Genomic DNA, 72,089 nt, shown 5'->3' on the forward strand with positions numbered 1-72,089 from the left:
AACCCTACTGCGACAAACATAAACAACCGCGTGACTAGGTGATGAGGGGGGGGGGGGGGGCTTATAACAAAAACAAAAAAAAATAGTTAGACGTTTATTTTCACTAGTTTTATTTTATTTGTTACAAAAAGTAGTAGAATACTTCAATAAAGCTTTGGACTTTTGTAGGAGGTTGAGCACCCACTTTTTTTCGTTTGGTTTCAAAAACAGCTAGCGGGCACATTCAAGCAGCCTGGTAACATGGGCCAACAGATTTGAGGGAGTATCCAGGTAATATGCTATGGAGCTTGTGTTTAGTTCGGCGTGTTCTTCGATTCGGCGCATCACCAGGTCCACAAGCTATCGCTAACTTTTCCGCGGTGGTCCCGTGCGTACCTTCAGAAGTTTCCGTGCTCAACTAGCTCACGGAATGTGTGGATAGTGCTCCTGTGACTGCCGACTGTTCTCGCTGGTGCACGGGCGGCATGCCCTCCCCTTTGGTGACTGTGAACGCGACAGGCTAAGACGTTGTACTCTACGGATGCCAAAGCCATATTTTTAAGACTGCTGTCTCGCTGCAGTGGTTTTTAAAGTTGGGGCAACGCGAGTTTTCAAACTATTATGCTATCTTTCTTGTGCATATTGGTAATACGTCACTTGGCTAATAAAATAACTTTGCTTCCTTCATCTTTGTTCTTTGTGTTTTTTAGCTCGCATACACCTAGTGAGACACAATTAGGGCGCAATAAAAATCGCGTAATAATAAAGACACGTAGCAGGTCAGCAATTCAGAAAATTTTCAATTTCGCCCCATGTTGAGCAAATGCGCGATGTCGGCATACGGCTTCCGGTTGTGACCTAATATTTTATATTTATTTTTATTTCTTGCTGTTAGCTGTCCCCTCCTCACTTAGATGGCGATGGTGGTAACGAGCCACCGACTACTGGATCCATGGGCTTCTATGGAAGTTACTCTACTAGCCTACATATAGCTTGGTATATATGTGTACACCAGGTATCAGTACGCGTCCCGCATAGGAATGGCCGACACTGCCGCATGTGACCATTGCGGCAGCGAAGAAACAACTTCGCATGTTCTGTGTGAATTCCCACAATACTTCTCGCAAAGACAGTCACTTTGCAATGCACAAGCCTTACTCGACAACCAGACTCTTTCGGAAGAAAGAATCCTGCACTACCGACAGGACTTTATTTCGTAGAAGAAGGCTGTGAAGGCGCTTCTGCGCTTGCGTTCAACCAGCCTGTCCAAAGGACTGTGATCGGAACGCTCTGTATGTATTTTTTGTAATTTATTTTATATCTCTATAACCTGTTTCCAAGCCTCATTTCCCCACCCCTGTACAGGATAGCAAACCAGTTTTTTTAGGTTAACCTCCCGGTCTTTTCCTTTCAATTATTTCTATATCTCTCTCTTTATTGATATCTGGGATATGTGAAATAGATTGACAATCTATCAAAAATTTTTTCTGAACTTGTATAACACAGTACGTGATACTGCATTCTCTAGTAGGTCTACAAAACTAGGCATTCATTTACGCTTGTCAAAAGCATGCGACAACTTCATGCTACTCATGTTACAAGTTGTTTTACAGCGAGAGCTGTTATCAGATCACAGCAAGGGTGCCGCAATCGTGCACCGCAACTGCGGGGCGTGTCCGTAACCGTTATAGCGTTAAAATGGCAGCGAGATCTAACCTTGCTATTCTGCACGGCAGCCACAAAGTCATGTCGATGCTTGAAATGCTTGCGCACGAAAAACCCCACAGAAACGTTATGTGGGAAAGGAACCACGGTAACATGCGAATATTGCTTGGTACAATAATAAATTGACCACCAGGCGCCAAAAATGTGAATTGCGTAACCAGGCTTCACACATTATGAATTGCGTAACGAATGGCTCGTTAAATGCTTCCAAACCATTCCAAAGGGCTCAGCTGTGATTCCTTTTCGACCTCTAATAAAGGGGCCCTGAAACACTTTTTTAAGTAACCATGGAATGAATTCAGTGGAAGAGCTTATTGCCATACGAATTCAACGCCGCAAAAATTTTAAGAATTCGTCTAGTGCGAGTGGAGTTACAACGATTTGCCGCACGCTGCCAACGCATTCTCTCTTCTCTCGTCCCGACGAAAGCACTGGCAGCTAAGCAGGGAGTGATGAAAGGGGCAAAGAAATACGTCACGTGCACTTAGTGACCTTGAGCACTTTTTTTTAATCCACCAATTTTCCAATGTGATCGCACGCTCACACGGGGACAAGTCACAGCCTCGCACGGCAATCTTTGTAACGACTGAGCGCGCCATGTTCAAATCAGCCAATGGCTGATATATTGGTTTTCTACGTGTAATTTTTGAGCATCTTCCGTCATTTGTCGAGAGAAGGCAACGCCATCTTTAGCTGACTTTAATAATTTATTGTGAATTCCAGGCCACAGGCAGTGCTATAATATTTGGCTCGCGTGTTGTCAGGAGCCTCTATCGATCGGCAGCGTTTTGTGACCATGCTCAAAAAGTGTTCATAAACTGAAATATGGTGAATTTAGATACATCTATTTATATATACATGGGAGAGGCCTTTGTCCTGCAGTGGACGAAGTCGTGGTGATGTCGATGTTGTTGATGATGATGATGATGATGATGATGAATTAATCCTGTTAGTGCAAGTTATTGTTCTGAAACTAACACACAGCAACCACGTATGAGTTACAGCGCCTAAACTGTCCAATAAAAAGTATTTGCGCTCCTGATACACAGCCCCTCATTGCACTTGAATAGCCGCCGTCTATTTATTCAACACTTTGAAAGATCCAACATCATAAAAAAAATGCCGATTGCTGTTTTGCAGCAGATTCCGCCAATATTTGGAACGGCAAGGTGATTGAACTACACTTCATCGTCACTATCTCGCTATTAGACACCCCTTACATATTACCTAAGTGATGTGGGCAGATTTCCCGACTATAATCACAAGAAATCGGGAGCTTTTTACAAGAGCTACGCATCTGAATCAGTCGGAATGCATTCAGAGGTCTGACAATCACTGAGCCCTGGTGTCCTATTATTAGAACATGAAGATTTTCCACGGCTGTGGGCGATACGTTAGTGTTAGAAAAGACCCCATTTGTAAATGGCAAGTTAAATATCCTAGAAACAACATAAAAGATTGAAAGCTATTGATCTAATAATTAACCAGTAAGTTGTCATTGATTATTTGGTTGTGGCAAACGTCATCGCTATCGCATTCCGCCATTTTGTTTTATAGTTTGGAGAGTTCCAAAGAAGACGACAACAAAAAAAATTACTACCCATGCTTGCGCAGGTGTATTGAAAATTGTTTGGACACCTTTTTCAATTTCTGATTTCACTATGTCACAATGGGCAGCAAAATATATTCCTGTCTTTTTTATAGGACGCCAGGGCTGAAACGGTTAATGAAGCAGTAACTATTGTCATGCATAGTTGTATTGGTAGCCCAAAGAAAGTTTGCAACTGGTTCTAGAAATTACGCTCTTCCAGCTTTCACTGTGATGCGCTCTCCACGCAGGTCTCGCGTTTTTTTGTTTTCTTTTTTAAAAGCTATTTCAGTTTTCCTGCCTTGAATCTCTCTATACCCCATTGAAAACAAGATCAGTTTTCTCTGTTTGTGTAGCGTTTTTTTTTTCGGGTCCACGCAAGGCTGCTTTAACAAAAAGCCAAATAAACTTTGGAATGACTGTTCTACAGAGAGATGTCACCACGTACATCTTCACTGCAGGCACAATGGTTTTTTTTTAAGTCGCTGATCCCTCATAGTGGGTTGTGCCACGCAACCATTATCGAACGCACCGACCAGCCGGCCAAGTTGCCCTGCCGTAACGGAGCTGCGGCAAGCGGGCCGTTCCAGAGGTCCACGCAAGCAGGTCACTTTTCCTGTCGATTTCTTATACAGCTGGAAAAAGCACGGTAAGGGCTGCGTTCGTTCCGGTATGAAGCATCATCACCTACTTTGTCACAACGCTATTTCGTCACAGTAACACGTGGAAGGCATCAGTGTTCACCTCTTATCAAAAGCGGGCCTATTTGCCATAACCTATACAGCTGCGTACACAGCGATTGGTTCATGGAATATGCTGGTGCTGTCGCGTGCATGGCTCTCTTGATTACCACTCATAATTGCTAAGCGACATAAACTGCAAGCACTAGTTACGTTCAGGAGGGGGGTGTAGCTATGATATCATTTTGGCAAGCAAGCGTGGTTTTCCTTTTATTATGTTCGTGCATATGAAAGTTACGCACAGTCAAAGAGAAAAGTTTCGAGGGCATGTTAAGCAATGCCCACCTGCCTCCTTTGTTGCACCTGCTAAATTGCTTGCCATGAATCGTTCCAGCTTTTTTTTTTCGCTGTTATGCACGACATTATGCGAGAGTTTCGTTAATTGAGGCGTTAGTAATTTAATTGAGGCGTTAGTAATTTCAGTGGCTGAGCCACTGGAGTAAGACGCGCTTGCACTCACTTGCGCTATCTCCGTTCGCATATAATGGATGCAGACTACAGTCAGTAACCAGGTTTTAGCGGACTGTGCGCATTCACACAAACTACTAGTATCGGTTAAGGGTCGTTAGAGTTCATCAAAATTGCATATCCCCAACGCATTCGCCATCACGGGAGTGCAACCCAGCTATTGCCATTGTGTACCTTAAGCTTGGCTGTGGACAGCTACAAATTCAAGCCTTATCTTGCAGAAAGACGGCTTCACCTGATCCCTCAAGATGTGCATCAACAGTCGCGCCGAAATCTTCGCCCTGTCAGTCATGTGCGCGGTAAGCACACGGCTTTATTCACTGAAGCAATTCTTTCACCCTGCGTGATGTTAAAACCTAATGGCTCGTTGGTTTTTTGCAGGTGTTTGACGTCGCCTACATACTCATACACGCCATGAACTTCGGTAAGTTGACCAATCATCGTCGTGTCGTAGAGCTTGTTGTCAATTTACATAGATACGTCCATACCTGTACGCTAGGCTCTCTGCGCATGCGCCACTGCTAATACCGAGAACACCGTCACCGCTGAAGTCGTTATAGGATAGATAGATATTGTCGATAAACTCTTCCATTGCGTATCGATTTTACATGTAGCGTAATCCATTTAGAAAACATTGAACGACGAAATGGTTTTCACTATCACAGATAAGAGTAAAACACTACTATATAAGGTTTGCTGGCTTAGAACTGGCAGCTATTGCTCCTTTCATTACGAAAGGGCTTTATGCCGAAGTCCATCATGTCTCCGCTGGCAAAAATTTCATCACAGAAGTGACGTTAAAAAAATGTATACCACAATATTGCAAAGAAAAAAAACCAGAAGGCGAGAATTGGACGCACGGAATCGAACCAGCCACCTTCCGATTTCCAACATGTTGCGCAAACCACTCCGCCATAGAACCTACAGGGATCTATTAATATACGCCCCACGCCATTTGTCAGTTCTTAGTACTTCGAATCTTGAGTGTGTTTCCGTTATCAGGAGTGAGGTGACGCGACAGGCTCGCGTTAGCGTTGGCCATGCCGTAAAATTTGTCGCCTCCACGGAGCGTGGTCTCTCCTGCGCGCACGCTTATCAGATACGTTTCGGGAAAAGAGGAAGGTCACTTCGCATGCTGCCACGGCCGCTTTTATGAAAGGAGCGCGCTGCTGACACATGACGCAGGAATAACTGTGAGAGTTGTTCGCGCTTGCCCTGTGCATACTTGTGCGCTAGTTTCGTCCCTCTTTTTTTATGTTTGAACAGGGTGCTTTAAATGTCGATCTGTGATAGTTGTTTGGCCGCACTCATACTGTGTAATCCAATTTCATACATTCTTACTGCTTGAGGTGTGCGGTGCAAGTTTTGACCTGCTTGCTGCTCCGAACGTGACTTCGCGATTTGTTTCTGTTGCTGAAACAATGCGCAATGAGCGCTTCACTACGTCTGTAAAGGCACGTTTCAAATTCATGTTATACCGATTCTTATATAGGGGGATCAGCCACGTTTTTTTTCTTGATAGTGATTTAAGCGACCTTTTCTTTCCCGCGAATATACTAACCACGTAATCAGAAACACTTACCGACTCGAATGTCCTTCACTTGACCGACTTATTCACACAGATGAGGATTAGGACGTAGAAATTCACAGCTGGAGAGAATTCCGAAAAATACGCCAGGCCTGCGCTGCACGCGCTGCACAGTCACAGCCAAAGCTAGAAGAGGGGCCTTTCAGAGCGTTTTTGACACACCATTTGGGTAACTTCTACAAGAATATTAGCACGATACCCTCGCACTACGGCATTAGTCATCATAATTTTTGTACAGTAGGGAGGTATTCACTATGCCATTCTTCGTACTTCTTCGTGGAAGCGGGGTACCCGCTGCACACTTGAAATTAATTTTGTGCAATTTTTTGAACCTGTGGATGACGACGATAAAGAATTATGCCTGAGGCTTTTGTAATTAGTAGGAGCAGTCGACGGCCCACTTGGTATGTAATTCACATTGTGTGATGCCTGGTTGTGCCTTTGCCGTCCTAAAACACTTAATCTCTTATATTACCACGATTCCTTTCTCGACATCAAGCCTGCCTAAGGCAACTTTGCAAGTGATTAGCAAGAACCGGCATGGCTCAGTCGTCAACTGGGCTGGCACGCAGAGGACTCGGGTCGAATCCCATTGTGCCCTTTGTGTTTTTATTTACTTAGTTCTTTTTTCATATTCTGCGGGATAGTAATTACGAACACTGACGGCGGCGGCGGGGGACCACTACGGCGAACGCGGCTCTGTTATCTCATAAGAACTTTCGCTGTAAAACGATGCGCAGTGCTGCCAATGACTTGATGAATTTACGCGTTCATTATTAGGAACAGAAAACAGCGCTGAAAGGGGACGACAGTAGAGACACAGACTGCGGCGCTAATTGCATAGAAGCTACTGTTTTTGTTTATTTGAATAGTGCTATATATATATATATATATATATAGTCTAGTAGATCCTCCGTGAGCGGTCACAACGTGGTTTATTTCGACGTTTCGGCCTAGAGTCTGGCCTTCATCAGGAATCATATATATATATATATATATATATATATATATATATATATATATATATATATATATATATATTTATATATATATATATATATATATATATATAAATATATATATATATATATATATATATATATATATATATATATATATATATATTATATATATATATATATATATATATATATATATATATATATATATATATATATATATATATATATATATAGGAGTTGGGAAATCCACACATCTTTGCGTTGTTCCGATGCCATGTCTGTGAAGTCGATTGGTGTTATGACAGCTGAAGAAGGTGACGACGAGGTTGGGTCAGCCGGTAGCGGCGAGCGGGATAGCGCATCAGCGTCGAAGTGCTTGCGGCCGGATCGGTATACAACACAAATGTCGTATTCCTGTAGGCGAAGCGCCCAACGACCAAGGCGCCCCGACGGGTCTTTGAGCGATGATAGCCAGCATAGAGCGTGGTGGTCCGTGACGACTTCTAAAGGGCGGCCATAAAGGTATGGGCGGAACTTCGTCAAAGCCCAGACAATTGCGAGGCACTCTTTCTCCGTGACGGAATAATTACACTCGGCTTTCTTGAGGGTTCGACTCGCGTAAGCGACCACGTATTCTCGGTACCCTGGTTTTCGTTGAGCCAATACAGCACCAAGACCGACACCACTGGCGTCGGTGTGGACCTCCATAGGCGCATCAGGGTCAAAATGACGGAGTATTGGAGGTGATAGTAATAACCGCCAAAGCGCGGTGAAGGATTCGTCGCACTCTTTTGACCAAGCAGAAATGCCTTTGGAAGTTGTCAACAGGTTGGTAAGAGGCGCGATGATGGAAGAGAAGTTGCGCACAAATCGACGAAAGTATGAGCACAGGCCGATAAAACTTCGAAGCGTCTTGATGGAATTGGGCTTCGGATAGTCGGCCACGGCGCGGAGTTTCGCCGGATCCGGGAGAACACCCTCTTTGCAGACGACGTGACCCAGTATAGTGAGCTGACGTGCGGCAAAATGGCACTTCTTGATGTTAAGTTGAAGGCCAGCAGAGGTGAGACACGTGAGAATAGCACGAAGACGAACAAGGTGAGTTGAAAAGTCGCCGAAAAAAACGACGATGTCGTCTAGGTAGCAAAGGCACGTGTTCCACTTGTAGCCGCGAAGGATGGTGTCCATCATACGTTCGAAGGTAGCTGGGGCGTTGCAGAGTCCAAACGGCATGACGTTAAACTCATACAGCCCATCAGGTGTTACAAATGCAGTCTTCGATCGGTCAGGATCAGCCATTGGAATTTGCCAATATCCTGAGCGTAAATCTAAAGAGGAGAAATATTCTGCCCCTCGCAAGCAATCGAGAGCGTCGTCGATGCGTGGCAACGGGTACACATCCTTCCGACTTATCTTATTGAGCCGGCGGTAGTCGACACAGAATCGGATAGACCCATCCTTTTTGCGCACAAGTACAACAGGGGACGACCAAGGGCTCTGCGATGGCTGGATGACACCAGGCTTGAGCATATCGTCGACTTGTTCGTTGATAATACGGCGCTCTTCCGCTGAAACTCGATATGGTCGTTGGCGTAAGGGAGCATGAGTACCGGTGTCAATGTGGTGCGTGATGTTCGCTGTGCGACCCAAAGATGATTGAGCGCAATCGAAGGCAGAACGGAACTCTCGAAGAAGGAACAAGAGTTCCCTTCTTTGTGTCGGCGATAGCTCAGTGGCAACAGAGGGCTGGAATGAGTCTGGCGCGGGCAGTGTGGCCACAGGTGGCGTCATAGCATTGAGCTGGAGGTGAGGTGCGTGTTCGGCGAACTCTAGAGGGCGCAAGATGTCAACTTCTTGTATGTTACCCAAACATTCTCCGCGAAGTAAGGTAACTGGCGACGATAGCGAGTTCACGACGAGCATGGCGGCAGCACCGGATTCCATGGTGAGTACGGCAAAGGGCAGGTGTAGGCTACGGCGGCGGGTAAATACGTCAGACGGGGAAAACAGTTCCGGCAGGAGCGGCCGTACAGGTCAGGGCTACAAGGGTGGATGTTCTCGGTGCTATTTCCGTGTCTGAACAACGACAAGTTTGTAAGGTTCAGAAAGAGAATCCACCAAACAAGAGGTTGGCAGCGGTGTAAGGGCAACTTCTGCACGTGAGCAATCTATGATGGCCTGTTGACGCGAAAGAAAGTCCATCCAAGAATTACTTCGTGGGAGCAGGATGCCAGCACAAAAAATTCAATGGCATAAAGTTCACCTTGGATAATGACACGTGCAGTGCACACAGCTGTAGGTTCTATGCACTGCGAGTTGGCCGTGTGGAGCATCAGGCCCAAAAGAGGCGTCGTCACCTTTTTCAACTTGCGACATAAGGTCTCACAGATTATGGAAACGGCGGCCCCTGTGTCGATAAGCGCTTGTGCGGCGGTCCCGTCAACATTGACGTCAATAACGTTTTGCGGCGAGAAAGATGGAGGCCTTAAGCAGTTCGAATTGTATGCAGCTGTTGCCTCCGGAGCTGCAGCGATCAGTTCCCTCTTCCGTAGCAGGTCGGCGACGCATAGGTCACAGGGAGCGTCGTCGGGGCGATGGTGACCGATGGTTTGCGTAGGGTCGAGGACCGTCAGTGGTGTACCTTGATGGCGTCCTAGACGACGACGCCATTGGCCTGCCCACGGTGTCGACTGGAGGGGGATCTCGGGGACAGTGGCGGGCGACGTGTTCAGCGATACCACAGTCGAAACAGATGGGCCTATTATCCGGCGTCCTCCAAGCGTCTAAACGACGGTAAAATGAAGCAGAAGATCTCGCGTAGGGGTACGGCGCAGCAATTGTTGTTGGAGGCACGACATAGGGTGGCGTGGCAGGTTGAGCATATGGCATACGCTGTTGCGTAGGACGAGCAGCGACGGCGGCGTACGTGAGAGGTGTAGTGACTGGTGGTTGCTGATGCACCGGCGGAAGGGCTTCAGCGACTTGGGTCCGGATGACGTGTTGGAGGTCCGGTGCCAAAGCTTGCGTGGGCCCATGTGTCAGTGGCAGCAGTGATAGCTGGCGCGCTACCTCTTCGCGGACGAAGTCCTTGATTGTCGAAAGCACCGGCTGCTGATCGGTAGGATGGGCAGCTAGGTGCAAGCTTGCGAGCGTGTGTGGCGTCGTGAGGGCTTGACGAGCAATTGCGCGCTGCTTACGCAATTCATCGAAGCTTTGACAGAGGGAAACGAGGACAGCAATGGTGGGGGGATTTCTTGCGAGCAACATCTGAAAGGCGCCGTCGTCAATGCCTTTCAATATGTGCCTGATTTTTTCTTCCTCAGGCATGATAGAGTTGATGCGGTTGCATAGATGCAACACATCTTCAATGTAGCCCGTGTAGGTCTCGCCTGGTTGCTGCGCACGGTGACGTAAACGGTGCTCGGCTTGAAGCTTGCGTGCCGCAGGTCGGCCAAAGACGTCCGTAATAGCCGTCTTGAATGCAGACCACGTAGTAATGTCAGCTGCGTGGTTATTAACCCACAGTTGCGCGGTGTCCGCAAGGTAGAATGTGACGTAGCCCAGCTTACTTGGGTCGTCCCATTTGCTACTTGCGCCGACTTTGTCGTACCTCGCCAACCAATCTTCGACGTCCGACTCAGTGGAGCCCATGAAGATAGAAGGGTCTCGTTGAGGATAGACGGCACCGCAAGTGACATGGACGGTCGAAGGTCCCACCTGGAGAGGCGTCTCGGTGGCCATGTTCGTGTCACGTAGAGGGGGAAGCGTACGGGAGCGAAGTTCCAGGTTTGTACGGGAGTCCACACAGCTCCACCAGATGTCACGCAGTTTATTTACGTACAGACCTACTGGAAGGCCGAGGAACGCCAGAAGAGCGAGGAACGCAAACAGGCCGAAAATACAAAACAAACGCAAGCTCGGGTCGTGCGCGTGCCCCAACGCTGTGGCTTGCCGTTTAATGCTGCTTCGTCGTCGTTCGCATAGTTCCCTACAATATATATATATATATATATATATATATATATATATATATATATATATATATATATATATATATATATATATATATATATATATATATATATATATATATATATATATATATATATATATATATATATATATGTGTGTGTGTGTGTGTGTGTGTGTGTGTGTGTGTGTGTGTGTGTGTGTGTGTGTGTGTGTGTGTGTGTGTGTGTGTGTGTGTGTGTGTGTGTGTGTGTGTGTGTGTGTGTGTGTGTGTGTGTGTGTGTGTGTGTGTGTGTGTGTGTGTGTGTGTGTGTGTGTGTGTGTGTGTGTGTGTGTGTGTGTGTGTGTGTGTGTGTGTGTGTGTGTGTGTGTGTGTGTGTGTGTGTGTGTGTGTGTGTGTGTGTGTGTGTGTGTGTGTGTGTGTGTGTGTGTGTGTGTGTGTGACGCTATGAAGAATGGGCGACGTGGCCTGGCGCATACCCCATGTTTATTTCATTCTGATTTTCTTCCTTCTCTGCCTCTACTACTAACTCCTAACCATCGCTACCTTCTTACGTTACAGGATTCCCCCTCTCCCCGAAAGAAGTCGTGTCAGACGAACATAAATGAAACCTAACATGCATGGCTTAGAACTGAACACTGTCAAAAAGAGAAGATCATTCCAAGTCCGAGGAAGTTTCCGTTAACACACTATAGCTTCACAGGAGAGGACAGCAATCCGGGGTATCAAGTACAGCTCTGGAAGGCGAGGCTGGCTGTTGCGCTCTGGACGACATAAGCATGCTTTGAGCGTGAAATCAGATGGAAACACAGCCGGTATTCTTGCGATGAATGAACGTGGTGTGATGGCCTTGAAGCATTGGCTGGATTATTTGCGCAGGTGTCGTGCTATTTGTCTTGATTGGAACCCATGCGGCGCCACCCGTTTGCGTGCTTGTTGAACGAGGCTGGTGCGGTGATTTGTGCGTCCCTGCGGAATACAGGGTATGGTTTGGCGCCTTTCTCGACGTTGTATGTCGTGTTGCCTGAGTCTTGATCTCGACTGGAGAAAACTTACTCGACGCCCCTTGGGAAAATATTCTGGATTCGATGCTTTCTTTGTTTCGAGCGAGAAATCTTGAATATGTCGTCGGTTTGGTTGACACGTTTGTAAACGGCTTTCCATAAACCACGTGTGTTCTTCCGAAGATGATTCCATTCGTCGTCGTCCTTGTTCGTATAGCCCTTGGAATCTCTGTTGTTCTTGGACTTGCTGGCATTGATGATGTTGCTGCGAAAACAGCTGAGGTGGCAGCCCTTTTTGACCATGACACTGACTTTCTGGGCAACTGAATGTGGTGTCGAGTGGGCAGGTAGTAGTCTCTAGGCTGTTGTGCTGCATTTCGGGTAATGAAGGTAATGCTTCAGAGTTGATAGATACATCAACAGGTTCTTCTTCTTCGGTGTTCGCAGCGAGTGGTTCTTGCGCCTGAATCTGGATAGTAAATTCAGGGCTTGGCTGAACGTACCTTCTTACGTTACATATATATATATATATATATATATATATATATATATATGAGATCTAACAGACAGTAATGCCAAGGAATGTACAGGGAAAGTTATTAGAACCAATGGAATGTAAATAAAAAGATAGAAAAGTGGATGAAAAAATAACCAGCTGTGAGCTGGTTATATATATATATATATATATATATATATATATATATATATATATATATATATATATATATATATATATACAGTTCACCGAAGATGGAAGATGAGTCGATCGACGGCCGACGCTATTTTCAGCGCTCTCGGTCTACAGCGTGCATGCCTCGTAGCTTCACTTTCCGTTTAGCGGGCACGGATTCGCCCAAAGGAAATGCTTCGTCTTGAACCTGCCGACTACTGCCTTCGTCAAAGTCATGAACCTATAAAAATATTGTGGCGGTACATTGACAATGAATGAAATACGCAAGAATACGCAAGACAGTTGAACTTTTCACTCGCAGTGTTTCAGTCACATGCAGGTCGAGCTCTACTAATGTGCAACTATCAGTTCACAGAAAAATAGGTGGTGATCTAAGTCAGGGAACTGTCAGTATTGCTCTATATATCGCGAATAGGTAAGAACGCTCTAGTACGTAATTGTTTTTATAGTATGATCTTTAGGTGTCGTGCACTGTTGCATTTATTGATCATTGAGGTCTCTCAAATATTGCTGCCTAAATAGAAAACATTAAACACGAAGCGTTTTTTCTCGTGAACTGAAAAAAAATGGAATTTCATCAAGTGAACAAAAACTTAATGATGCTAAAAAGGCTGAAATTAAGCATTTCATTTTGCGAGCGACATCGTAATGCGAAAGGCCTCTTCCCTTTTGTTGCAGTGAAGATTGCTTTCAGGAAACTGGCAACCAACTTCAGAGATGTTAACATAGACGTCCGATATTTTGGACAGCAGAGTTCGTAATAGCTCAACAGTAGGATATTACGCAGACGTCTACGTTCGTTGCACCACATGTTGGAAAGCTGCCCACCAAGATCTAAGGAGGCCTCACAAATAGCAACTGCCACGTGCTGTGTAAAATATTTGCATAAATTGTTTCAATATTAGTGGCTGGCCCATTAGTAATGCACACATTTGTTTCACTTTTGATACGCAGTGTACTACAAGAAGCATGGCACGTACATCGCCGTCTACTCCATGGCCCTGATCACCGCCATACTCGTCTTCATCAGCGCCATCTCGGTACGTCTAGGGTCATTTCTACATGCGCACGCCATTAAAATGCATAGCCTAGGCCAAAGGAGGAAGGAATTGCAAATTCAAGCGCTCGGCTTTTGTTTGTTAGCCACAATATAATGAAAACAAAGAGACAATGATGACCAATATTGCATAAAGGTTGTTATTAAATGTAAGTATAATGTGAAAATAAGAAAGAAATGTGGACAAAAAGCTCACTTACCACTGGGAGAGACCGAACCTGCGACCATCGAATAATGCGTTCGATGTCCACCAGCTCAGCTGGAGCAATAACTATCACCTTATCTATTTTATAAGAGAAACCTCGCATTGTTAGCCAGCCCCTCAATCATTTCTCACTTCTTATTAATATTTCCTAGGTCACTGGTTCTCAGCCAAGCAAGTTTCGGAGAGCTCTTGTGGACTGATGGAGTGGATGAGGGACATTATGCTCTAAGATGAATGGTTAGGGGAGAGTTCGTGAGTGAACGCAACAGTCAGCATGACACAGCTATCTTCTATGCCTTCCTGGAAAAAAAAAAGATTTTTGTTTGAGAGCTACTTCCATTCAAGCTCAACAACATGTCACTAATATGTGCGGTATGCAGCTACTCAAGCTGTTTCTGTTTTCGCCCCAAAGATGCAAGATTTAAAAAAGCATTATCCTATGCATGTGTCATAAATGACTGTATCAAAAGCTATGCAGCCATATTATGGAGAAGCAGAAACGTGAGCTCCACCGCTGGGCAAGAATGTTATGTAGTGAATCAAATCAAATTAAGAATGGGCCGATGTGACGAGACATAGAATGCTTTAAAACACACACACACACACACACACACACACACACTTTTTCGTTTTTTCGATGATTGGCTTAGCGGACTCCCAAACGAGCTTCGTGGAACCCTTGTGATTTCGGAGAATCACTGCCTTAGGTATATTATTGTATGTAAACGCTGTCATGGCATCTAGTACCGGCCACACACATTTGGTGGCAAGGTAAATTACAGCGGTTTGGTTTGTTACGGTATACTTAGATTCGCAGTAATAAAAAAAGATGGTTTCGAAACAGTGTCGTTAAATATGGTAGAGAGCTTCAGTGGCTTGTATTTTTCTAGTGCACAAAAAAGAGAATAAAACAACGGAGGCAATGCGATGTAGTATTCGTTCATTCCCGAAGTAAATGTTTTCTGAACGGAAGTATCAAAAATAAGCCCACAGAAAGCCAAGATCACAGGCATCAGTCGAAAGTTTATGTACAACAAGAGGTGACAAGGCTGCTTTGCTTACATATCCAGCAGCATCTTTGATGATACGATACGAATGTAAGGTCTCTAAAAAGTTTACAAAGCTTTAGGTGCTAAAACAAGGATATGAATATGTAGCATGCCATGACAAAATAGCAGACATTTACTTCAAATTTTCAGAGCCCATTACCGATGACTCGAATTTATGCTCACCGGTGTGTATGAATTGCACCCCTATTTAAATAGAATCGCAATGGCCTGAAGACGAACATCTGGCGTGGCTTCGATATGTTCATACATTAAGCAGTATAGTACCACTGTTGCATGGAACAACTTAGTGTCACTTGTACTTCATGATATTTGCCTTCAGTTAGGCTGGCTATCTCACATTGACATCTAACGTTACTAAAAAGAAGATGAATTCCGCAAATCATTGCTTTCGATGAAGCCATTCGAATGCGTTTTTTGGTGAATGAATACTCTTGCCAAAATAGGGCCACCCATTATTATCTATTAAACGGTAATAGAATGATTTGAAAGCTTAGACAGCTGAACGCTTGCGATATTTGTGAACCGTTTCCGAGGGTCATACTCAAGATCATCGACACGCATAGCAGAAGTGAGTGTGTTGACTGAATAGGAAGGTGCCCTCAGTGATGTGCGGCAACTTCAAACTCAGAAGCCATATATTATGAGTTTGCAGTTCCTAATCCCAATGGTTGGTGCTACAGGTAAAATCAAGGAAAGAGACCTTTCTGCGGCACTCTGACTCGTCCTTCATTGTACAAAATGGAAAATGAGATTTAAAATTACTATCAAGAATATTTCTTGTTGGTCCATTGATCGAAACTGCATACTACTTAGCGACGCGTCAGCTTCACTTCTTCTGTTCACACTTTGTGACATTTGCTGGTGCTGGCCTCAGTGGTTGTCACGTTGTTGGCTGCCCTCTCTGGAGGAGTTTGGTGCGGCACCGAGAAGCGCAACAGCAAAAAACTTCACTAAAAAGACAATGAAAGCTCTGCACTTTGTTGAGCCTTTGTACATAGCTTTTTTTGATCAGGTGTGATGCTAAGGAAGTTAGCGACACTTCTTGCAGTGATTGCGTTTGCACCAAGAAATATATCAATGGTTCTACCACTCATCATGTGAATATTTGTATTTAGACTGAGTAGCAATTGAAGATCGTTTGTGCTATGGAAATAAACAAACCCCGTTATTCATGCTGTTGTTAATATATTGTTCCCAACCACTTAACATCTGTGTGTTTCCACGTCATGACCTCCGCGATTAGTTCCCCTAGCGCGCAGCCGGAATCAATCTCCGAGGCCAGACTTACGATGACACAGTCCAAGTGCGAGCCACACAGAGTTAGACATTTTGCTGAACGGACTTCCTTTAGAGCCTTCATAGCGTTACGCGTGACGGATGAAACACCCGGTAGAGTTGCTGCTGCTCATTCGCCATTCTGCACACAAGATTTCGCTCGAAGCATGGTTGGAGTGCCGCAATATGGCCTCACATTAGGCCTGTTTGGTGCTTTTGTTTCATACTTCAAGGCATCCTCCATGCTTGGAGGGCTCTTGTTTTTTTAAATACCAAAAAATATACTTCATAGGCACTGGCATAAGAAAATAGATCAGTCGTTTTAGAACGCCCTCTACAACAATGTAGACTGATGGGCAAGCAGAAAACAAAGCATCTCTGTTAAAATAAGCCTGAGAGGGATGAAGCACAAGAGGAGGAGGACACATTCGGAGCGCTGCTCAAACTGTCTCATTTCCTTCATCCTGTTGGTGATAATTTTCGCAACGTCCTCCTCAAAGTAACAAGAAAATGCGCTAGCTCTAACTTAAATACGAAAACGTTGCAAATTTTTTTTAATAAAAGACATGTACAAAAAATACAAATACCTTAGCGTCAAACGGAGGTAAATTATATATTATTCCCTTCAAACACTTACACCTAACCATCGTTTATTTTGAATACTTATTATATTACGGGGCAACGTAGCACACAGTTGGAACAATATAGATACACAGGTCAGTCAGACAACACCGTCAGTGCATTGACTGAGCAACCACTTTAGCTAAAAGCTTCTCAAGTAAGCAGTCTCTCCTTGTACGTTTTAAACGCGTGACACATTGATCCGTTCACGAATTACAACTAGGGTAACGGAACGTTGGGCGTGTATCGAGCTGTGCCCATGGTCTTGGGACTTTTGAGTTGGTGCTTGTTTTTTGCCTGTTGAGTTTGTCTATATTCCCCTAAATAGTTTGCTTAGAGCATAAAGCACAATTCGTCCTGTTATCTTTCTTAATTTTGTTCTTTGTAGTGCCAGAAACTGCAACATCTACAAGAGCTATTCAATAGTCTGCGTATTTATGCTCTTCAATCGTTTCTTCCGTACCTCATTATCTCCATTGGCACTATCATTAAGTGATAAACTTTTCGTAGAGTACTCTTCCTTTGGTTGTGACGCAGAATTCTGGTACCCACTCTGTTACAACTTCAACATCACAACTTCACCCGCCATCTCAGTTCTTTTCTTTCTAATCAACGTAAGTATTATGTCCTGAGCTATATATATATATATATATATATATATATATATATATATATATATATATATATATATATATATATATATATATATATATATATATATATATATATATATATATATATGGTCGAGAAGGAAGAAGAGCAGAATGCAATAAACATGGCGTATGAGCCAGGCCACGTCACCCGTTAATCGTAGCGTCACACAAGTCGACAGGATGAAGACCTGGCGGCCACTTCATCAACTAGACACCATCTCCGAACGTCTCAGCAAGACACAGTGACCAAACGTGGACCACGAAAGTACATCCCAACACTATACCAAGACCAGCATTATGACAGCACCATCAGACGACCTTCCCATCCCCAAGTACACCGGAGCAGCGGACGATGGACCTGTACAGGACTGGTTCGACCTGTTCGAGCACCACGCAACCGCTGCATCATGGTCGGAACGGAAAATGATCACCAACTTCACTGACTACATCTCCGGTGAGGCATTCAAGTTTTACCTGACACACACATTTGAAAACGACAAATCATGGCAAAAGATCAGGGAAGAGATGATCACCCGTTTCAAAGAATACGATGAAGACCTGTTCATACCTCATCAGCGGAAGGCTTTTCAACTGACCCATCACAGTTACGCGAAGTCTTCCCGCAGTAAGCCTATTTTCCAAACGAGATCTCAGAGAAAATATACCACCATTGTACCATCATATGACTCTTCCGAAAAAACGTCACGCATTCGAACACCGACTGGTAACGTGCACTTCGCAACAGACAAGGTAAAGCGTTCGTATACCGAAAGGAATCTAGAAAATTTCGGCAAAAGACTAAACCTAAAGCCGGCTTTCCCAAGAACAATGAAATCGGCATTTTCAACGTGTTCACTGCACCACAACACTTTACATTTTACTGAACCACCCGAATTCCTCGATGCTTCGTGTCACACACAAGGCCCAGACGGTTTCGAGCGTGCGACGGAATTCACGCGTGACGAGCTAGTGAATCCTAACAATACCAGCCCCTACCCTGACGTTCCGGACCAGGGTCGTTCGACAGACATTGTCAGCCTAACTACGCTGCAAAAAGAAAAACATACGCCATCAGAACCACCCGCAGCCATGTCTATTGTGCTCTCATCGTCAAGTGACAACACACATGGGAGTCAAAGCACTGCAGGAATTTTGAATCCACCAACGCCGGCGCATTGTCAACTGACAGAAGCATTTACAATCAAGGATGACTCACAACCATCTTGGGAGCGTTCTCATCAGCCTGTCACGCTGCTTTCATCGCAGGACAAGCCTAGCAGTACAGTGTCGACTACCGACAATCTACTGATCACAACACCATCTAAAGAAAAGCAGACTCATGTTCCTGAAAGACGCCCATCTGACGAACTTTCACAAGAAGACGAGCAATTTCAACAAAGGCAACTCCACGAACTCCAAGAACTGCAACGGCTACTCAAACAAGAACAACGATCAAGTGAAACCTCCTCACGAGTACACTTGTGGCTGAAAGATCATCAGAGACAACATCAATTAAAGAAGCAAAGACGAAGTCGATACCTAAGCCATCTTCGCAGAAAGCAACGTCGACAAAGTTTTCTGCACCAGTTCTCAACGCCGTGTCTACGATTCAACAAACTGAGAGAAGACCACAGAAAGCTACGAAAGAGACGTGCAGCTACCACGTATACAATGAAGGAACAAAGGCATCATACCATCAGCTTCGGTTCTCGCACATGCAGGCTGCAAGCACTCGTTCTGTCTCAGCCACGACACAGAAAGCAGCGTCTACGACGGAGAACTTCGTGCCTACGACATCCGACTCTCAAATGCTACAAGTACTGCAACCCTTGTTCATTCATGACGAGAATTGCTGTGTCATCAGTAATTTCTACGTTCAAGGCGTGCTTCAGTTGGCCAGAACGCAACAGTCAACCTCGCCCACCAGAGTTGTCATAAAATTCATCGGACTGCTCAATCGGCCTTGAAGATTTAGTGAGATTGTGGAACTCCATTTGGACGTGAAACTGTGAAGTTGGGCAATGTTTTCTTCATTCACTTCTTTATATTGTTATAGTTTGTAACCAGTGTCATCTTTCGGGGGGAGGGGGAATCGTGTGACGTATCAAGTGATGGTGAGTAGAGGTCGAGAAGGAAGAAGAGCAGAATGCAATAAACATGGCGTATGAGCCAGGCCACGTCACCCGTTAATCGTAGCGTCATATATATATATATATATATATATATATATATATATATATATATATATATATATATATATATATATATATATATATATATATATATAGGGAAGGGATATGGCACAACGGGAGCGTTGTCAACAAGGATAAATACATTTCCCAACAGTTTCGGGAGGGGTCCTTCCTTCATCAGGGGATGAGTTATAGTGACATGCACTTCCAAACTTCGTTGCTGCCGCGTTCCTCTCGTTTTGAAAGATGTTTGCGAGAGTGAGAGGGAACTAAAAAAAAGAAAGAAAGAAAAAAGGGGGAAGAAAAAAGACGAGAAGAAAAAAGAAAAAGAAAGAAAAGAAAGAAAATAAAAAAGGGAAAGAACCACTGTCAACACTGAGAACGAAACCAACTGTTCCTGTACGTCCACATCCGGTTCCAATCCCGTGCTGGTCAGATCTCGACCTGTGTCGGGCTACCCAAGATTGTCGCCGCGATGGCGGGAGGGGTCCGTGATGGCGTGCGTAAAGAAAGGGTTTCCCCTTAATGGGTCGGTCGGCTCTTTACCCTTAATCTTCGTCCGTTTCCCTTCAATAGTCATCAAGTGGTAGGCGAACATAAACACTTTGTATGTGCATGTGAAAAAAAGAAAAAAGGGGGAAAATAAGAAAAACAAAAAACAAGAAAGGACAGTGTACACGTACGAGTCAGTCAGAAAAAACAAGCATGGTTTCCAGCTATCAATCTTTGTCACCAATTTCCACCTGGCTTACTTCTCGGAGGCAGGAGAGTCTTCCGGGGTCCTCGATGATGCCGGCTACTAATGTTCGAAATTTGAAAATAAAATATGCCTCACGCTGTTCGCGCTCACGCCTGTTTGAGAAACCGGACTGCAAAAGAGTTACGCTGATATTTTCAAAACTGTGGTTTGGCAGGCGCAGATGTCTAGATAAAGGTAGCCTCGGCAGTGAAGTGTCGTGGTACTGGTGATTATTAAACCGCAGCCGAAATGGCGTGTCTGTTTGGCCGATATATTCTTGTCCGCAGATGTTGCAATGTAGCATGCATATTACGTTACTGGAGTCACAATTAGGGCTTTCAGTTATGCAGATTTTGAAATCCGAGAAGTTCGCTTTGGATTCACGTGTTGTGACCATCTGTGGGCATACCTTGCATCGAGCTTTTCCGCAGGGATGGCACCCTGATTGAATTTTGGGGGTGTTTGTTTTTGCTCTGACAAGAATGTCCTTCAGATTTTTATCCCTGTGGTACACCACGTGACGTGGCTTCGCGAAAATAGAAGTTAGTCGTTCGCTTTGCCTGATTATGTTGAAATGGCGGGAAAGTATGTTGTTGATTCGTGGCGCTGATGAGGAGTAAGTTAGTACAAGGTTCGTTTGGGAAGTCGTTTTAGATACTCTGTTTGGTTCCTTAATTATATAATTCCTGTTCACGTTGCGAGCACGTAGTATGGCATCGTCAATAATGTCTTCCGGATAATTTTGTTTCAATAAGGAATGCTTTAGGTGTTCCGCGTGTCTGTCAAATTCCCGCATATCGGTGCATATTCTTTGGTACCGGTAGGCCTGAGAATATAGACTACCCGTTTTGCAATGCTTTGGGTGGCTGCCGTTGAAATGTAGGTACATATGACGGTCTGTAGGCTTTTTGTAAAGTTTTGTTGACAAGCGGTCATTTTTGACCATGACAGTGACGTCCAAAAAGTTAATGCTAGTTTTGGAAATTTCGTGCGTGAATTTATTTGACGGGTGGCACTTGTTGAAATTCTCTATGAAGCGGAAAAGACTTCCCTCATCATGGTTCCATATCATAAAAATATCGTCTAAGTATCTTCTGTAGTAGAAAGGTTTCAAGGTGCGTCCCTCAATGAATGGGATTTCAAGTGAAGCCATAAAGGTGCTCGCGAAGTTTGCGGCCATTTTCGTGCCAATTGCAGTGCCACTGACCTGAAGGAAATGCTTGTCATTGAACTCAAAATGGTTATAATTTAGTACAAGTTCAAGAAGTGTAAACAGTACCTCGCCACTTACACTATTTGATGAGTCAGATTTTACATATTCAGAAACCATAGCCGCTATTCCGTCATGGTGGGGTATGTTGGTGTACAGTGAGCAGACGTCCATGGTCACCAGAGAACGGCCGCCTGGGATGTCGAGACTTGAAGTTTCGCAGATGAAGTGGTTTGTGTCCTTTAGGTAATAGGGAAAATTTGGGGGGATGTTTTTTATTAAGGAATTGATGATTTCTGATATATTTTCTGTTGATGTACTGTTACTGGATACTATCGAACGTCCCGGATTGCCTGCCTTGTCTATTTTGGGGAGCAAATAGAATCGACCGGGAACAGAATGGACCGGTAACATTGCTTTTAACATTTTGCTGGTAAATTTCTCGCCCCGGCGGAGATTGTTTAAGGTTACTTTTATCTCCCTTTCAAATTCGGGAGTCGGGTCCGTTGGATGACCATTGAAGGGAAACGGACGAAGATTAAGGGTAAAGAGCCGACCGACCCTTTAAGGGGAAACCTTTTCTTTACGCACGCCATCACGGACCCCTCCCTCCACCGCGGCGACAATCTTGGGTAGCCCGACACAGGTCGAGAACTGACCAGCACGGGATTGGAACCGGATGTGGACGTACAGGGACAGTTGGTTTCGTTCTCAGTGTTGACAGTGCTTCTTTCCCTTTTTAATTTTCTTTCTTTTCTTTCGTTTTCTTTTTTTTCTTTTCGTCTTTTTTCTTCCCTCTTTTGTTCTTTTTTTTCTTTATTTCCTTTATTTTAGTTCCCTCCCACTCTCGCAAACATCTTTCAAGGCGAGAGGGATGCGGCAGCAACGAAGTTTGGAAGTTCATGTCACTATAACTCATCCCCTGATGAAGGGAGGACCCCTCCCGAAACTGTTGGGAAATAAATATATTTATCCTTGTTGACAACGCTCCCGTTGTGCCATATCCTATACCTTCACGAAGACTAACTTGTCCATTGAATTATTACTACCGCTATATATATATATATGCACCACTCATCACCATGGGGGCGCTGACTGACACTCCCACGTTCAAATTCACATATATACATAATAAAGTGGCTGGGAGGATAGCCAGCTTGGTAGCTCAGTGGTAGAGCATCGAAAGCGTAAGGTTTGGCTACAGCTCACGGCAAGTTATCTTTTCACCCACTTTCCTTTCGTCACATTTACAATACAATTTGGTCTTATAACTTCCCTTATACTTTTCTTGGCATTATTGTCTGTTAGATCTTAGTATATTGCGTCAAAACACGAAAAAACGAGCCTTTAAGTATAAGCTCCTTTCCCTAATATATATATATATATATATATATATATATATATATATATATATATATATATATATATATATATATATATATATATATATATATATATATATATATATATATATATATATATAGGAGATTTAAAAGACAATACTGCCAAGGAATATATGGGAGATGTTATTAGACCAATTGTACTGTAAATGTGAAGAAAGAAAAGTGGGTTAAAAGGTAGCTTGCCCTGAGCAGGAACCGAACCTGCGACCTTCGAATAACGCGTTCGATGCTGTACCACTGAGCTACCACGATGGCTATCCCCCGAGCCGCTTTATTGGGTTCAATTGTGAATTTAAACGTGGGAGTGTCAGTCAGCGCCACCTGTAGCCATGAAGGCGAATGTGGCACACTCTTATTGAGCCTCTTTGGCGTCACGTAGCACGTGAACGTATTACGATCTGGCAGCTGACCAATAGTATGCAACCGTATGCAACCTAATGGCACCAAGTCTGCCAGTACGAGACCCTCGTTAATGAATAAGGGAAACAAGTTCATACTCAAGGGCTAGTTTTTCTGTGTTTTAACACAATAATAATGAGATTTGGGACAATACTGCCAAAGAATGTATAGGAGAAGTTATTAGACCAATTGTAATGTATATGTGAAGAAAGAAAAGTAGGTTAAAAGGCAGCTTGCCATGAGCAGAAAACGAACCTGCGACCTTCTAATAACGCGTTCGATGCTGTGCCACTGAGCTACCACGGCAGCTATATATATATATATATATATATATATATATAGAGAGAGAGAGAGAGAGAGGTGACACGACTCACTTTATTCAATACCACGAATTCAATCATGCGTTGACCGGCTGAAAAATGGCGCCCTTAGTCCAATTTCCGCCCCCAAAACGATTCTTCACACTCAGCAATAGTTTTGACAGAGCAGCGGTAACATCTATTTTTTTTGTGTGTGGAAATTGTTTCCGGAAGCAGCAAATGTTTTGACCGGTCTTTAAAAAGTTTGCTTGTTCCCATCCGTAACTTCATCAACAAGGCACGTTAAAATAAAATCATGAACAACCGACGTAATATTATAGGGCCCCTGTTGAGCACTTACCTGCTCTGCAGAACAAGACGCGATGGCGTCGCAGAGGCGATCCTCACCGTGAAGGTCCACTAAGAGAATCATCACAGAGGAAATGTTGGCGAAATTCTACTATGTTGTAACATTGCCTCGTAACATTTTCATTTTCCCGTAAGAACATAATTGAGTGATTACTGCTGTGACGGAAAACTTCCCCTTACTTGTCCGTTTCCTCAGCGTGCAGCAAGAGGGACCACTATGAAAAGTGAGGAGCTGAGCACCCCCCCCCCCCCCGCACATTTCCTCAGTGTGGGGCTCGCGCCCCTGTTGCGATCCCCCGCCCCGACTGATATGCCTATGATATATGTCTTATTGTACGAAATGTAAACCTAAGCGAGAGCCGCGATGCCATTACCTTGTTGCATTGGCTAACTGATTGATAGAACAAATGTCCTGCAATGGCAAAAAATATTCTCGGACATCGCCTTGCTTGCAATGTTGAGGGTTCACTTCCATATTCAGACCTCCTATATTAATCTTGGCACGCCTGAGCCGTTTCAGCAAGTAATATTGTTTTCTGGTTTTATGAACAAGCGTATACGAGCTTAGTTTGTTTCTGTTGTGTGCTGCAGAGACGAGCGAGGCCCCTCGAAGTCGGAGTGTTTCTCTGCAAAGGAAAGATTGCGGTGACGGCCATGGAGGTCGGATACCTCGGCTACCGGGTAAGTCCCGCAACACTGGAAAGCGATTGCTAACTGTGCGGAATTTGTCAGCTTTTTTTTTTTTAGGGGTGAAGCTCCTTAAGATTTCACGATGTCCGCCCTCTCCCGTCTGTTCATAACACCATGTAACCTTCAACATTAAGCTACAGAGGGCGTTGGTGGTAACCGTATTGCATGTAACCTTCAATTTATAAGCAACAGAGGGCGTTGTGGTTAATTGTATATATGACGGAGCTGCTGTCAACGCTATATATATATATATATATAACCACGTTCCATACCACACATTATCTTCCCTCATATGGACGAAGACCAACGCAGGAAAGCGCGACGTGCTAAGTATCAGCGTCGCCATCGACGGGAAGCTACCGCGGAGACAAAAAAGAAGGAAGCGGATGCAAAGCGGCGACGGCGACAACGAAGCTCTACACCAAAGACTAGGAATAAGGAAGCAAAGGCTAAGCGGGAAAAACATGAAGCTGACGTGCAGTTGAGACAACTTGAAGCGGATGGAAGGCGGCAATACTGACAAGAAAATTCTACACCAGAGACGGTAGCTAATGAAGCTGTGATTATGAAGTCAAAACGTAACTCGGAACCTCATATCAGCTATAAATAAGGATCACCGCTATATCACAATCGGTCTCAGCGCTATCTCTTTGAATAAAAACTATGTAAGTATCACAATCACAATCAGTCTCAGTACTATCTCAACTTTAATCACAATAATCACCTCGGAAAGCTTCACCCCATATTTATATTCAAGCAGCTTGAAATGCAGTGATTTTTTTCTCTTACGCAGTTAACAATTTTATATGGTATAAGATTATGTTTCAAACTGTTAATATACCAGAACCGCGTGATTGTGATGCACCAGCATTAATTACAAAATAACTGCAAAAGCAAAACACTCTCTATATCGCTTTGTTTATATATATCATGATGGTGTAATAAAAGCCCTTTATGGGACAACAACTAACTTTGAGTATAGCACGCATCAGCAAAGCCGAAGTATTGATACGATATGAGGCCTGACAGGCGTTTCAGTGATCACCAGATGGGCCTCTCGTTCACCCGTTTTAGACGCTTAGTAACACTCAAAAGAATTAGAAAGAAAGCAAGCTGATCTAGTTGATTAGAATACGTATCCTTTAGACAGCTCAGACGATTCCGTTTGGTTCTTTTGTGTGTGTGTGTGCGTGTGTGTGTGTGTGTGTGTTTGCGTGCGTGCGTGCGTGCGTGCGTGTGTGCGTGCGAGCGTGTGTGCGTGCGTGCGTGCGCGCGCACGCGCGCGCGCGTGTGTGTGTGTGTGTGTGTGTGTGTGTGTGTGTGTGTGTGTGTGTGTGTGTGTGTGTGTGTGTGTGTGTGTGTGTGTGTGTGTGTGTGTGTGTGTGTGTGTGTGTGTGTGTGTGAACTGTTATCTGTTCACGTATGGTCAGCCTATGAGATATAACTGCTATGAATAATCGTATTAGCTATCTCCTGGTGATAAAGATGGAGCCTATTTAGGTACTATCTGTGTGTTGCAGTGAGACCATTGAAATGAAGCTAGAAAGGAAAAGGCGTAATTAAACATTCGCGTTCATGCATGAATTTTGATTAACGTCTTAATAATGTATGTTTCATGGCATCCAATACGATCATTTTGATAGTTTGTAGACATAATGACTGGAGACTTTGTAATCACCATCTTCCATGCACAATCGTGCGAAAAGTCATTAAAATTTGCAATTCTTGAAAGTCGAACTGTGCAGAAGCGTGACTGCCTCTAAAATTTTGATGGAAACATGCTCTCTGATTGAATCACTAAAACATTCAGCATTTATGAAATAAATCAGCACGAAAGACGGGACCAAAGACAGTAGAACAGGACCAGTGCTGAACTGCCAACTGAGATTTATTTGATGAAATCATCTTTTTATATTGTCATATGTCCCCTATGTTAAGAGGCTACAAACGAAAAATCAGTAATAGCAACAACCATGAACAAAATTAAACCAACTCGTAACAAAATGAAACTGACGCGCAATTGATTACACAGACGTGCATGGATGCTATAGATTCACTTCAAAACGCACATTACCACAGTTTAACACGTTAGAGCACACACACAGCTCTCGCTAATGCACGGCATTGCACATGCTCCTCCCAATGCACATATTGATTGATTCATATGTGGCGTTAGCATCCCAAAACCACCATATGATTATGAAAGACGCCGTAGGGCAAGGCTGCGGAAATTTCTACCACCTAAAGTTGTTCAACGTGCACCCAAATCTTAGCACACGGACCTACAGCGTTCTCGCCTCCATCTAAAGTGTAGCAGCAAAGCTGGGATTTGATCCCACGACCTGCGGGCAGCATCCTAATTCACATAGATAGGAAGATATTGAGGTGACTAAAACGTGGCACCTGGTTGAAAACGACCAGCACAATAAAACCGCAAAAACAAGAGTGCTATGTCATACAGGAGACGATCGGCAATAAGAAAGCCCCACACTAATTAAACCTTAAAAGTTACTCACGCGTGGCCTTTCAATAACGCCATCTGGTCTTTCGAGAGAAATATGGAAGATTAGCAAACACACTGATCTGCAGCTTTGTTGATAAGAAACAACGTCATTATTTATCTCTCTCAATTGTTGCTCATTTTTAGAAAAAACTGTTTCTCTGGAACTCTGGTGCACACTCACACCTCTTAAAGAGGTCTGCCAGCTGCCCTCCAGAACTCTTCTGCACGTTAACCTGGAGCTCCGTTTCTACGCTGTCCTAAAAGTGCGTAAGACACTGGTCTCCCTTTGCGAAAAAATTGGCTGGGCAGTGTCCCTCCGCACCAAGCTTGCTTTGAATTTTTTTATGACACTGAAGTCTTTCTCGAACACTTCAATGTACTTTTGAATCAAAGAAATTTCAGATGTCACCGTATTTGCTGAAAAGTCCTGCAGCCAGTTAAACCTATCTTGTGAAAACCAATTCAGGCCCACCAAATTTGGCATGACACGACCCTTTACGTCTTGCGCAATGATCAACGGCAAAGTTTTGTCCTTACTTCATAGGTTACAAGACTTCGACTCGCCCGGTTGCTGGAATCGAACTTCCAATGTAGGCTGTTAGCCTTACGTTTATCTTTTTACAGTGCTAGTGTGGAAACAATGTCTGGAACTCACATTCACTTATTATCGAGACTCCAGCTCGCGTGCCGATTTGTATCTCGACCTATTTGCCGTCAATCGATACGCTTACCTTCTACCCCCCCCCCCCTTTTATTTGTCATTTTCACTCTCTAAACAACACAGTTTTATGAATGATAGCATCTAATTTTGTCATAAATTTATTTTAGTTTCGCACATTTTTTTTCAAGTGTCCAATTCATGATAATTTAAACCACTTGCTATAGAAATACGGACATTTTTTCGCCACATGTGAACTACCACATCCAGCACAGGCAACATTGGTCCTTTGAGGCGGAAAGTTCTTTTTTCCTTGCGCAGAGAACTCCCCATGCTAGTTGACGTCATCGTAAGTGGCACAGGCACTGATGGTGGCATCGTTGTTATGGACCTCCTTGTCCTGTCCTTGGGCTGCTTCCATCCCCAGCGCTGCACTGTAAGCCTTTTCGAAGAAGAGGTCCATCACGCTCGTCACGAGGAGCTTGTACTGGATGCCGTCGTTGTGTTCTCCCACAATAAGGCGGTCCCCAATTATGTCTTCAAACAACGTACCGAAGTTTTTCGTGGCTGCCATCTTCTTGAGTCCCACGACCAAGTCACTGAAGCCGTAAAGTTTCTTAATATACACTAGAGGGAACTCTGGCGCTAGTGTCTATGGGAGCTGCAACACACGGCGCTTCAGCGAGCATGGGAATGATGGGTAGTACACCAATTTGTCTAAACTTAGTACTTTTGGCCTGCTTTTGGCTCCGTGTGTGTTAGTGTGGCTTGGAGCTGTTTTTTCACGAAAACATAAATTGGCAAATGTTCACCGTTTGTGCTTCACAAGCTTATTTTTTAAGCTTACCGTTTTGAATCAAGTCACTAAGTTCAAAAGGGTTCGTTATTTCTTTCAAAACAAAACCGCCATCAGCAATAAACGAAGCCGCAAGTACGATTCGCCGCCCGCAAGTACAAAAACTAAGCAAATGTGTGTACTACCCATCATTCCCATGGTCGCTGAACGATCGCAATGCCAAAGTTCCCTCTAGTTAATTTTGGAAAACTGTATGACTGAAGCCTTTCCCTGGATGTTAATCTCTCTGGCAGAACTTGTACCGTACCACTACCACCGAACGCTTGGGCGTGTAGTCGTTTAGCAAGGTCTTCATAATATCGTTGCAGCTGGCTTCTACGGGAGTCTTCGGAAACGGCAGATTTGAAAGCGTGATAAACATAGCCTCTCCGATGAAACTCCGAACATGAATTTTTGGAGTTTCGTTTCTCAGGTAAAAACTTTAACTGGTGAACCAGAAACCCGCCGCTGTTCACCATGACAGTGGGCGCTAAACGGGTAGTCCAATTTCGAACATCCTCATTGTCACTGTTGTAACTAGTAAAAAAAGATCGGAAACCAGGTGAGCTTGATAGCAGTGGCTTACTGCTTTATTCGACGCCTCAGTGCCGTCTCAGTACAAGGAACGAGACATGAGGCGCAAGACATCAATACATATCGCCGCCGGCTTTTTATAGCCACCGAAAGGGCGCGTTATCATGGACACGTGGACAGGCACGCACGCAGTCAGCGTATAGTGTCCCCTATAGTGACCGCACCGGTCATGTCACAGATACCATCCAGCTTGTTCCAAGCCGAATGGAGTCTTGCATGTAGTTGTTCACGTGTAACAGTCTGAACATACCTGCTAGTGCTACATTTTAAGGTAAAAATGGCCTTATTTCCATAATATTATCTGGAAATTTACTTCCCAAAATGAAGATATCAATATCAGGGACGCCATAGTAAAGGCATTGTGCACTGTGCTCTGAAAGCGCACAGTGCATGGGTCTCTACTTTTTTGCCTTTACCTGAATGTAACTGCTACCCCATTGGAACCTGAACTTGGCAACGTTTAACGCTAGAACCTTATCTAGTGAGGGAAGTCTAGCTGTACTATTCGAGGAGCTAGAGGGTGTTAAATGGGATATAATAGGGCTCAGTGAGGTTAGGAGGACAGATGAGGCCTATACGGTGCTACAGAATGGGCACATCCTTTGCTACAGGGGCTTGGCAGACAGAAGAGAACTGGGAGTGGGGTTCCCAATTCACAGAAACATAGCTGGCAACATAGAGGAATACTATAGCATTAATGAAAGGGTGGTAGGTATCGTAATTAAACTGAATAAAAGATACAAAATGAAGGTAGTACAGGCTTACGCGCCTACATCCAGCCATGATGACGCTTCAGTTGAAAGCTTCTATGAAGACGTGGAATCGGCAATGAGTAAGGTAAAAACACAGTATACTATAGTGATGGGCGACTTTAATGCAAAAGTAGGGAAGAAGCAAGCTGGAGACGAGGCAGTAGGAGATTATGGCATCGGTACTAGGAACGCCAGAGGAGAGCTACTAGTAGAATTCGCAGAACGCAATAATTTACGGATTTTGAATACCTTCTACCGAAAACGAGAAAACCGCAAGTGGACATGGAGAAGCCCTAATGGCGAAAATAAGAACGAAATAGACTTTATAATGAGTGCACACCCTGGAATCGTGCAGGATGTGGAAGTGATTGGCAAGGTACGATGCAGTGACCATAGAATGGTACGGTCTCAAATTCACCTAGACTTGAAGAAGGAACGACAGAAACTGATACGCAAGAAGCCAATCAATCAGCTAGCACTGAGAGGAAAAGTACAGGAATTCAAAGTGTCGCTGCAGAACAGGTACTCGGCTCTTAGTGAGGAAATCAACCTTAGCGTAGATACAATGAATGATAATCTGACGAGTATCATTACGGAGTGTGCAGTGGAAGTTGGAGGCAGGGTAGTTAGACAGGACACTGAAAAGCTTTCCCAGGAAACGAAGAACCTAATTAAGAAGCGTCAAATCACGAAAGTGTCAAGTACAACAGACAAAATAGAACTGGCAGAGCTTTCGAAGTTGATTAATAGACGTAAGGTATGCGATGTAAGAAGGTATAACATGGAGAGAATTGAACACGCTCTGAAAAACGGAGGAAGTGTCAAAGCATTGAAGAGGAAACTTGGGATAGGCAAAAGTCGGATGTATGCACTAAGGGACAAAGAAGGCAAAATAACTACCAATATGGATAGGATAGTTAAAATAGCGGAGGAGTTTTACAGAGATCTGTACAGTAGCCGAGACAACCACGACCTTAATACTATAAGAACTAGCAGTAACCCGGATTACACCCCACCAGTAATGATAGAAGAAGTCAGAAAAGCTTTGGAGAGCATGCAAAGGGGCAAAGCTGCTGGTGAGGATCAGGTAACATCACATCTGCTGAAAGATGGAGGACAGATTGTGTTAGAAAAACTAGCCACCCTGTTTACGAGGTGTCTCCTGACGGGAAGAGTACCAGAGTCTTGGAAGAACGCTAACATCATCTTAATACATAAGAAAGGAGATGACAAGGACTTGAAGAATTACAGGCCGATCAGCTTGCTCTCTGTAGTATACAAGCAATTTACAAAGGTAATTGCTAACAGAGTAAAGAAAACATTAGAATTCAATCAACTAAAGGAACAAGCAGGATTTCAAACAGGTTACTCAACAATTGACCACATTCATACTATCAATCAGGTAATAGATAAATGCTCAGAGTATAACCAACCACTATACATAGCCTTCATAGATTACGAGAAGGCGTTTGATTCAGTAGAAATATCAGCCGTCATGCAAACACTGCGGAATCAGGGCGTAGATGAAGCATATATAAACATTCTGGAAGAAATCTACAGGGGATCAACTGCTACCATAGTGCTTCATAAAGAAAGCAACAGAATACCAATCAAGAAGGGTGTAAGGCAGGGGGACACAATTTCCCCAATGCTATTTACCGCGTGCTTACAGGAGGTTTTCAGAAGCCTAGAATGGGAACAGTTAGGGATAAGAGTAAATGGAGAATACCTTAGTAACCTGCGCTTCGCCGATGACATTGCATTGCTGAGTAACTCGGGGGACGAATTGCAACTCATGATTACGGAGTTAGACAAGGAGAGCAGAAAGGTGGGTCTTAAAATTAATCTGCAGAAAACGAAAGTAATGTACAACAACCTCGGCAAGGATCAGCGCTTCGAGATAGATAATAGTGCACTTGAAGTTGTAAAAGACTATGTCTACCTAGGGCAGGTAATAACCGCAGAGCCGAACCACGAGATTGAAGTAACTAGAAGAATAAGAATGGGGTGGAGCACATTCGGCAAGCACTCTCAAATTATGACAGGTAGATTCCCACTATCCCTCAAGAGGAAGGTGTATAACAGCTGTATCTTGCCGGTACTTAGCTACGGAGCAGAAACCTGGAGACTTACAAAGAGGGTTCAGCTTAAATTGAGGACGACGCAGCGAGCAATGGAAAGAAAAATGGTAGGTGTAACCTTAAGAGACAAGAAGAGAGCAGAGTGGATTAGGGAACAAACGGGGGTTAAGGATATCATAGCTGAAATCAAGAAGAAGAAATGGACATTGGCAGGGCATGTAGCGCGTAGACAGGATAACCGCTGGTCATTAAGGGTAACTGACTGGATTCCCAGAGAAGGGAAGCGGGTTAGGGGGAGACAGAAGGTTAGGTGGGCAGATGAGACTAAGAAGTTTGCGGGTATAAATTGGCAGCAGCAAGCACAGGACCGGGTTAACTGGCGGAACATGGGAGAGGCCTTTGTCCTGCAGTGGACGTAGTCAGGCTGATGATGATGATGATGATGAACTGCTACTTCCGGGATCAAACCCGCAACCTTTGAAACTGCAGCCGAGTACCATAAATACTGTTTCACGGCGGCGAACGGCTCAATTTTCATAACCCATAACCTAGTGTACTTTAAGTAATGTTGCATACTCATGCCACTTGTTCTCGCTCTATTGATTCACTATTCATAAAATATATTGATGGGAAACACGTGAGGTGCGTTTTTATTGATCTTTGGTTATAACGAATGGTATAGAATATTCCCCGAAAATTTTTCTTCATGGTTTTTAAGCACAAAACCATTGCACTGGGGAGAACATGGTAGCTCTACACGGATATAAGAACACATGTCACGTGGAGATTTGACCACTTCGCAAGACCGGTCACACATTTGCCGACATTCATTTCTGACATTCATCACGTATTTTCTGACATCCATTTTTTTTCTTTCTTCAGATTGCTTTGGGATACTATGACCTACCGCTGCACGTAAGTCATTTGTGGCATAAGTTTAGCGCGCTCGCGTTTTTACGAGCTTCCGGTAACCGAGAGCATATTATCGTTATGTTTGGCTTGCCATACGCTTGCTGCAACACTTAGCCGAGGTAGCAGAAAAAGCCGAGGTAGCAGAAAATGAAAGTTATGCGTGTCGTTTTCGCTGGATAAGGCCGACAGGTTTGTGTTTTTTGTTTGTTTCTATGTAAAAATAATAATGGTATGTCGGGTTTAGCATCTCAAAACCACAATGTCATAATGACAGACGCCATAGTGGAGGGTTTCGGTAATTTCGATCACTTGGGGTCTTTCACGTACACCTAAGTTTATGTACACGGGCCTCAAACATTTTCGCCTCTATTGAAATTATTTGTACGTATAGGCTATTGCACAACTCAGTTTTTGTAGGATCAATTTGCCAACGTAAGTAAACTGACAACGTAAATGAAGTCACTTTCCACACATCTTAAAGCAATCCCTAACGCATTTGCTGACATGACACTTGTGATATTACGAGCCTGTGTTTGGGATTATATACAATATTGAATTGTTGATCGTTTAATAAAACAAGTCCAGCGAGATTTCTTTTTATGCGTGCACATTTTTAATGCCGGTAAACCACCCCTATACCGAATATTATAGTGTTGTTGTAAGGCTTGAGAGAGGCGCCGACGTTACAAAAATTTATGAGTAATACATAAACCTAACTAGAGCACCATTCACAGCACTCAAAGCACAGCTACATAGCAGATGATATGAACATCGAAGGACGGACTCTAGTGCCGAACCTAATGGTAAACTATTGCAAGTCGTTCATTGATTGATAATATTTTTGATCGAGTGAAAATGTTAGAATATACCAGAATTGCATTTTATTTAAGATAACAACCATTTTAGCTTCATTGAAGTTGTATACAAAATTACTTATAAAACAACCACTCATTTGCCTTTTTTTCTGCAGTTCTTCAAGCAATATAATAACCGGAATAGTGTGGTAAGCAATATATTTACGTTATCGTTTTAAGGAAAGCTTCCTATAATAGCGCTCAAGCCAGCTTAACCAGTTCGGTAAATCCGTTTTACCAGTAAACGCGTTAGGTGTGGTGTTGTCTTGTGTTGTGAAAAGAAAAATTCCTAATAGCCTTACGAATGACGTATGCGTAGCCATGAAATAAAGAATTACCCAGACCACTTCACAATGGAATTTTATCGCTATAAAGTTAATTTTGTAGCACAAAAAAACGTTTACGTTCTGGCATGTTCTTTCACTAAACCTTCACAGACCTGGCAGGTAAACTAGTCTCTGGCATCATGTCTTGGCGACACACATTACAGTGGACGGCCTATAAAAGGTGAAATGTACATAATTTCATGCCGACCCTCTGTAGACTAAATTGAAAGGAAGTGGAAACATTATAATTACTGATGCTGCATTGCGGGGCATTTATTTGTACTTCTAAAGTAAAGGCTTATTGAAAGATTTTACAGTGCGTCACGCTATACTTATTTGGAAGCTATTTGAAAAGCACCCCTGCAGGGGTCCTCAAAAAATGAATGAAATGTTTAGAAATTATCGACGTCCAGCGTCCCGTTGAACACTGCATCGTGCTTAATGTCGCCAAACCGTCGATCTATATTTCGCACTTTTTTGACGTTTCTCTGCGAAATAGCAAACGCACCAACGTGCATAAATATAAAAAAACTTGTTTCGTTCGGAGTTGTGTATGCCATATTCTCTTTTTTTATGAGAGCAAAATGATAGCGTGGACGTATTTCACAGTGATGCGTATTGAAATCAGCTGCAGAACGTTTCGATAAAACGTTAAGAGCAAATGTTAAATTCAGCCTTGACATCGAAAAATATTGCGGTAAGCAAAAGCCGAACACCCGCGATAACAGTTTCAAATATTTCAATTTTTTCTGCACTAGAAGCAATCTTTTATAATGAAATTTTCAATCCTGTGCTTTTCCAATGTACGCCTATAGTACATAAAAAGCGAGACAAATTAAAACAATATCCACCGGGCATGCAGGTTAAATCTCTAGTGGAATCATTCTACTGAATCTAGTTATGAAGCCGGCAGAAACGTATTGCCTAAATTCCTCTATCAATTGAATATCCTAGAGCACTTAATTTTAGAGCTCATACGTCCACGTTATTTAGACTTGTAGCTTGAGATGTGCACGGGCCGCAATTTCGCGGCCCGGCCGAGCTCGATGCTTGCCGGAGGCGGGCCAGCCCGGCCCGATAATGACGGGTGGCCCAGGCCCTGCCCGGCGTCTCATACTCAAGGCCCGGTCCAGCGTGACCTGGCCCGACTCGATGAACGATAAAATAAAGTACATGACAACAAAAAATGAAAATGCATTTATTAAAAAAGCGTGCCGTCCATCCCTGTAGCTTCTTTTTTTTCAATTGTTGATAAAAGTTGAGACCGAGTGCAAAACCATTCACAAATTTTCAAGCAGAATCAAAAGGTTGTCCACCTATTTGGGCTTCAATCAAGTGCGTCGTTTCTGCATTACGAATCCTGCAGCCCTGAAGTTGCGCTAGCTGTTGGCGCTTGTAGCTGGAATCGCCATTGTCTTTCTTGGAAGTTTGGCAAGTTTCGTATAGTTCTTTTCTTTCCCTTTCCAAAACTCAAGAAGTTCTGATTCGGAGCACGCACTTGGTGATTTCATCACCAAGTCCTCGCTAACTTCATCCCGCTTATTTAGGATGATGAAGCAGGTGCTTAACTCAGGTTTGATTTGAAAAGAATCAATTCATCGTCGCTCACCAGTGTTGCAAAGTATATTCTAGACATGAAACGAATTTATTGGCAGCTGTACTGTCCTAAAGATTCAACAGAACTGTCAAGTTACGTTTTCTTGCAGGCAGCTACGCAGAACATAAGTGAACAAAAAACAAAGTACGTGCCTCATGTGCACAATATGAACTAGAGGCAGGTGCTTTATGTTCATTTCGTCGTCACAGTACGTGACACCCCAATCACATTGTACATGAATTGAGATAATTGCCTTCCTCCCCTCATTTATCTCTCATTTTCAATAGGTATATGATAAACAACAAAACATCTACGAAACGTTTGCCAATTCTTTTACTTCTAGTACATATCTGTGCTGTTCGCATAGCCCGTAGTGTTAAAAGCCGTGAATTTCAGCTAATTAACTCCCATACACCCCAACTTTGAAAACAATGATAAAGCAAAAATTTCCTTCCACAAAAAGTTTACTTTTTTTTGCAAAAAGAAGCCCTCATATGAACACAGGGAATTCCGGCACATCATTCATATTTTTGGCTTGATTCGGGCTTTTCATCAGACCCGAGCCTGCCCCAGGTCTGATGTGAAAAGCCATCGGGCTGCCCGAGCCCGGCCCGCGGGCCAGGCTGGGCTCAGGCTTTCGGGCTACGCGGAGCCCATGCCCATCTCTACTCGTAACTACTGTTCTGACACCTGCGATTTCACGCGTCTCATGTGAGTGCTCTTGCCAGCCGAGTCTGGGCCGTCAAAATTGGTAAAGAAAAGCCATTAAAAACAGACAGCCACATACCCGCCGTAACTATGGCACCTGTACACAGGAGTGTTTCTTGCGTGTCTATTGTGTGCTTGATGCTCATTGTAACGTTCGTTTCAAATGCCACCTTTGTAACATTTACCGTTTCAGTTGATTCACTCATCGCGGTCAACCACATTCTCTTATTGCAGCCCGTAGCTGCTGCTGCCCACTACTTCTTCAGCAAAAGACCCCGGAGCAATAGGGAATGGAGGAAGGTGAGGTTTTAACTCCGTGCAATTTCCTTGCAGTTGTAGCACGACCACAAGGTCACACAACATTTATCTTTTACCTGGTGATCACCGAGAGTGGGTACTATTTCCGGTGCCAATGTGCGCACGATAACACCGGCTAATGGTGCTTCAGCTTGAGCATCTCTCTATTCAACATATATTGAAACTTGCACACGCTTTTGGTACGTGTGGCCCGAAATTTTCTGAAATAAACACGCTCTGTATAACCGCTATACGTACAGTTGAGTCCCGTTAATAAGGTAGTAACACCCTATCTCCTGTATATCCTTCTTTGCAGCATCTTGCCAGCGTTCAACTGTGTAGTGTAATGATAGCTCAGAATAAAAGCACATTGAGGATTGATTGATATGTGGGTTCTAACGTCCAAAACCACCATATGATTATGAGAGACGCCGAAGTGAAGGGCTTTGGAAATTTCGACCCCCTGGGGTTCTTCAACGAGCACCCAAATCTGAGCACACGCGTCTACAACATTTCCGCCTCCATCGGAAATGCAGCCGCCGCAGCTGGGATTCGATCCCGCGACCTGCAGGTCAACAGCCGAGTACCTTATTCACTAGACTACCACGACGAGGCAGAACAAAAGCACATATTTGAAAATATTCTATTTTTAAAGACTTGTGCGCGCACTTCCTGAATTGAATTAGAATGTCGTTTATGAAGACACCCCAAGCGAAATGTGTCGTTGCTGCGCTGTTTCGTGTGAAATGCCCATTAGATCACGTGGCATGCGGAAAAGCACGTGAAGGAAACCGAGAATTCTGGTCACGTACCGCGTTTATAAATCATGGCAGAGTATCAGTAAAGCGAGAGAGCAGAGCAGCGTGAGCGTCTTCCTAATGGCAGCAGAACATCAGAGTCATGGCGGCTGCAATTGATCCTTGTGCGGCTGATCAGACTAGTGGATCACACGCACTCTTTCGCTGGCGATCTGGGCTGGGCCTTAGTACCATAGTTGTGTACACACGGGAAAGCGGGAGGAAGGGAGAGGGCACCACTCCTGCCAATTCGAGTGTCAGCCCCAGAACTTCACTCAGTCGGACTTTTCCATCATTCTTCAGCGTAAATAGCTGTTGACGTGCACGTTTATGGCGATAGTGGCAATCGAAGGCGGTGTCATCCCAGAACTGTTTAACTCACACTTTTCACCCTGAATGCCGGCCATTAAGAACAGGTATACTTGAGAGATGGATGCCATCGCTTCACTTTCGTGTCTTGGTTCACTGAGGAGTGTGCTTGTATACGAGCAATTCATGCGGGGAGACTGTGTGGTTTTGCCTTCCCCATCCCCGTCCCCCTCATGACAAGCTCTACGCACGCCCATGGCAAAGAATGCTCGAGCCGACACAGCTGGTGCTGCCACGTGCACTGCCTTCCCACATACCTGTTTAGGAAGTATACGGACGACTCAAAATATTGGATACCTCATGAAATGATAAGCAGCGGTGCATTCGCCAACCTGCGTGTTTCGGTAACGCCAATAGCGCACCAGCAGAATTTGCGGCCACCCTCACATATGAGAGAGTCATGTAAGTGACCTAAACAAAAACATGCAGAGAGTAACACCACAAACAAAGTTGGGACAAAAGGGAAATGTTCCACCTGGCGTTTTGTGATTATCGCTGGTTCGCCAGTGTCGGTAGTGCCTAAACCACGTCACGGGGGCAAGGAAAGGGGGAGATTCAGTAAATAACGTATGCCATGTCTCTCTGTGGCTCTCATTATTCACCCAGCATCCCGTATGTTATTTATCTTAAAAAACTGGGCGTGCAAACAAGAACACATGAAAGAAGTCGGGCCACCACAGACGCTCGCTCATAACTGAAGAGGCCGACAACGGCGCAAAATAAGACACGAACTTATCTGCGCATACCCATGCAATGAGCTAAACTATTAATCTGGCACTGGGGCTACGTAAAACAAAACTTTTAAGGCTCATCGTAAAATATCGGCAACGCGAACTTACCGCACATGAAAAGAGCGTGACATAAGCACAACCCACCTTTCAACGCCTGAGCGACTGATAAAACCACCCTTTTCTCATAGAGAAGAGAGGGGTTTCTCCGTCGCCTTCGATATACTTCCTACAGGTGATACCCGTACTTCTAAAAAGCATGCGTACAATGTCAACACTAAGAGCCGAGCATATCTCGATTTCGCGCTTTTCGGCTACAACCTACCATCTCCGCTTGCGCAGTCGATAACGAACAAAACGAAGTCAAATAGTTCATTGCACATGATAAGAACGCATGGGTGGCTGCATGACAAAGCAGTTCAGGGGACAATGCACATCTAATATTTCGCGTACAGGATCCAATTCAAGCATAAACTGTAGTGACGCTATGGGGATGACCATTCGTGCATCCGTTTATGTTCGTTTCAAGTTACTAAAACGCCTTGGCCCACCTCTGCCCTCAATGCTCGTCACGGCTGTGCTGGGAAAGCGACGGCTGGCAGTGGTCTATTGAGAAGTGTAAATTGGTTTGCGTGCATGAAGCTGTGCTTATTCGAGAAAACTGCTAACTGTTTTTGTGTAAATGTCTCCTACACTGGCTTTGGTATGAATTTATTGCTGTATTTATATATTTATCACTTTTTTGTATCAAAACCACGATATAATTATGGAAGACGCTGTAGCGGAGCGCTCCGGAAATTTTTGCCATCTGAGGTTCTTTAACATGCACCCAAATCTGAGCACATGGGCATAATCATTTTCTAGAGGTGGACGTTGTCATGCTTATTTTTTAATTTTCATACAATGTGAGCAAGCTTCGTAGGTACCCGCCCCTATTGACATTTTAACCAGTCGAAGAACTGTGAGCGTTCCTTTATCGCAGAAGAGAGCATTACATTGGTCTCCAATCCTACCATGCTGCTAGGGATAATAAAAGAGAAGACGAGCAGCAGCCGCGTCCCCCAAAGGGAGGTACCCACTGCTCACATGGGCAATTTTAACGTGCAAGCGTTGAAAATACCCGGCATCGGTAGCGTCAACCCGATGAATGCAAAGAACAAATGTCAGGGTCTTAGCTGTAATCAAACTTAAGTATTTTGCGTGGCAACGAAGCATTTTACCACAGAGCTACGCCAGGTCTCGGAACTAATTTTCAAATAGACGCCTATTTATAGGTGGGGTTTAACGTCCCAATACCCCAAGCTAAATATGAGAGACGCCATAGTAGAGGACTCCGGAAAGTTTGACCACCTGGGGCTCTTTAACGCGCACCCAAACCTGAGCACACGGTCCTAAACCGTTTCCGCCTCCGTCGAAATGCAGTCGCTGCAGCCGCGATTGAATCTCGCGACTTGCGGGTCAGCAGCCGAGTACTTTAGCCACTAGACCACAGTGGCGGAGCCAAGTGCTGTATGACACCTACTTTGCATGTTGATGAGTGAATTTTCACACCTGCCATTGATTTTATCAATTTTCTGCTCTGCAGTTCTACCACGTCAGCTACATCAGCATGGAAGCCTGCTTGCTCATTGTCGACGTAAGTATTAGAAGCTCGATGAAGGAAACCGCGCTTGTATGATGAGGCGTGAGCAAGAGTGCACACACCAGGGATCATGTGACAAAATGGATCGACGCGCCATTCACTGACGCGACACGTGCAGTGGTGCATATCTCGTCTCGTAGTTATCTCATGGCCTCTCACATCACTTTGTTAGACGGCGTTACGACGTTCAAAGCCAAATAGACTGGCCGTCGCTTACTTTTCTGCATCGACTCTGTGTCGCTATTTTTGCGTAGTAGCTGTGGGAGGGGGAGGAAGGGCTAAGCGCTGGCCTAACGTCGTTTCTTGATTATATGCGGGGTTTAACGTCCCCAAGTAAATATATATATATATATATATATATATATATATATATATATAGAGAGAGAGAGAGAGAGAGAGAGAGAGAGATATTGGAACGAGGGCAGAGGGCATGGAGCTCGAGTATAGAAAAGGAAGAAGGCTTGCTGTGATCGTAGGCTTGCGTTCAGTTAGCCCTTGCGCTAAGTAAAGCTTTCGTTCGCCGAGTGAACTCCTGCTTGTTCAACAACCCGTTTCAAGTGGTGGAGCTGCGGGGTATGATGCGACACTCGCTCAACAACGCTTTCATGGCATCGGAGAGAAAAACGCGGCCGCGGTCGCTTAGTAACTCCCGAGGTGCTCATGCCTTAAAACCAGGTTTTGCAGTATAAAACATGCAACGTACGTCTCTAATCATCAGGACCATTCACGAAAAATATTAGAATACCGTTACGAAACCCACTCTTTCGGTAGTTCTTTTTTCGTAAAAACAATACAGGAATGGAACCGTCTACCGGATGATCTCGTCAATGAAACTGATAATGAATCCTTTTTTTCTGCATTGTAACAACTCCTACAATATCACTGCCACAAAGAACGGTTTGCTTTCTTGACGCGTGTGCGTGTTTTCAAATGCATGACTGTGACGTTGTTTTCACTCACCAATATTCGAGTGTTTTTTTCCTCTTAAAATATTTTGAGTGCTGTTTTATTTGTTGAATCTATTGTTTTGATTGAAAACTATGTAGTTAAATTATTATGTGTACCTCAACTACGTAATGACTCACGGCGATGTAGGTGAAATGTAAATAAATAAAATAAACGTCTTTTGCGGTAGCAGAAGGTAACGCAGCTGTTTCAGCGTACCGCGTTAGGTGGTCGATAATGACAATAACCCAGCGGTTGCTACTCGAAGTATAGGGAAGCGGACCGTAAAGGTCGATTCCGACACGATCGAAAGCTCGTGCTGGACATGGCAACGGCTGCAAGGAACCTGTGGCATGTTGATTGGGCATTTTGCGTCGCTGGCACGTAAGGCAAGACCTTACGTAACGGCGAACGAAACGGTACTACCGCGCCAGTAGTACCGCAGCTGCAAGCGAGTGTATGTTTTTAACACACCAGCGTGGCCACATTGCGGATCATCGTGGAACGTGGCACAGATGTCAGAGCGCAGATGTCCGGGAATGACGAGCAACCACTTACGGCCGACTGAGCTGTAGTTTCGGCGGTAAAGCAGGTTATCCCGTATAGCGAAGTGTCCTGCTTGACGGCGAAGCGTCCTGGAAACTGGAGCGGGCGTCCGGTTTGAGAGCAAGTCCAAAAGAGAAGAAATTCAAGCATCTTTGCGTTGCTCGGAAGGCATGTCCGAAATGCTGATGGCCAAGGCAGCACTGGTGGAGATAGGCGAGCCGACAGGCTCTGAAGCCAATGGCGAACGTGACAGGGCATCGGCGTCGGAATGCTTCCGGCCAGAACGGTAGATAACACGGATATCGAACTCTTGTAACCGCCATGCCCAACAAGCGAGCCGGCCATTAGGATCTTTTAGTGAAGATAACCAGCAAAGCGCATGGTGGTGTGTTAAAATATCATACGGACGTTCATATAAATAAGCCCGAAATTCTTCGATTACCCAAATAATGGCGAGGCACTCCTTTTCAGTTACACTGTAATTCTTCTCGGCTTTACTGAGGGTGCGGCTGGCATAGGCAACGACGTACTCGTCAAAGCCATCCTTGCGTTGGGCCAGTATGGCCCCTAGCCCGACACCACTAGCGTCTGTATGAAGCTCCGTTGGAGCAGAGGGATCGAAATGTCGGAGTATGGGAGGCGTGGTGAGAAGCCATCGGAGTTCCTGAAATGCATCATCACACGCCTGCGACCACGCTGACAAATCAGAACTTCCGGCAAGAAGATTGGTCAAGGGGGCGATAATGGAGGCGAAATTGCGGACTTAGCGCTAGAAGTAAGAGCATAGGCCGATGAAGCTTCGGAGCTCTTTGATGGTGGTTGGCTTTGGGAACGCCACGACTGCAATAAGTTTCGTAGGGTCCGGGAGAATGCCGTCCTTAGAAACCACATGGCCGAGAATTACACGCTTGCGAGCGCTGAAGTGGCATTTCTTCAAGTTAAGTTGAAAACCCACCGTGGAAAGGCACGTAAGAACTTGCTCGAGGCGGCTGAGGTGGGTCGCAAAGTCGCTTGAAAATACCACAATGTCGTCCGAATAACAGAGGCACGTTTTCCATTTCAGACCTCGAGAGATGGCATCCATCATCCTTTCGAAAGTGGCAGGCGCATTGCAGAGGCCAAAGGGCATAACGGTGAATTCATATAGTCCATCCGGTGTTACAAAGGCTGTCTTCGGGCGGTCACCCTCTGCCATAGGCACCTGCCAGTAGCCGGAGCGTAAATCTAACAAAGAAAATAACTGTGCTCCTTGTAGGCAGTCCAAAGCATCATCGATTCGCGGCAGAGGGTGTACGTCTTTGCGCGTTATCTTGTTGAGTCGGCGGTAGTCAACGCTGAACCGAATAGATCCGTCTTTTTTTTTTTGACGAGAACAACCAGTGAAGCCCAGGGACTGTTAAAGGGCTCGATGATGCCACGTTTCAACATGTCGTCCACTTGTTCATTGATGACACGGCGTTCAGCAGATGACACACGGTACGGGCGCTGTCGTAGCGGGGCTTGTTGACCGGTGTCAATACGGTGAACGACCGCAGAGGTTCGGCTTAAGCCTGACTGGTCACGATCGAATGAAGAACGAAAGCGGAGAAAAAGATTTATAATCTCTTCGCGCTGAGTTGGTGCGAGTTCAGAGTCGATGGCTTCCGAGAATACGTCGAGAACATCATTAGGCGTGTTGGTAGGAGTGACAGCGCAAATTGGGAGTGAAACCATAGAATCGGGTATAGTAGCCGGAAGATTGCACTCGTAAGGTTCGTAGCTTCCCAGGCATTCTCCACGTACTAGGGATGACGGGCTGTCCGAGGGATTGCACACATAAATGGCAGCGTGAACGTTGCGAAAAACGACGATGGCAAACGGAAGCATGATATTTCGACGGTACGCAGATGGGACCAATGGCATAAACAACATAGGTGATAATCGGAGGGGAGGCACACGACACCGAGACAACAACAGCTGAGAAAGGCGCAATGTCAACGTCAGAAGCAGCAAACACTCTACACGAAGCGCCATCGTTGGGGTCATAGCACGGCACAGATAACGCGAGTTCGGAACGAGTACAGTCGCCCAAAGCAGAATTTGACGAAAGAAAGTCCCATCCAAGGATAACGTCATGCGAAGAACGGAATAAAAGTACAAATGTGACGACGTACATCGCACCTTGAATGACGACTCGTGCAGTGCACAAAGCGGAAGGCTGAATACGATGGGACGTAGCTGTCTGCAAAGATAGGTCAGTAAGATGCGTGGTCACTTTCTTCAAGTTTCGGCACAGTTTCTCGCTAATTACAGATACGGCAGCTCCAGTGTCAAGAAGTCCGTGCACCTAACGCCATCAATATAAAGTTCAATTTCGTTCGGGGGACAGCAGTTATATAGGTCTTGAAATTTTCGCTGCCACCACAGTTCTTGCCTCCGGAACTGCGCCCGTCAGTTTTCCCCTCGCGGTGGGCTGTTGCGACGTAACATTAAAGAAATAGATCGACGACGAGGAGAAGGTGAATGGCTTGAGCCGGATGATCGGCGACCGGGACGTACGTCTAGAGGTGGATCGGCAGGAACGGGATATCGCGGCTGAGTGGGCACGTAACGTGAGACCCCTGCAATATCATGAGAAAGTAAGCTGCGACGACGGCAGTAACGAGCTACGTGGCCTGGGATGCCACATGAAAAACATACCGGCCGATTATCCGGAGTGCTCCATTGGCTGACGGTAGGGGCACTGTTGGCTGAATAAGGTACCGTAAATGGTCGCGCAGGCGGCGGCGTCATATAAACGTTCTGAGCTGTTTCATATACAGCCGGAGACGGGACGGTCAGCGAGCGGGAAGGTGGCATCGACGAATAAACGTGGCGAGTAGCTTCGTAGATGGCCGGAGACGCTGGCGCACGTGGCCGAGCAACTGCGGCTGCATACATTAGTGGTGCGGTAACAGTTGATGGAGCCTGAGCTGGCAGCAATGCTTCGGCAACTTACAATTGAATAATCTGGCGAAGCGAAAGCGACAAAGGTGCCATCGGCTCAGTAGTTCTTGTGATTATAGATAGCTGCCGGGCGACCTCCTCGCGTATGAATTGCTTTATGAGTGGCATCAACGCATAGTGATAGGCAATGCCGTGGCGATAGTCGAGGGATGAGATATCCATGGTGTCTTGAGCAGCGCAACGTGAAGAAGCGCGCTGCCTACGCAGCTCATAATAGCTTTGACAGAGCTGAATCACCTCGGCGGCCGTTTGGGGACTCTTCGCAGCCAGCATTTGGAATGCACCGTCGTCGATTCCTTTCATGATGTTCTTGATCTTGCCTGCCTCGTCCAGAGTCGAATCCACGAGCTTGCAGAGAAATAGCACATCTTCGATGTAGCTCGTGAAAGTTTCATCTGCTCTCTGTACTCTGCCCCGCAAGCGCTGTTCAGCACGAAGGCGGCGGACAGCAGGACGGCCAAAACTTCCGCGAGGGTTTTCGCCAATTCCGACCAGGTACTGAAATCACTTTGATGATTTCTGTACCATAGTTGTGCCACGTCAGTCAGGTAAAAACTCACATTTGTGAGCTTATCGGCTGCATTTCACTTATTGTATGCGCTCACCTGTTCATACTCGGCAATCCAGTTGTCCACATCTTGGTCCTCTGTGCCACCAAATATGGGGGGGTCGCGTGGCCGGAGAGTGGCGGCGCAGAAGACAGGCACAGGTACGAGATCTTGAGTAGCGGCCTGAGATAGCCCCGGATCAGTCATTGTAGGAGGTCGTTGGAGTGTGCGGCTGCGAAGTCCCAGGGTGAGGACCAGATGTACCCCGCACTTCCACCACTTGAAATGCGTTGTTGAACAAGCAGGAGTTGACTCGGTGAACGAAAGCTTATTTAGCGCAAGGGCTAACTGAACGCAAGCTTGCGATCACAGCAAGTCTTCTTCCTTTTCTATACTCGAGCTCCTTGCCCACTGCCCTCGTTACAATATATAGATAATTATATTTATCTATATATTTATCTATATATAGATATAATATATTTATATATATATATATATGTATATATATATATGAGGGAAAGAATTGTATACCTAAGGGCTCGTTTTTCCGTGTTTTGACACAATATTAATGAGATCTAACGGACAGTAATGCCAAGGAATGTCTAGGGGAAGATATTAGAACCAATGGAATGTAAATGAGAACAAAGAAAAGTGGGTGAAAAAATAACCAGCCGTGAGCAGGAATCGAACCTACGACCTTTCGAAAAGCGCGTTCAATATATATATATATATATATATATATATATATATATATATATATATATATATATATATATATATATATATATATAAGGGTGCCTAAGGGCTCGTTTTTCCGTGTTTTGACACAATAATAATGAATGAGATCTAACGGACAGTAATGCCCAGGAATGTACAGGGGAAGTTATTTGAACCAATGGAATGTAAATAAGAAAGAAAATTGGGTGAAAAAATAACCAGCCGTGAGCAGGAATCGAACCTACGACCTTCAAATAACGCGTTCGATGCTCTAACCATTGAGCTACCACAGCGGCCTTCCCCCCCCCCCCCCCCATCCACTTTTTTGGGTTTATATGTCAATTTAGAAGTTGGAGTGTCAGTCAGCGCCATCTATAAGCCAAGCGACGAGTGTGAAACTCTTTTATGCGCATATGTGGCATCACGTAGCACGTAAACTTATTATGAGCAAGCAGCTGACTAATAGCCCTCGTATACAACCTAATGACACCAAGTCATTAACGAGACCCTCGTTAATGAATAAGAAAAGAAGTGTATACCTAAGGGCTCGTTTTTCTGTGTTTTGACACAATAATAATGAGATCTAACAGACAGTAATGCCAAGGTCTCGTACTGGCAGGCTAGCCAAGCATACAAAATAAAGGAACAGTGACATCAACTTGACTCATATCTTTTTTTTGCATCATCGCGTGTTATTGATCTCGATTTAGCACTAATTGTGTAAGGGAGGGATGAATTAATATTGTACCATCAATTAGTAGGACAAGTATTTAACCCAATTCAGAGCACCTGCAACGCCCACGAATTTTCAGCGCTGTCAGCACTGCCAAGTGGTCATCTCCTGGGGTCACGCCGCACCTGATCACGTGGCCACACAAAATGTTGACGCCACTTTCTGTTGGTGTTTGGTCTGCTCGACGCGCACGTGTGTACGCATGTCTTCGCCTTCTTATTGCCGTCGACGCCGTCATGAGCGTCCACAAAGGACGATGAAAATACTAAGGGTTCGTTCACACTTGGCCTCGAAGAGAGCAAAAGCGGCGAAACTCTTTGGAAACTGGCTTGTTTCGCCGCCCAAGTGACCGGAAAACCACGCCACGCAGCCGGCGTGCAAGAATATGTCCTAGACCACATTTTCCGCCACGTGAAACCGGATCCGGTTTTCGTCTCACGGCTCTGGCTGTGCTACATAAAACCACGTGATCAAACCAGCCGCCTGCAGATTCAGCATGGCGGCAAAGGCGTCGGTGGTGGCTCGCATCGGCTCAAATCGCAAACTTCCCGTTCCGCTAGACGAAGTTTGGCGGCTTCAACGAAGACGCGTTCATCGAGAGCCTGGTTCGGATTACGATCGCCGATAACTTTAAAATTGGACGGTGCATCAACAGCTAGTCGGCGTTTCCCAAGACTTCCAACGTGTCTTGCTTTGTGTACAGCTGGTTGAATCCGCTGCCACCGCTGCGTTCGCTCGCACCGTTTCTGCTGGTGTATCTGCCGAAACAACGTTTGAGAAGGTGCGACATTTTTCTTTTCAATAGCTGGCCTGAATTACTAGAATTCAGTACGAAATATAGTTCTCGGAAAGCAGGCAAAAAAAAAACTCAATTCTCCAAGTAGCAAGGGCAGCGGCGGCACAAGGGAAGAACGAATGCGAATATTTTCAACGCGAGCGGGCGTGGTTTTCCGGCCGCTCCGGTGTTTGCGTTTTCACTTCACTTCTCTAGAGTGAACGCGCGCTTCGAATTATAGAGTCAGGGCCTCTCACGGCGTTCCGAATCATTGTCGGTTCGATCCTCGTCTGAGCAGTGATTCTGAAATTGACGCTGGACCGAGCAGGGACGAGCCAGCTTGAGACGCACACTTACGCCACGCCGGCTGGTAAGACGTGTGAACACTGCGTGCGCGTTGCTTCTTCGCGACAATAGTAGCTTCAAATATACACATTCACGCTTACGACTCCACTAAAAATCACCCGAAGTAGCGCAATGAAAACGCAGGATTGACACCAACGCCTTGGACGAACCAAGGAAAACAAAGAAAGTGAAGCCGTTGCCAGGTTCGACGTCATCACTGCTCACTCCTTGTTACCCAGCGCCTGAGGCGTGGCCACACAAAATGACAGCGCTCGTCTTCTTCTTTTTCAATTTATCTGTCTTAGTTTTTAGCGCTGTTTACCTCCAACAATGAATCATTTCCGACCCGCCCAATTTTCAATACTACTCGCTGCAGGAGCTCGCTGAACACGTAAGAATGCTGTCGATGTATCATGGCTGGCAACGCGTCGTCGAGCCTTTGGACGATCATTGCGCTCGAAATATAACAACTTCTGCGTAATGGACGTCATTCCTACTTTGATAAAAAAAAGTCATTCATACCGATCAATCGAATGAACGCCACATCTCAATTTTGAAATTTGGTGTCACTGCTCCTCCGAATTTTCTCTACCTAGGTTGCCTTTGCTATGCTAAGTCAAACTGAACTTTGCTAGCAAACTCATGGTTTTGCATAACAAAGGGTACTTGAAACTAATCAATTTTAGTTGAATTCGGTATCAACTATTAAAGTCAAGCAAAAGTTAAATTTCCGGAGCCCTCCACTACGGCGTCTCTCATAATCATATAGTGGTTTTGGGACGTTAAACCCCACATATCAATCAATCAATCATCAATCAAAAGTATAAGTTGATTCTAACTAACCCCAGTCAGGTTTCCTGTTTTCGTACAAAGTTAAGCTTTGATGAGTCGTGGTATGTATAGCCAAAACTAATACGGCACAGTATATCATGGTGTCCTTTAATGTAGCCCAGTATAGTTAGCCTAAAGTGACCTAATTGTGGTCAAATAATCAAAGTTGCCCAGGGAAGCCAAGCCAACACAGAAGAGAAACTAGTTTTGCCGACTCATCAACAGTTAAGCTCATTTAGGTCTAACTAGTGTAATAAAATTACCTCGAACTATATCTGATAAATTAGCTGGAGATCCAACCCAACATGGTGTATGTATTGGAGTTTCACATGGCATCATCACACTAATATGCATAACTAGGTTAATTAGGTGGCGCTAAGGTTGGTGTCGATTAATCTGATTTGGAATAGTTACTTAGGCACGGTCTGACTAATCCCCGAACAGTTATGTAAACTCAAGCAATAGCTAAAAAATTTAATTCAATGACAAAGTCCAATGGCGCATGGTCTCATAGAATTGAAGCTCGGGAGGATACTAACTGATTCTGATATAGTCGAGTCTCATTAGACCAATTTATATGCAATCCTTCTTTAGATTTATTGCACTTGTGACATCGAAGTAAGCCGACCTGAAGTCCTAGATGTCGCAGAATCAGGAAAGCTGCACGTAGCCCAGCCTATGTCACACATTTGTTGCACAATCAAGCATCTTCATTTCAATCAAGACTTATCAAACCTAAATGAGCCTATTCACTGTCGAGCCTGTAAGAAGGAATTAATCGTTTCCTGTAACCAGCTTTTCTGCGCCTATAAAAGTTACTTCAGTTCATTAATGAATGCCAGGTTCGCCTCATTCGGGCTAATCGTGCTTGGCTGCATGAGGAGATATCATGGTCAACTATACATAATTAGATTTGGCTATACTTGCCACGACTCATCTTAGCTCATCGAAGCTTAAGCTTGCTTATTTTGATGACAGCAAGCGTTAGCAGACATGATTACAGTCAGCCTAATCAAAGCTTCCTATAGGTTTTATTAGTGATATCATGCGAAACTGGGTTAGATTAGTTTCACCTACGCTTACTTTGTCTTAAAGAAGTTGATTTAATATAGCTTGCTTTAAGGCGGCATTTCCAAGCTGGTCTGAGAAACCACAATTCTGTACGCTTCGCTTTATTAGGTTATACGATGATATATGCGCTTAGTTAGACTAATTAGACGGTGTAAAAACGCAAGCCCAGTGCTTAAACCACCCACCCTTCCTCTCTACACTAAGCCGCTACGTGAAAGACTGGCAAAAATTTGATTAAGGCCACGCTGCGGTGGTCTAGTGGCTAAGGTACACGGCTGCTGACCCGCAGGGCGCGGGTTTAAATCCCGACTGCGGCGGCTGCATTTCCGATGGAGGCGGAAATGTTGTAGACCCGTGTGCTCAGATTTGGGTGCACGTTAAAGAACCCCAGGCGGTCTAAATTTCCCGAGCCCTCTTATACGGCATCTCTCATAATCATATAGTGGTTTTGGGACGTTCAACCCCACATATCAATCAAATCAAGATTTGATTAAAAAAAAGCGACACCCAGTTGTGGTTTTGGCTACGAGCGCCATAAACCCGTCAAAAAATGACGTGAGAGGCCACTTGACAGCGTGCCACGAGACTCGCATGCGCACCGCAGCTGCTGTCACGTCGGTATATGACGCGTCGATGCGTTCGGTTACATGAGGCCGTAATCTGCGCACTTTTGCTCACGCGTGTTCATCTGAGTACTCAACGCTTCAGCCTACCTTGTGGATAAGGGACAGTTATTTCTGCAAACAGCAAACACACATTACACGCAACTTCATCTCTTCCTGAAAATCTTCAACTGCAACTGTTAACAAAAACGTGCATTTTATTGGATGCTACATGATAGTAGAAGTAAAACATTAAAAGACAGTGACTCCTTCAAGTAAACTGAAAAAGTGTCATGTGGTCTAGGACAAATAATGACAAAACGTCGCTACAAGCGTGGTTATAAGAGTGAATATTTACTGCATTCTAGCATTTCAGTGGTGGTGAGTAGGCAAGCTATAACTACATTGCCTTACGCGAGCCTTTCCAACAAAACTGCAATATTCCGCACGCTGGAAAGCATGAACTTAGTGAAAATTCTGCCAAAAAAAAACTGCGTGTTACAATGATTTTCTTTGAGGATCTTTTGTCACAGTGATACCAAGGTGGTAAGGCCTTAACATTGCTTTTGCGTAAGGCTTCGCAACGAAGCCCTAATGTACACCAACAATGGTAAAAAGTGCACCGGCATGAAAAGGACTAAACTACGGAGTCCATCGCTTTACTACAATTTTGTGTGATCATTAGACCTGGACCTGAAATAAACCATGGCTTCTACATATTCTTCCTCATCACTTTGATGCAGTCAGTCCCAAAATTCACCGCGCCACTTTATATATAAAACACATGTCCCTTCTTGCTTTTACCATCAGTCTATATTTGGATTTTTCTGGCGCACTAGAAACAAGCAAACACGATATAGGGAAGAAAACACTTGTATCCGCCAGTAGGATTTGTCTCACTTCCTTAGATGGCTAGATATTGCGAAAATTCCTGGTGCAGTGCCTTCTCATTTACGGAAATGTGAAGATTTAATTTTTTCTCGTGTTCTTTGAGAACATTCACCTAATGGACAAGGTGTAGACGAATATACATCACAAACATTAGATTTATCTGATCTGTACGTACCATTACAATATATTGCCTTTTTTATGCGAAGCAGCTTAGGGTTGAGCGCAATCCGGTGTGGGTTGTGACGACCCTTACTACGCATGCGCCCCCGCTCCCCCTTCTCTCCTCTCCCACGCTCACTCCTCTGTCCCCTGGCAACACCGACGCTGGGAGCGTCTGCCAACCTACGCTCACTCCCCCTCTTTCTCTTCTCAGCATTTCTTCTCTTCGCGGTCGTACCCCCATTGCGCATGCGCGTGCACGCATTCTCTCTCTCCGAAGCTCCATCCTTCTCTCGCCTCACAACGCCGACACAGGCAGAGTTGGCTAGCGAGTATTTTTTCATAGAAAAAACCTGCTCGCGTTGTGCAATCATTCACTGGCCACCTCGTATACAGCGTGTCCCACATAACTTGAGCCGAGAACGTGAAAATGAGAGACTTCAGTGGCGAATCGAAATAAACGCTTACTACTCGCACTATCCTGTAGATGCTCGGGCATTTATTTTTATTTCTCTTCATACTAATAATACTATTTCTCAATGACCAATTTTAATTATGAGCTGGAAACCCAAATTATGAAAACTGAGATGTGGAGCACTTTCAGAAACCACTGGCTAAGTTCTTTCTTGTACGATACGTATCGCGCTGTTATAATTTACGCGTTGTAAAGAAAGCTTATAGCAGTACTATATACACCAGTGCGCTCGCAGTCCGTCACACGGCTTCTTTCAACATTTTGCGGGCTTTCTTTACAACGTGCAAAAATAACAGTGCGGGACATATCGTACAGGAAACAATTTAGTCGGTGGTTTCTGAAACTGCTCTACGTCTCAGTGTTGATATTTTGGGTTCCGAGCCCATAATAAAAATTAGGTAACTAAGAAATATTATTTAAGATTATTGTGGGAAATAAAAAAATTGCCTGAATACCTACAGGCTAGAGCGAGTAGTAGGCGTTTGGTTTATTTAGACTCCTAAGTGCCTTTCACTTTCAAATTCTTGGCTCAAGTTATGTGGGGCACACCCTGTATATAGGCACTGTATTTTGACCTCCAAGATTGTGACAGTGGGAATTCTCCTGTGCGTTTCTGGAGAAAAATTCGCAGCGTGCGGATTCACTAAAAGGGGACAGCAGGTCTCAGTTTCCGATCGGAGTCGTCTGTCTCTCACTGGCCATTTGCAGCGATTGGTATGTTCTAATAAGAAACACCGGTCCATTACTGCTTGCTTTGCACCCCCCCCCCCCCCCCCAGATTTCTCTCCTGCGCAACGCACCGATGAGCGCCAGCATCCATGTTGCCGCCAGTGTAAGCGTTAGCACCCGCTTCTTAGCATGTACACGTGGTTCCCTTTAGCGGAAGATGGTGTAAATTTTTGCACCATCTGTTCAGCAGCTGTTCAGATCTTAATCCCATTCCCTACTGAGGGCTCTACGCACGCGCCTGTAGAAGCGCGGGGAGACATACCTGCACGTGAAAAAAAAAAACTGGACACACCTAGCACTAGTGGCTAAAGGCAGAGCGGAACTGACCGTTTACTAGCCGGTGCTCGCCAAACGAAGTCACGCCAAGTCATGCTGAGTTAAGTAGAGCGTTGCCGAGTGATGCCAAGTTCTAGTCGAGTCCAACATAGTCATCACTGAACGTTTCGGTCGTACTACGTCGTGCACTAGATTAAACAAGCCGGGTCAAGCAATCTTACTTCTTAGGGCACCACGATTCCCGGTAAGGGACTTCTTTATCGAGAGTGTGAGCTTTCTTCGATCTTTCCATGCCTGCGTTTGGTGGCACTTGCCGTTGCCACCACGCGCCGGCTTTGTACACCATGAAGAAGCGCAAGAGCAGTTGGCCGTAACGTCCTCTCTGGCGCGACCGTGTGGTTGCGCGCAGCCTCCAAGCAAGCGAGTTGGTGGTGGGGCGAAGCAGGCACATAACTGTGCAGTGGGTTGCTAGGCAATGGTTAGGTATGTCATGGCAATGTAGAGTTATTTTCCTGCTTATTTATAGTTGCATCAAGGGCGGCCAGCCTAAACAGCTCCACTGTTAAAAACTTTATTTTTCTCAGTATTTCAGCGTGCATAACTGAAAAAAAAAATTCTGCCGTGAAAAACCGAATGTATTTTTCTACTACTTTCTTGCAGCAGCTGTGAAGAATGGCTACGTATTAAATGGTAACCTGTGAACACCTCAACTTATGCCTTGTTCATTCTGCCATGTCGATGGTCCCTTTTCGCGTTTGATGTGGTGTTTTAGGCTTTCAGAATATTTCGCTGCTGTTCCAACTTGACCAGTTGGGAACTGCAACCAGCGAAGCTTCTTCGCATGATGCATTGCCAGACAATGAGACGCGCAACGTGTGACGTTGCATCAAGGACCGCTTTTGTGCACTTTTTATGACCTAATAGGTTTCCAATATTCTACACGACATGTTCTCAAAAGTTTTGGCCCTGGGAAATCAAACGGCTATTCCAGAAAGCAGAATACCTTAGCTCCTATTGCGCTTTTCTACAAAAGTTTGTATATTAGTAATTTAGGTGGCGTAGAGGCAAGCCCTTGACGTCTCCTCATGAAAGGTGGCCACCTAAACCTGTTGGTTTCTGATGATAAAGTTTATTCCTCCTCCTAATTGAGGTAAAACGGCAGTGTGCCTCACCTGTTCTGGCCGCTCGCAAAACCCTGAGGCATCCTTTACAGAACCCCAGAGTTCCGCGGAACTCAGTTGGAGAACCTTATTATATAGACTATCATTTCTGAACAAAGTAATATAGTATGGTTGATTTAGCTAGGTTCTTATAGAAGTGAACTAAAAGACGTACTGGAAGTGGAAACAATAAGCAAATTGAGATTACGGAAGTAAAAAATTCGTATGCGTGAGTGACCTGAGAGAAAGGTGGGGCTCTATTAGAATTTCAGCACGATATATAATCCATACTGTCAGCAATAGTTATTATCAGCATCATTGTGATTTATTAGGCAAAAAAAGAGCATAATCAAGTTCTGCAAAAGCAGAGAAGGGCTAAAAAGAAAGCCATGCTCCCATAACCAGAGTTCAAAAGCTCGATTCTTAATCAGTCGGGGCTAGAAGTCACTGAAATAGCAGCGATGTGACGGTGCACTGAGAGGATTACAAATGATGCGCTTGCTTTAATTACACAAAAGTACACAGCAGTCATTCAGATCAAACGTTTCACACTACAATTGTCAGCTTTACGCATTCCATTTCGATTGAGCATGTATGTTATCCATCACACAATTCAGGCCTCATCAAGTCGTCATAGGGAACCCGGACTAAGGTTTTCTGCCACATGTTTGATCTGTATGTACTTTTAAATACAACGTTTTCCCTCAATATATGATTTGGTTTCTCCTTTCTGAACAGGTCTATACTACCTGGCGACTGGACCTATACATGGACAAGGTGGTCTCCAGGAGGCAGTTCTTCTGAGACAAAAAATTTTGCTAGATCCTCTTCCATTCTGTCTTTGATTTGCGCATTAACACCTTACAAGCTCAGGCAAACACGCGCACAAACACGACCGATACATCAGACGGCCCAAGTCGCAATTAAAACCCCGCATGGCGTTTTTACCAGCCACGAGGGTGGACCAAGGTGCCTTATGTAGGTTATTTAAAAGGCCACTCACCAGGTTTGACAATTTTCAGCTAACAAGCGCAATGCGTAGAAACATTTCTAAAACCAAGGAGGTTACGCCCAGCGAGTATAACGTAGCAACCCTTTCTTGTCTGATAGTGCTCAATGTAAATGCCAATGGCTGCTCATGGCGAATGAGAGACAGGAAAATCGGCATTTAGTTAACGCACACGCTGCGAATTTTTTATTGTTCAACAACGCTGGTAGGAGAAACAGACTGGCGCGGGATTTGCAAAAGAAAATCGGCAAGTGCAAAAAAGTGGTCTTCGTTGACGTGGCTCGTTACGCGCGCAAACGCGGCTTCGTGGCTGCGGTGGTCGACCACGAAGGCAAATGCAAGACGGGCGTTACGGTTGAAACCCAACACGCAGAGACGACCGAGGAGGTGGCCATCGCCCTTGCGATGGCCATCACTGAGGCCGAAATAGTGATCAGTGACTCGCAGGTGGCGATACAAAACTAGGCTAACCGCTGGGTGTCGCGGGAGGCGCTGCATATATTGACGATCAGCGCGGGAAGAATACGAAACAAAAATGATACATTTGTGATATGGACACCTGCCCACACGCACTGCCCTCTGGCCGGCAACAAGGCTGTAGACGTGGCGGCTCGAGAGCTCACGAACCGAGCAGTTGCGCATGCCGATGCCGCCTCTAGCGAGGCCACATGCGGGAAAGTGTGCGAGTGGGAGGAACGTGTGACTAGCTACAGTGAGATTACGCAGCACTACAAGCTCGGTAGGCGTAAATACCCACCACCACATAGCAAATTAACTAAGAAGCAGTCAGTTGCATGGAGACAATTCCAAACAGACACTTTTCCAAATCCAGTGATCTTTCGCCTCTGTTACCCTTACCTGTATTCGACAGATAAATGCAAAGCATGCGATTCCCGGGCAACCCTGGGGCATATGTTATGGGAGCGCTCGAGTCTCAATGACACAGTCAGCAGTACAAACGAGGAGGCAGTCTCGAACCGCCGGGCACGCTGGGAGGTGGCTCTGCTTAGCCTCGCCTTAGAACAACTATGGGCCGTCCAGCGAGCCGAAGAAGCCGCGCGAGCCCAAGGGGTCGCGGCCGAGGCCTAGGCCGGGGTTCAAGCCCGCTCCGATTTCTCATCGGCGAATTCTTAATAAATGTTGTTTCTCTCTCTCTCTCTCTCTCTCTCTCTCTCTCAACAACGCACAGAAAAAATCTCCCACCAGCGCCACCTTGCAGGTCAAAGCGTAAGACATGTTACGTACTACGACGAGGGACGAACGGGTGCCGCTTTAAAAAGCTTCGCCCCTAAAAACACTTTTTTTCAGCTCGTAATGAACCGAATAAATAAAAATTTGTGGGAAAATGTTCCTCATCGGACACCAACAACTTCCACGGTCTAACTAAAATTCTGTATGGGGCCTGATGAGTGCCCTTTAGGATATTGTCGGAACGGTGCTTGAAGAGCGCTCCTCTAAGGTAGTTGGAAGCTGGCGCCGATCCTGATAAATGTGTTTCTTCGTGGCCATTTCCTTGCTTCTGCTGCAATTTTTTAATTGTGAGTCTTTCCCAACTTGTTTGAACCAAGATCCTTTTTTCTACGCGACTTCGGCAGTTCTACACATGAACAACAAAATTGCATATAGAATGATTGAAGTCGGTGCGAGTTTCACCGCTACATCATGCATTGTGGTCGCTTTCAATTTTCGTAAGTACAATCGAATGAATCCCTCTATATTTGTCTTGCATTCGACAACCACGCGTTTTTCGGGGTGTCTCGGTGATTTATTGATTACATTCATGATCGAAAGACGTGAGGCGCCTATCCAGTTATGGGGACTCGTAAACAGTCGGTAGGATGAATAGTGATTAAAATGAAGTCAATCCGTAGTAAAGCGCAACATGTGACTTGTAACGAATGGCTTCTTCACTAGAACACCGTATCAAATATTGAAAGTAAATCTTTCAAAATAAGCATTTCAAAAGTTAGTGCATCTAGCAATAAATCGTGCAAGGCTGCGTCACGTTTCGGGTGCTGCAACGTGGCGGCAAGTTTCAGCTTCTGTCGTCAGCCATCCGTACAGAATACTCGGGAAGTCAGAAACGCGTGCATATTGATATTTTTTAATGCGAATGTATTTCTTATTTGGGCTATATGTCAAACGTCCGTCGGGATCCGTCCACCGCCCTCTCCCATTGAAATAACTGCGGGTGCGCTCGCCCCTAGCAACAGGTGCCCCCATGATGATGATGATGATGATGATAATGATTCCACGGCCTTGGCTCGTACCCACTCAGGGGGATCGGCCAAGAATCGACTTCTTAATTCAGTAAGATTTCTTTTATATTCAATATCGAAACCACCCACAGGAGAAAAAAAAGAAAAGACACCCTAGGCAGAATGAAAGGAGTGCAAGAGTTGTTTGTCACTCGTTCAGATCAGACAATCCTTCATTACATTGAATAGGCATTAGCGTGGTTAAGCAAAGCTGCTGTTTGGGTTGGATTATTTTGCAGAAATAATAATCACGCAATTAAAAGCTGAATTGTTTTACTTTCATTAAGGCACTTGCAAACTGCATAGAAAACGTTCTCGTGGCTGAAGCCCAGATCGGAAGAACCGAAGGAAAGTATTTTTTCAATTGTGAAGTTCAGCCCAGACTAGCGAATGGGAGGACGAAGAGTGTTTTTCTCAGCAATTGGTATCGGCGACATGATAAAAAATAGTACTCTATTGTTTCTGATTCTGAACAAAAGTTGCATAGCGGTGATATCGCCAGACTAGCCCTATGTGAATAGAAATTTAACGGGGGAACACGACATCGGAATCTGGTTACTATGGTTTCAAACTGTCTTGTAGGACACCAAAAAATTTTCTACGAAAATCTAAAGTGAGTAAATTCTGGTGTTGACATTATTGCTTCTATAGTGTCTGCACGAAGCACGAAATTTCTCCACCATGTCACGCTTCGTAGCTGTCAGCAACCGCTGCGGGCGCACTCACTTATTTTAACCACGCACGTAGCTACTAGAACTGCAAACGCATACCACGTTTCTCGTCTCTCGCGATAGATAAATGCCATGGCGCCAGCGAACAGCGCTATTGGCTGTACGGTGTAAACTATATTCTTATAACGCTGGGTTCTCACGTGCGAAATGCGGTAATGGACGCTTCACAATGCACTTGTTTTTCTCACAATTTCCTTCGGAGAGGTGGGGGAATTTTATCTACGGCCCATGGCAAGCCACACTGATAAGAGATTAGCTGTGGTGTGGTGGTTCATAAAACGCGCATATTTCACAAAATGAGGCAAATTCCTTTAAGGTAAAGATTTTCTTTTTAATCGTATTGCAAAATACCTGAATGGTCACTCGTACAATCGCCATTCAGTATATGCCATAGGGGTCTACATACGGTACTCAAAATGTCTGTGTTTCAATACGCCAGGGGCAAAGAACTCAGGCGACATTGCTGCGATCGTAGTATCACCCACGTAATTGAAGGTTCGCACATATAATGCGTCTTTATAAGCCCAAACTCCATAAGCGCGAAAATGCACGCGACAGCGACGAGCGACGCGACGTAGATCGGCGTCGCGCGATCAGTCGCTAGCGCAGGCAAACCTCATTCACGCGACGGCTTCGGCGAGCGAATTCCACTGTTGCTGGCATGAGGCCGTCAACCAAGGAGGTTATACTTAGATTAGTATAACCTCCTTGCCGTCAACTCGCACCAAGAAAACCGCGTAGCGAGCGGCTTTCAATTTAAAAATAAGATATATTGTTGTGTAATGGAACGGAAAGTGTTTATTATTGCCTTGCAGCATTTTTATATGCGCATGCGTAATAAACATTGCGTTATTTCTTGTTGCGCATACGTGACTCGGGCAGGGTCACGTGCACCTATGTAGTCTTCGTCTTTTCCGGTTTTTCGCTATTGGCTGCTTGAGCCCAGCACTTCCGGGCGATGAGCGACGGTTTCCAAATCTGGAGAACCGAGCGATCGCGCGAAAACGAGCACGCGACACGTCGCGCGAACGCCCTGTTTCGTCGCTCATTTGCGTCGCTCGTCGCTGTCGCGTGCATTTTCGCGCTTATGGAGTTTGGGCTATAGGGCTCTTTTCATTTGGAAGAAAGTCAGAGTAAATAAACCGAAGTAGTTTAAGGATAATTCTTCAGCAATAACACCTACATAACTTGAACAGAGTTTGCTCTCACTCACAGTCCCTGATTTGACGCTTTAGTTATTCTCTTGCAGAAGTTGTGAATACTCCGTAGAAGAAGGCTGCCCCTTTGAACGAGGGCCTCTGTCGTCCTGTTTCTTCAGGGGCTCCCGCACGATGCGTCGCACAAGAGGCTGTGGAGCACGCACGTTGCACTCAATTGGACCATCGGATGACTTCTGCGGATCGACTTTCTCCTCGTACGACATCAGCGTGCGAAATGCTGCCAACTGTTCGGGTGACACTTTGGTGGGCTGCTTGTATAAAATCCAGGTGACGTTCTCGTACCACGGTGGTGTCGTCAGCGAGCCTTCGTACGTCCAGTAGCTACTGCTGGTTGGAATCGGTGAGGAGACGTCTAGAGGCTGCTGCAGTACCCGCTTCATGCCCTTGTGCTTGATGTGCGGGATGCAGTCGACGACGCTCCGAAGCAGCGGGCTAGCTGCACCTTCTTCCAAGAACACAGCCACCACGGCGAGACCCTCTTCAGATGAAGCTGCCTCCACGAATGACTTGTACTTGTCGGCGTTGAAATGGACCCAGTGCAGTTCACCGGCATACTGCTTCCCGTCGACACGGTGCTCGCTGCCGGTGTTGTTGGTCTTGCCCCAGTGGGCATGAAACCGATCCAGTTGGTAGTGGTGTTGCAGAGGTCCCCCGCGAAGGTTTGGTTCCGCCACCTTGACGCTCACTTCCCATGTGTTACCGGTGTTGGAGATGCTCGTAGACAGTAGGCCAGTATCGTCCCACTGCAACGGGTTGTCCCTCAAATAGGGATCAGGTGTGACGTCTTTTGTCACAATATTAACAGGTGACTGCTTGTTTCCAATGCGTTTAGTGCTATTTGCCATACTCTTCGCTAAATAGCACTTAGGAACGCAGTCAAACAGCGTGTTTACGGAGGACATGCCTGTGGGAGGGCAAATGCGCTTGAAAAATTTCCAACGAAAGTTAGAACAGGGACGAACCTTGCCTTTGGGAACGGTTTCGTAAACGAGCTTGACGCCGCCGGAAACGCATCTCTCACGAAGTAACGATGATGGCAATGATCCTCTTCTTGATGTAGCTTACTAACTAAGGGGCAGAAACTGATCGGCAGGCAGTTTCATTACACAAAAAATTGGATGAGTACTTGTCGTTCCCCAGACGCGTAGGCAAGCTGCCGCACATCGTCTTCTTCTAAACCAGCTTCCAAAAAAATGTCGTTGCTATCGAGGAATTAAGTAAAAACAGTCTCCATACTCTCTCTGCCTACAATTTATAATTGACTATTCAATTTAGAGTCTTAAAAACACCAGCTAACATCAAACATCAACATCAAAACATTAGCCAAATGTTGAGCATGACGTGGAGAGCCTTGCTAAAGCTTGTCTTGTAATGAATTGGTGGCGAAAACCTGCATGCATTCTAATAAAGGTGAAAACTTTTGCTGACCTTTCTTGTAAATCTAAATATTAGCATCAATAATTTTTTTCACCTTCAGCGACCTCTTCATTCATGTTTCTACATCATATTCAGCATGGAGAAGACTCACATATTAGGCGAGTTGGTGAGGTTTCATAATAAAAAAATGGCCCATGATTCACTGCAAATGTCGTCGAAACGCGATGGCCTTGCGTCTGGATAGAGTAAATATAACATTTATTGGATGTTCTTGTTGTGTTCTGGGTTTTCGGTTTCGGTTTTGGAATGACATGTGAGGATGCCAGGGGGCGCCGCTCTGGCATCCAGGACTTCAAGGCGACTAAACGAGTGTGCGTTGGGTAACCGTGGAGCGCGGTTGTTGTTCTCTTCGGCGCTTCGCGCCAACCCGCGTGTTCGGGCTGGTCGGCGTCCCCGCCGGCCGCGTACGTCTCCGTCGGCCGTCTTCTTCTTCTGCTTCGTCGGGACCAGCCAGCCCCCAACTGAGCAATGGCGACGAGGACGTGTAAAAACCCATTTTGTTCTCCGTGTTCGTCTTTTTCTTGCTTCTTTTTAAACTATTTTTTTCAGATTGGCTTCATTTTCATTTTAGTTTCATTTAAGTATCCTGCCGCCCGGTTCTTGGCCCATCCCCCTCTATGGATGAGCGCCATCCATAAGAGGTCATCATCATCATCATCATCTTGCTTCTAACGGACCTACCCTGCTAACCCTAGACGCTCTTTGTTCCCAGCAAGATGGCTGCTGCATGCTGCGTCGCTCCATTCCTTCTTCATTCAGCTACGCCGCCTCTGTCGTCTTCTTCAAACAGTGTACTGGCGTCATTTTCTTCTCGTCTGCACCTCTCCATTCTTCTTGCTTGAAATGGCGTCTACTATTCCACCTCCCCTATTTCTTCATTCGCCCGGAGACCCGGCACTTCCGTGGGCGGACTGGAAATTGGTGTTTCAGGCCTACTCAGATGCGGCCGGGGAGGACGCCAGCAAGCCCGAGCGTCGCAAGGCCCTGCTGCTCAACGCGTTGGGCCCTGCCGGGTTAAAGCTCTTCTATACTTTGGACGCCACCAACGCGTTGCCGACGCCAGCGTCGGGCGATGCCTTCAAGAATGCTGTTGCTTTTTTCGATGAGCATTTTAAAGATGTCTCGTGCGATTATCTCGCAGGCGTAGAATTCCAAGAAAGGCGACAACTGCCTGGCGAACTAGTCGCCGAGTTCATTACATCTCTTTGAACGCTCGCCGCGTCATGCGGCTTCGGCGCGCTCGAGGACGATATGATCCGCCATCAGCTTTTCACCAGGGTAGCCTCGCAAAACGTCCACTGCCGCATGCTTCAAAAAGGCTCCTCGATTTCATTATCCGAGGCCCTCTCGATTGCGCGAGAGGACGAGCTTATTCGCTCCCAGTTGGAGCAATTCGCTCCGCATTCAGTGCAGCAACTTTCTGCTGCGGGGGGCCAAGGCGGTGGCTCTTTGTTTCACGGGACGCGTCAACATGGCGGCCCTTCATCTTCGTCTCGGCGCGGTGGCCAACATGGATGCCCGCCTGCACAGTCCTTCCGTGGCGGCCAACAAGGCGGCCTCTCTGCGTCGCGGGGGCGAGCGAGAGGCGACCCCATTCCGCCATATCCTGGTTTTCAGGAACAGCACCAAGCTCCTAACTCGCATTTGCAATTTTCTTCTCCAAGCGCAACCGCGCATTGCTTTCGTTGCGGATCGGCTCGGCATTTGGCCAATTTTGCGCAGTGTCCCGCGAGAAACCGCACTTGTCTTGCGTGCGGAAAAATCGGACATTTTCAGTCCGTATGCAATTCCCGTCCAGCAAATCTTCCTGAACCAGTTTCTTCATCCGCTCCTTCTAGCAATGCACAGACCAATACGGTCACTGTTTTAAATGTGAATGGCCTCAACACTACGTCCGAGCCCAGCTTCGTAGCTTCAGTGGGCCATGTGCCCTTGTCATTTCTCGTGGACACTGGTGCTCAGTCTCTTTAATCAGTGCCGCTGACTTTCATAGTCATTTTTCCAACATTTGGCTTTTCCCTTCACACGTCGTTCTAGAAACATATTCCAAGGAAACGATTGATAATTTAGGTCATTTTACAGCTCAGGTCTCCTATCGCAGTCGCACTGTTTCCATTACTTTTTATGTAACTGCCAATGGCAGCTCGCTTTTGGGACGTGATGCCATCAGGGCTTTGTTCATCAACATCGTCGGTGCGTCTATGACGTGTGCTCAAGTCGACGTCCAAGATGATCTTCCGGCCAACGCGCCTTCTGAATTCCACCAGCTGTTCACCCGTGAACTGGGTTGTGTGTGCGGTTTTTTGCATAAAATGATGCGTCGACCAGGTGTGTACCCTGTGCGTGCAAAGCTGCGCCGCATTCCTTTTCTTCTCCGTGAGCAAGTCTCTGCGGAACTGTCTCACCTTCAAGCCAGCGGAATCATCGAGCCTGTCTCTGCTTCCGACTGGGTTTCTCCACTGGTCATCGTTGTACCAGGCGGGCCACCGCTTAATAAATCGGGATGATCCCACCTCACCTGGCCACCTTGAGAGAGGGCGCGCGCGCGGCGCGGCAGCCATCAATAAACAGTCCCTTGCTAGCTAGCGTCTCGTGTGGTTGTGTCTTTGCTGAGCGCGTAAAGCAGAACATGGTGTCAGAAGTGTAACAGTCGAACCCTGCGCTGAAGATGGACTGCCTACCACCACCCGAGCCACTTGTACTGACAAATACTCCGGCCGACAACTGGAAAAAGTTCCGCCAACGAATCGAACTCTACTTCAAAGCTACTGAGACCAACAAGAAACGGACGCCAGCACAGAAGGCTGCCATCTTTCTACACGTCGCGGGCCCAGAGGCAATTGAAGTGTTTAACACCCTACCTCTATCAGCAGAACAACGAGAGGACTATGACTCGATCGTCAAAGCCTTCGAAGACTACTGCACGCCTCGGTGCAACGAGACATTCGAGAGGTTGCCACAGTAGCCACAGCGTCGACGTTGTCCGCTCGTACGAGACTGTCCGGCAGCGTTTGCAATTTTTTCGACTCTCTGCACTTTCGCTTCGCTTTCAAGAGCCCGGTTCTGCGTTGCTGCCAGTTCCGCGTTTAATGCTCGCGTTTAAGGCTTCGATTAATGTACCGCGGGTCTAGGCATATTCGCATGCGGCCATTCTTCTTCATAATAAGAACAAGTGGACTCACCCAGTCTGACGGCTCTTCCATTTTGCATATGATGCCCTGCGAGACCATCCGGGCCAACTCCTGCTTAAGTGGCGCTCGCAGTGCGTGTGGCACTTTCCTCGGCGGCATGATCGTGGGGCGCGCATCATCCTTCATTGCCAGCGAATATGGTCTACGGATGCAGCCCAGACCGTGGAATAACTCCGGGAACTCGGTGACCCAGTCGGTGCTAACGTCACTTCTTGAAGATACATCGTGAACGCGGGAAATCAGCCCGAAACGTTTCATGAAGGCCATTTGGGAATGAGCAAGTGCAAAGCCAGAGCACGCCTTCTGATGTACTGGCCTGGGATGAATGCTGACATCAAGTCACTCATTAGCAAGTGTGCCACATGTCAGCACTTTGCCTACCGGCAACCTTCAGAGCCACTGTTATCGAGGGAAATCCCAACGCGGCCGTGGCAGCGAATTGGTGTCGACCTATTTGACCATGGGGGCAAGCGTTACCTGGTTGCGTACTGTGCCTACTCCAACTACCCAGAAGTGGAACAGTTGCCTCAGTCAACAAGTCAGGTCGTAGTGGACACACTAGGGACCATGTTTGCTCGCCACGGTATACCCATTGAAGTCTGTACCGATGGAGGACCACAGTTCACATCGCGAGAGTTTAGACAGTTTGCAGTAAAATACGATTTTACTCATACCATATCCAGTCCACACTTCCCCAGGGCCAATGGTCTAGCTGAGAAAGGGGTACAGGTCGTAAAGCGCCTCTTGAAGAAAAGTGAGTACGCTGGCGAGGAGTTCTGGGTTGCACTGCTCAATTATCGAATCTCGCCCCTGATAGACGGACGCACACCAAGTCAGCTCCTTATGGGACGGATGCTTCGGGGACGACTTCCAGACTTCTCATCGGCTTCGACATCGTCAGTGCGGAAACATCCACAGGATCACGGCAAAGGCATACCTCTCACACCTCTCTCCGAAGGGGACGTCGTCAGAATAAGAAACGACAAGGGGTGGTTTCCGAAAGCCCGAGTAGAGAAACTTGCTGGCCCTAGATCTTACATAGTCTGTACAGATGAAGGCCGGCGTTATCGAAGGAATCGTCAGCATCTAAAAAGGACGCCCGAACACTTAGACCCACTGGATGACAAGGATGTCGCACCGATAATCCCGTCGCCTATACAGCATAGACAACATTCAACATCAGATACAGCGCCCGATTTGACAACAGCATCCGCATCACGAAAGGAACGACATCCGTCACAACAGGCGCCTGCATCGGATGCTCTACTGAACCAGTCAGCTGCACGTGCACCACCCATTGCAAGTCAACCATCAAGGGACCCCGACGTGGTCCCGTCCCAGCATAAGGTCACTTGCCAGGCACAAGAAGCAGCCGACTCGAGTCTCAGAAGATCAACTAGGCCACGTAGAGCACCGACGCGCTTTGCCGACTACATCACCTAAAGAAAAAGGAGGATGTACCAGGCGGGCCACCGCTTAATAAATCGGGATGATCCCACCTCACCTGGCCACCTTGAGAGAGGGCGCGCGCGCGGCGCGGCAGCCATCAATAAACAGTCCCTTGCTAGCTAGCGTCTCGTGTGGTTGTGTCTTTGCTGAGCGCGTAAAGCAGAACAATCGTCAAGAAAAAAGATGGATCCCTTCGACTATGCGTCGACTTACGAGAACCGAACAAGGCGATCGTCATAGATGGTTTTCCACTTCCTCACATTGAAGAACTGCTTCATCAGCTCTCCGGAGCGGTATGTTTCTCCAAGCTGGACCTCGCGTCCGCTTATCACCAAGTTGAACTTTCTGAGTGCAGTAGATACTTAACCACATTTGTATCGTACAAAGGCTTGTTTCGGTTTCGCCACGTGTGTTTCGGGCTTGCATCTGCCCCTGCAGTGTTTCAGAAAATGATGTCAATTATTCTTAAGGGTTGTAATGGCGCCCTTTGTTACTTGAATGACATTTTGATGTGGGGACGTACTCGCGAAGAGCACGATGCTAACTTGCATACTGTTCTCAACCGCATCAGTGATTGTGGTATGAAACATAATAACAAGTGCATTTTTTCTGTGGATGAGTTACAATTTCTTGGACATAATGTCAGTTCCCGCGGCTTGACACCTGTTGAATCTAAAGTTCAGGCCATTGTCAATGCCCCATGGCCTACTGATGCCAAAATCTTGTAATCTTTTTTAGGTCTTGTTGGTTATTATGCCAAGTTTGTTCCTCACTATGCTGATGTTGAACCACTGCGTACTCTACTTTGTCAAGCACAGCCTTTTAACTGGTCAGCTGAAGCTGAGCAGAGCTTCATTCAAGTTAAGTCAACACTGGCCTCAAAGCCATCTGTTAGTATTTTCAATGAGAAGCTTCCCATCGTCATGATGACGGATGCGTCCGACGTTCGACTGGGAGCAGTGTTTCAACAACTCAGAGGTGATCAGCTTATCACTATCGCTTTTGCATCTTGTACATTGACCCCTGCTGAACGCAGATATTCAGTAGGAGAGCGTGAAGCTCTCACGTGTCTTTTTGCCTGTGAGAAATGGCATGTTTACTTGTGGGGCCGGCACTTCACATTACGTACATATCACCAAGCACTAGTTGCTCTTCTTTCTGCAGGATCCGTAGGCCGCCGCCCCATTCGCATTTCCCGTTATGTGCCAAACTCATGTATTATAATTTCAGTGTTCAATATTGTAAAGGTTCTAATAACGTGGTTGCTGATGCACTGTCGCACCTTCCTCTTCAGCTACCGGTTACTGAAGAGCGGGATGAGGAAGTTGTTTCATTAGTTACTTCGTGCATTACTAAAGCTGAGCTTCAGGCAGCTACAGTTCAAGATTCCACTTTGTCTCAAGTTCTCAAATATTTACGTGAAGGATGGCCTTCCAAATGTGCTTTTGCATCTGAATTCGTGCCTTACTTTGCAGTCCGACAGGAACTGTCTTGTGTCGAGGGCTTGCTTTTCCGCGATGAACGCGTGATTCCCCCTGCTTCTTTCCGTAACAAGCTAATACAGCTTGCCCATGAGGCCCATCCAGGCATTGTCCGCACCAAACAAAATCTCCGAGACAGGTACTGGTGGCCAGCCTTAGACAAGCAGGTCGAGCATGCAGTTTAAAACTACCATATATGTCAGGCAGCTGACAAGTCTGCCAAACCTGCATTTTCTCTGTTGCAGCCAGTCCAGTGGCCTGATCGGCCTTGGCAGAAACTTGGCATGCACATCATCGGTCCTTTGCATATAGTTCCGTAAAATGTCTGGTTCATTGTTTCTCTCATCGGCTACCATTCCGAATGGCCAGAGCTTTGTTTCACACATACGGTTACTTCTGAGGTCATCATTGAATTTCTGTCTTCATTCTTCAGCCGGGAAGGTTTTCCGGATGCCATAGTTACGGACAATGGTCCACAGTTTCAGTCCCAACATTTCGAGGCTTTTCTTTCACAACGAGGAATTCAGCACTTGAGGTCATCAGTTTTTTATCCCCAATCAAATGAGCAAATCGAGCGCTTTAGTCGCGTTCTGAAGGAACATATCCAGATCGCCCAATTAGAGCACCGTCCCCTCAAGCAAGTCTTGACTGAATGTTTCGCTTCGTACAGGTTAACATTACAAGGCACCACTGGAGTGTCTCCTGCTCAACTTCTCCACGGTAGGCAACCGCGAGTTGCTCTCGACATAGTCTCTTTGCCTCGTAACATAGCAGTGTCTTCTCCTGATTAAATCCGTACCAGAGTTTTTCTCATCAACAAGCAATGAAAAAGTATGTCGACACCCGTCGAGGTGCAAAGCAGTCCAAAGTTCGCACTGGCGATCTAGTCAAGGTTCGTGTGCCAGGCAAGCGCCCCAAGTATCGGGGTCCTTACAAAGTCTTGGGCCAGGTTAGCCCCACTTCTTTTCGCTTAAGTGATGGTAACATCTGGAATGCTTCGCGCCTTGTTGTTTTTCATGCGGATTCGCCTTCAACACCTAAATGTCTTCCCCATCACGTTCCGTCCGCGCCTTTCAACTATCCATCAGATTATTACATGTGGCCTCCATGTACAGGCATTTCTTCAATGGGGGAGGAGTTACCAGTCGGTGTCGCTGGTTCAAGTACACCAAGTCATACGGTTCACCTCGAACCTTCAAATACGGCTGAGACCGTTGAATTGGACTCCGGTCCACGAAGTTCTTTCGAAGTTCATGCTGTGAGCTCTGATGAGACCGCGAATTTTGACGCTCGTTCAGAGCCTTCACAATCTTCCACTGCTCTTGATGTGTCACATCAGAGCACAAGTGACCAATGTGCACAGACACCTGATTCTACACCCAAAAGGGCCCGCCCTAAGCGGAAGCGGCAGAAGCCGCGTCGGTTCGAAGACTACGTGATGTAGAGCCCTTGTTCATTACTGTTGGGAACATTATTGTTCTGTGAAAAGGTTCAATGCATTGAAATAAATATTGTACTGAGTTGTGTACATCTTTTCAGTGCATTTTCAGGACTCACAGTGTGTGAGTTCTGTGTGCCGTGCTCTGAATTTTCATGTGTTCTAACGTACATACCTTGTATAATACGTTGGTATCCATCATGTATAATATAAACAGTGTATTGGTGAGCTTCTTTCGAGGAGGGGATGATTGTTGTGTTCTGGGTTTTCTGTGTCGGTTTCGGAATGACATGTGAGGATGCCAGGGGGCGCCGCTCTGGCATCCAGGATTTCAAGGGGACTGTAAAATAAAAGGAGTGTGCGTTAGGTAACCGTGGAGTGCGGTTGTTGTTCTTTTCTTTGGCGCTTCGCGCCAACCCACGTGTTCGGGCTGGTCGACGTCCCCACCGGCCGCGTACGTCTCCGTCGGCCGTCTTCTTCTTCTTCTGCTTCGTCGGGACCAGCCAGCCCCCAACACAGCAGTTCTGCGAGAGAAAATCGGTGAATTGAATTGTATTCTTGGGGCGCTGCGTTAGAATGCCTCGATCCGTGCAGCGAAGGCAACTCAGCACATCAAGGCACGTGAGACTCGAGCGCTATCTGGCAGTTATCTTAAAAAACGAAGGAAGGTGTGCGCGCCTGTCTCGGAGGCGATAAGGTGTAGAACACAAAGCAATGGGCAGTTGCCACCACCGTGTTATCTTAGCAAAGCGTTGGCAACACTAGCCTTTTTGTGCATAGCGTTGAATTTTCAGCGCAGTGTTATCAAAGCTACGGTCCTTGGAATCACTTATGTATGCCTTCCCTAGTATAAAGACACACATAAAAATATTGACGTGTTGTTATTGTTCCTCAGATAAGCGCAATAATTGCTTTATAGTTGACACTCGCACAAGTATGAACGCTGAAACTTGAGCAATATTGGTAGGCGCTTCGTATGAAGTTGGATTTTGGTCGTTTGGGGTATTGTTTAGGAGGGCAAACAGACAAATGTGCAGACAGACAAACAGACCAAATTTTTGTGTCGAAGTACCTAGAAAAAGACCATTGTCTTCAAATATGAATCGCCGCTTCAAAGCAGGTCGCAGAAAAAGAGGTACACACACGCGACACTCAGCCCCATATGTGTTTCTTCCATGGGTCTTGCGTCCGCGATGTATGTAGTCGTCATAGCAGTAGGTAGCCACTTCCACAGCTGGACTAGAGGAGTGGCAAACGCGTTGCTTTTTAATTGAAGAGGAAACCTGCGTACGTTAATCATAAATAAAAAGATAATTGTCACTGTTGAAGTCACCTAGAGAGACGAGTATTGGTGACTTATTCTCCAATAAAATTGTTCTTGAATTTGATGCTTACTGAAAACAAACTAGTATCAGAAGGACGCACTTTGGGCACTATCTGAGCAGAAAGGGTTGCCATGTTAAACTTGCTCGGTGTAACCTCTTTGCCACTATAAAGAGCTTCGCCCTGTGCTCGTGTTCCCTCGTTGTCGTCGTTAGCGTCTCAGGGCGTCCCTGGGTTGGCGGACGCCCGTAATGGCAAGCCAGCCCCCAAAGAAGGCGCTAGCCTTCGACGTAGTCGTCCCCGAGGGGACTAGTCCCGAAGACGTCATTGACGCGACGTCTTCAATAGTAGGAATTGAAGAGGTCTACTGTGTACAGCACTTTGGAGGCCGGAATTACCAAGTCACCATTAGCAGTGAGTCCGCTCTGGCTCAAATCGTCGATGCGTCCCACCTCATCATCAGAGGAGAGCGCGTTGCTGTCGTACTCTTGGGACCCCAAGTCACTCAAGTCACCGTTCTGTTCCAGCCGTGCCGCGCCCCCAGCGAGGTCCTCACGCAAGCATTGTCTCCCTATGGGAAGGTGCTGCACATCAGCAGAGGACTCATGGGGTCGCGCCCAACCGTGACCACTGGGACGCGATTTGTCTGGATGGAAATTAAGACATCGTCGCCGGTGCCTAACTACCTCAAGGTCGCTGGCCATCGAGTGACCTGTGACTATAAACGGATCCAGCGAGTGTGCCGTCGATGTGGAGACAGTGGGCACTTCCGCATGAATTGCACAGCTCCGTTTTGTGGAAGGTGCGGCGTTTACGGCCACGACGGGAAGGGCTGCTCGCTGCCGGGTCGCCGTTGTGGTGACCCGCATGCCACCGTCGCCTGCACCATCAGGCCGTCGTAATCCGAGGCGGCCTCTAAGAATTAGTCGCCACCTCATTCAGGCAAGAATAAGGTCGTCGTATCATTGACGCCAGGCCCGGATATTTGCCAGGACGAAGTTGGGTGCATCACAATGCCACACCAGACGCCACACCAAACGCCCACAGCGTCTCTAGCCAGCCCCGACCAGGCAGCCCCTGAAGGTGCGGATGATTCATCTGGCGGCCCGCGACCAGTGGTGGTTTCCACAGAACCACAGGTTGAGCCTTCACCAGAGGAGGCCCCACTCGGCGAACGCGTCGCAGATGCTGACGTGATATCTGTTGCTCACCCCATGGCTGCCAAGTCCTCTGTTAGTCCTCCTATCATTGAAGAGACTTTGTACCAAGGTGACGAGGATTCCATCAACGAGGGCTCGAGCAGTACTAGGAGTGACACGGCCTTGCAGATAGACACCGTCAGCACTCCAAGCGACTTCAGCCGGGACAGTTTTGACGAATTTGTGCCATCTTCACTCAAGAACCTCGGCACCAAGCACCACCGAATATCCAGCAGCGACTCGGAGGCCCCCAGCAGAGACAGAAGTCCCCTGCGGACTTCGATGCGGCCTCGGAAGGCCCGTGCTTCCGGTGGGTCACCTGGTCATAAGAAGTGATTGAGCTGCTTGCGGGGCACACGCTCCCGCGTCTGTCAGAACTGTGAGTCTAGTATCCGAATTTGTCTTTATTGTTTACGATGGATACCGCATAAAATATTATTTCCTTCAACGTAAAAGGTTTTCGCAGTCCGGTAAAGCAGGCCGAGGTGATTAGTGTAGCCCGTGCTACAAATTGTGATGTTTTATGTCTGCAGGAAACTAATTTCTGGTCACTGTCCGACATTAAGGCTTTTAAACAAAAGTTTAACCTAGATTGCTAGTTTCCTTTCGCTACAACTCGTTTTACGGGAGTAGGCGTCATTATATTTATTCGGGCTTTATTGAGAGGTCACCACGTTGTTTATGGCGGCGTCGGTAGAATTATTGCTCTAGATTGTACCTACTTTTCTTTTCGATTGAGAATACTATGTGTGTATGCGCCTGCACAAACTGGACAGTATAATAATTTTTTTTCGAAATTTGGATGTTTTTTTCCTAGACGGTCGTCATGTAATTCTGATCGGAGACTTTAATTGTGTGCTAAATATGCGATGCGATGTAGAAGGTCCTGGCTGGGGTTGGTCTGCTTGGAATTCACGTGAGCTGTGACGCCTTGTCCAGCATTTTTCATTACTGGATGCGCGTAATGTCATGCACGGGAATACTTTTGTTTGGACGTGGTGCCACGGACACTCCT

General features: G+C 45.8%; 2 protein-coding genes across 2 annotated transcripts; one reads left to right on the plus strand and one right to left on the minus strand.

Moving 5' to 3' along the window:
• Nucleotides 1-3,805: 3,805 nt before the first annotated feature.
• On the plus strand, nucleotides 3,806-55,169 carry LOC142764796 (uncharacterized). Its single transcript, XM_075865327.1, has 10 exons — nucleotides 3,806-3,941; nucleotides 4,722-4,799; nucleotides 4,882-4,924; nucleotides 13,670-13,755; nucleotides 24,799-24,888; nucleotides 33,203-33,235; nucleotides 34,203-34,235; nucleotides 36,952-37,017; nucleotides 40,494-40,544; nucleotides 55,077-55,169. Exons 2-10 carry the CDS (start codon nucleotides 4,749-4,751, stop codon nucleotides 55,140-55,142), a joined length of 519 nt encoding a protein of 172 aa, XP_075721442.1. The 5' UTR covers nucleotides 3,806-3,941; nucleotides 4,722-4,748; the 3' UTR covers nucleotides 55,143-55,169.
• A 4,282-nt stretch (nucleotides 55,170-59,451) lies between these two features.
• On the minus strand, nucleotides 59,452-60,695 carry LOC119168627 (carbonic anhydrase 1). Its single transcript, XM_037420021.2, has one exon. The coding sequence runs from the start codon at nucleotides 60,456-60,458 to the stop codon at nucleotides 59,568-59,570; it is 891 nt and encodes a 296-aa protein (XP_037275918.2). The 5' UTR covers nucleotides 60,459-60,695; the 3' UTR covers nucleotides 59,452-59,567.
• Between the last annotated feature and the right edge of the window lie 11,394 nt (nucleotides 60,696-72,089).

Source organism: Rhipicephalus microplus, chromosome 6 (assembly GCF_043290135.1).
Source record: "Rhipicephalus microplus isolate Deutch F79 chromosome 6, USDA_Rmic, whole genome shotgun sequence".
NCBI classification, from domain to species: Eukaryota; Metazoa; Arthropoda; class Arachnida; order Ixodida; family Ixodidae; genus Rhipicephalus; species Rhipicephalus microplus.

What these genes read in the sequence shown, in the direction of transcription:
- LOC119168627 (XM_037420021.2), bottom strand. Translation starts at nt 60,458, where the DNA reads ATGTCCTCCGTAAACACGCTGTTTGACTGCGTTCCTAAGTGCTATTTA.
- LOC142764796 (XM_075865327.1), top strand. Translation starts at nt 4,749, where the DNA reads ATGTGCATCAACAGTCGCGCCGAAATCTTCGCCCTGTCAGTCATGTGC. An exon ending in CATACACGCCATGAACTTCG is followed by an intron (nt 4,925 to 13,669) that starts GTAAGTTGACCA and finishes TTTGATACGCAG; the next exon opens with TGTACTACAAGAAGCATGGC. An exon ending in ACTATGACCTACCGCTGCAC is followed by an intron (nt 33,236 to 34,202) that starts GTAAGTCATTTG and finishes TTTTTTCTGCAG; the next exon opens with TTCTTCAAGCAATATAATAA.